General features: G+C 39.7%; 1 protein-coding gene and 1 pseudogene across 2 annotated transcripts; both read left to right on the forward strand.

Moving 5' to 3' along the window:
• Window positions 1–8,722: 8,722 nt before the first annotated feature.
• On the forward strand, window positions 8,723–11,019 carry LOC148757482 (leukocyte immunoglobulin-like receptor subfamily B member 4; annotated as a pseudogene).
• Window positions 11,020–15,161: 4,142 nt separating this feature from the next.
• LOC109438752 (leukocyte immunoglobulin-like receptor subfamily A member 5) lies at window positions 15,162–24,042 on the forward strand. Of its 2 annotated transcripts, XM_088799995.1 has the most exons (9): window positions 15,162–15,455; window positions 15,548–15,583; window positions 15,764–16,045; window positions 16,298–16,597; window positions 16,874–16,918; window positions 17,149–17,193; window positions 21,109–21,231; window positions 21,863–21,915; window positions 22,004–24,042. In XM_088799995.1, exons 1-9 carry the CDS (start codon window positions 15,233–15,235, stop codon window positions 22,136–22,138), a joined length of 1,242 nt encoding a protein of 413 aa, XP_088656121.1. In that variant the 5' UTR covers window positions 15,162–15,232; the 3' UTR covers window positions 22,139–24,042. The 2 variants fall into 2 exon arrangements, with proteins under 2 accessions (XP_088656121.1, XP_088656122.1); XM_088799996.1 differs by lacking the exon at window positions 17,149–17,193.
• The last annotated feature ends 34,533 nt before the right edge of the window (window positions 24,043–58,575 follow it).

The following is a 58,575-nucleotide window of genomic DNA, read 5'->3' on the forward strand; positions in this document are numbered from 1 at the left end:
TCCCCCCCATTGTGTGAGAAGCTGAAATAGTGCAGAGAAAACATAACAACACTACAGTGTGAGAGAGAACAAAAGGCTGCAGTGGGAGAGAAAATAAAACATTCTAACAACATGTACTGGAAACCATAAGAAAGACCTCTTTCGATCAACCTATTGCAGAACCCACTCCTGCAGATGTCTAGGAAGAGAAATAATAAATCAGTAATCGCCATGAATAACCAGGGCAACAAGACAGCTCAGAAAGAAAGTGAAAAGTCTCCAGGAAAGGAATTTAAAGATATGGAAATATGTGACTTAAATGAGAGAATTCAAGATTGTATTTCTCAAAAAACTCAATAAGATGCAAGAAAACACAGACAAGCAGTTTAATGAACTCAGAAACACAATCAAAGAACAACATGAACACTTTGCCCAAGAGATTGAGTTTTTAAAAAAGAACCAAATAGAATTTCCGGAGGTTAAGAACTCAGTAGAAGAAATGAAGAATGAAATAGCCATCTTAGGTAGAGGAGTTGACCAGAAGGAGGAAGGAATCAGTGAAATCGAAGATAGAAACCTGCAAATGACACGGATGGAAGAAGAAAGAGACTTGAGACTTAAAAGAAATGAAAGAACTCTACAAGAAATTTCTGACTCCATCAGAAAGAACAATATAAGAATAATGGGCATACCAGAAGGAGAAGAAAGAGAGAAGGGAACAAGAGTATATTCAAACACATAATTGAGGAGAACTTCCCAAACTTGCGGAAAGAACAGGATCCTCAAATCCAAGAAGCAAATAAACACCTAATTACCTCAATCCCAACAGGTCTTCTCCAAGACACATTGTATTGAAGCTGTCAAAAATCATGACAAAGAAAGAATCCTCAAGGCAGCCAGGGAAAAGAAGACGGCACCTACAAAGGAAAGCCCATTAGAATATAATCAGATTTTTCAGCAGAAACTCTACAAGCCAGGAGGGAGTGGAACCAAATATTCAAACTATTGAAAGAGAGAAATTATGAGCCAAGAATATACCAGCAAAGATATGCTTTAGATGTGAAGGAGGAATAAAGACCTTTCCAGACATACAGAAGCTGAGGGAATTTTCTAATACATGACCTGCACTACAAGAAATACTAAAGGAGACTATTCGACAACCATCAACAGGGACACTTTGTGGCAACCAAAACATAAAAAGGGGGAGAGTAAAGGCCTGAACTGGAATGTGGGAATGGAGAAAGTAAGCGTGCTGAACAAAATGGAATACTCTAAATATCAAACTTTCTTTTACATAAACTTAAGGGTAACCACTCAAAAACAATCCAGAACTGAAATATATACTATAATAAAAGAAGAAACAGAGGGAAACATCAGAGAATACCACCACACAGAAATAATAGACAACAACAAAAAGGCAAAGAAACAATGGAGACACAGTCTTACCAGAAAACTAAAGATAGAATGACAGGAAATCCTCACATATCAATAATCACCCTAAATGTAAATGGACTGAACTCACCAATAAAAAGGCACAGAGTAGCAGATTGGATCAAAAAAACTAAACCCAACCATATGCTGTCTCCAAGAGACACATCTCAGCTACAAGGACAAGCATAGACTCAAAGTGAAAGGGTGGAAATTGACACTCCAAGCAAATGGTATCCAGAGAAAATCAGATGTAGCCATAATGATATCAGATGAAACAGACTTCAGGGTGAAAAAGGTAATAAGAGACAAAGATGGACATTTCATAATGGTAAATACAACAGGAAGGTATAACAGTCATCAATATTTATGCCCCCAGTCAGGGAGCACCGAAATATACCAAGCAAATACTAACAGAACTAAAGGGAGAAATTGATCAAAACACAATTATACTAGGGGACTTAAATACATCATTGACAGCTATGGATAGATCATTCAAACAGAAAATAAATAATGAAATAGTAGTCCTAAATGACACATTAGATGAAATGGACATAATTGACATATATAGAGCACTTCATCCTAAAACATCAGACTATACATTTTTTTCTAGTGTACACGGAACATTCTCAAGGATAGATATATTGGGACATAAAACAAACCTCAGGAAATTTAAGAAGATTGAAATCATACCAAGCATATTCTCTGATCACAGGCTTGGAAATTGGATATCAACTGCAAAAAGAAAGCAGGAAAAAACACAAATACATGGAGATTAAACAACATACTTTTAAAGAACGACTGGGTCAAAGAAAATTAGAGGAGAGATCAAAAGATACATAGAAACAAATGACAATGAAAATACATCCTACCAAAATTTTTGGGATGCAGCAAAAGCTGTTTTAAGATGGAAATTTATATCATTACAGGCCTATCTCAAGAAATAAGAAGAATCCCAAATAAATAACCTCCAATTACACCTTAAAGAACTAGAAAAAGAAGCACAAATGAAACCCAACGTCAGCAAAAGAAAGGAAATAATAAAAATCAGAGCAGAACTAAATGAAATAGAGAACAAAAAGATATTAGAAAATATCAATGTGACAAAGAGCTGGTTCTTTGAAAAGAATAAGAAAATTGACAAACCCTCGGCTAGGCTCACTAAGATAAAAAGAGAGAAGACACTAATAAACAAAATCAGAAATGAAAAAGGGGAAGTTATCACGGACACCACACGGATAGCCAAAATTATCTTAAGAAAAAAGAAATACAAAGGATCATCTAAGAATACTATGAAGGACTATATGCCACCGAATTCAATAACCTAGAAGAAATGGACAAGTTCTTAGAAACATATAGCCTTCCAAGGCTGAACCATGAAGAACTGGAAAATCTAAGCAGACCGATCACCAGTAACAAAATTGAATCACTCATCCAAAACCTTCCCCAAAGCAAAAGTTTGGGACCAGATGGCTTCACTAGTGAATTCTACCAAACATTCAAAGTGGATCTAATACCAGTTCTGCTCAAACTCTTCCAAAAAATTGAAAAAGAGATAGTACTCCCTAACTCATTTTATGAAGCCAAAATTACCCTGATAGCAAAACCTGGTAAGGATAACACAAAAAATAAAACTACAGACCAATGTCTCTGATGAATACCCATGCAAAAACCCTAAACAAGGGCCAGCCCCGTGAATCAGGCTGTTGGAGCTCTGTGCTCCTAACTCCGAAGGCTGCTGGTTCAATTCCCACATGGGCCAATGGGCTCTCAACCACAAGGTTGCCAGTTCAATTCCTCGAGTCCTGCAAGGGATGGTGGGCTCCACCCCCTGCAACTAAGATTGAACACAGCACCTTGAGCTGAGCTGCCGCTGAGCTCCCAGATGGCTCAGTTGGAGTGTGTCCTCTCAACCACAAGGTTGCTGGTTCGACTCCCGCAAGGGATGGTGGGATGTGCCCCTGCAACTAGCAACGGTAACGGCAACTGGGCCTGGAGCTGAGCTGCGCCCTCCACAACAAAGGCTGAAAGAACAACAACTTGAAGCTGAACGGCACCCTGCACAGCTAAGATTGAAAGGACAACAACTTGACTTGGAAAAAAGAAAAGTCCTGGAAATACACACTGTTCCCCAATAAAGTCCTGTTCCCTTTCCCCAATAATCTTAAAAAAAAAATCCTAAACAAACTTCTAGCAAATTGAGTTCAACAATGTATTAAAAAGATTATTCATCACGGCCAAGTGGGGTTCATCACTGGGGCACAAGGATGGTTCAACATATACAAATCCATCAATGGGATACATCACATAAACAAAATAAAGGACAAGAATCATATGATTATATCAATTGATGCAGAAAAAGATACAACATCCATTTATGATTAAAACACTTAATACAATAGGTATAGAAGGAAGACATTTTAACATAACAAAGGCCATATATGACAAACCGTCTGCTAATCTCATAATTAACGGTGAAAAACTGAAGCCCTTTGCTCTACATTCAGGAACACGACAGGGCTTTCCCCTATCACCTCTGGTTTTCAACATAGTGTTGGAAGTCCTTGCCAGAGCAAGAGAAAGAAATAAACGGCATCCAAATTGGGAATGAAGAAGTTAAACTGTCACTCTTTGCAGATGACATGATGCTATATATAGAAAACCCTAAAGACTCCACCAAAAAGCTATTAGAAGCAATCAACGAATACAGTAAAGTTGCCGGCTACAAAATCAACGTACAAAAGTCCATTGCATTCCTATATACTAACAATGAAATCTCAGATAAACAAATAACAAAAAACAATTCCTTTTGCAATTGCAACAAAAAGAATAATATACCTAGGAATAAGTTTAATCAAGGATGTGAAGGACCTATATGCTGAAAACTACAAGACATTTTTAAAAGAAATTGAAGAAGACACAAAGAAATAGAAAAATATTCCGTGCTCATGTATTGAAAGAATCAACATAGTTAAAATGGCCATATTACCCAAAGCAATATACAGATTTAATGCAATCCCCATCAAAATCCCAATGGCATTTTTTAAAGAAACGGAACAGAAAATCATCAGATTTGTTTGGAACCACAAAAGACCCCGAAGAGCCAAAGCTATCTTAAGAAAAAAGAACAATGCTGGAGGTATCACACTCCCTGAATTTAGCTTGTACTACAGGGCAAGAATAATTAAAACAGCATGGTATTGGCAGAAAATCAGACACATAGACCAATGGAATAGAATTGAGTACGTAGAAATAAAACCACATAAATATGGACAGATAATTTTTTGACAAAGAAGCAAAATACATACAATGGAGAAAAGACAGCCTCTTCAATAAATGGTGCTGGGAGAATTGGATAGCCACGTGCAAAAGAATGAAATTGGACTGCTGTCTGTCACCATGTACCAAAGTTAATTCAAAACCGATCAAAGACTTAAGCATAAGACCTGAAACAGTAAACTACGTAGAAGAAAACATAGGTACTAAACTTATGGATCTTGGGTTCAAAGAGCGTTTTATGAATTTGACTCCAAAGGCAAGGGAAGTAAAAGCTAAAATAAATGAATGGGAAAATATCAAACTTAAAAGCTTCTGCAGAGCAAAAGATACCACCGACAAAATAAAGAGGCAACCAACTGAATGGGAGAAGATTTTTGCAAACAGTGCCTCTGATAAGGGGCTAATATCCAAAATATACAAGGAACTCATACAATTCAACAACAAAAAAACAAACAACCCAATTGAAAAATAGGCAGAGGACCTGAAAAGACATTCTCCAAAGAGGACATACAAATGGCAAATAGACATATGAAAAAATGCTCAACATCACTATTCATCAGAGAATGCAAATCAAAACCACAATGAGATATCACCTCACCTCAGTCAGAATGGCTATCATCAACAAGACAAATAGTAACAAGTGTTGGAGAGGCTGTGGAGAAAAAGGAACGCTCATACACTGTTGGTGGGAATGCAGACTGGTGCAGCCATTATGGAAGGCAGTGTGGAGGTTCCTCAAAAAATTACGAATAGAATTATCATATGACCCAGCAGTCCCTCTCCTGGGTATCTACCCCAAAAATCTGAAAACATTTATCTATAAAGACGTGTGTGCTCCAATGTTCATTGCAGCTTTATTTACGGTGGCCAAGACATGGAAACAACCAAAATGTCCTTCGATAGATGAATGGATAAAGAAGTTGTGGTATACATGCACAACGGAATACTATTCGGCGGTAAGAAAAGATGAAATAGGACCATTTGTGACAACATGGATGGATCTTGAGATTATAATGCTAAGCGAAGTAAGTCAGATAGAAAAAGTAGAGAACCATATGGTTTCACTGATATATGGTATATAAACCAAAAGCAACAAAAGAACAAGACAAACAAATGAGAAGCAAAAATTCTTAGACACAGACAATAGTTTAGTGGTTACCAGAGGGTAAGGGGGGTGGGAGATGAGGGTAAGGGGGATCAAATATATGGTGATAGAAGCAGAACTGACTCTGGGTGGTGAACACACATAGTGATTTATAGGTGATGTAATACAGAATTGTATACATGAAATCTATGTAATTTTACTAACAATTGTCACCCCAATAAACTTTAATTAAAACAAAAGAAAGAAATGAAAAAGAAGAAAATAATAATTACCTGAAGAAAAAAAATTGCTGCTGTTTTTAGATATCAATAGAAGCTATTCTTGTTGATTCATTTAAAACGAGTATCAGATAATGGTGTGAAGCTTCAGGATGATTTAAGAGCTGATGAATTAGCCTCAAGGCCCAACTCCTGGTAGCAGTGTCCTAAACGCCCCCACACACGCACACACAAGCCAGGTCTGATGTGGGAACTGCTGTTCCTACCACAGACCACAATATACCTCAGCTTGCTTTGCTGCACCCTCAATACCAGTAGCCTCATTTCATTGTAAGTACTCCTCAATGGCAGTGCCAGCTCTCATTCAGCATCAGCACCCTGCAGCCATTAAGGGACAATGGGTTCTCCATGTCAAAGCCCCTTGTGGGTCCACGTCCAATGGGTCTCATGGAGTGGAGGCTGGAGAGAGGACTGCGTAGCATTTACTGCTCCCATGGGGGAAGAAGTCATTGCTATGCACCAGTAAATATTTTTAAGATGGGACTAGAGCAAACATGAAATGGGTATCAGATGCTACTAAGCTGAAATAAATCAGAAATGTGGAAAATTGCCACGAAGGTGCATTGTCTTCCACACATCACGTGGATTGCCCCACGTGTCTGCCTCCCTATAATCACCACCCTTATTATTAAAACGGGGACTTACCCCAATAAACTTCTTAAAAAGAGGGGGAACTTGACCATATTTTCCAGTTGAAGTCAATGTTCAGTAGCAATTAATGTTATACGTCATTAATTGTGATTTAAAGTAAGAGCATTATTTGACTAGGAAAGGCCTGCACAGCACCCCATGATAGATACAAAGCCTTTCCCCCCTCTACTTGGGAGGTGATTGGCCTGTGTCTAGTTGTATGAAGAGTATTGCATCACATCGATTGCAACCACTGCTTTGCTATTGCTACATTTGGAAGTGAGTATGGTGAAAAGATATGTGTTTGGAAGCCAAGTTGATAAAGAGTGCCCATGGTGGCTTTGCACTGTATCAATTTAGCTAAGCTTGAGCTATGTTTTCTAGAATTTTCTTCACTCTATGATTCTGGGTTAAGGATGTCACAGTGGAAACTGGCATAAGATGTAGATGGGCGGGGGAAGCTACAGGGGAATTGATCTCTAGGCAGCAAGTGTGGTAAGTGCAGGGTCCGTTGTGTTGCAGCCCACACACGTCATACATGCTATACTGACTCACCCATTGGTGTGAGCCCACAGCCATGTCCACTGCTCCTCCAGCTCCCTCAGCTCCTCCTTTAACTGAGCTGGCCCCAGCACCAGTATTTTTTTAAGATCTGTGGTGAAGAGCACCACATGTCATTGAGGTTGGAGAGGGTGATACATAGACCCCAATTTCTCTTCAGGGCTCAGTGTGCCCTTGATCTGCCCACATCATACCCAGTTTTTCCTCTCAACACCCAATCTGGCTGACCTTAAGTCATATCAGGATGACCACCAGGGGCAACCAAATAGCCTCCCACAGAATTCACCTACCACCACCATCACTGAGGTCTACTCCCTGTAATGAAGCCTGTATTCCATGTCACTCACAGTCGTCCTTATGTTCTGATGGGATCCTAAATGAAAAAAGTTTAGAACTACAATGATTATGTGGATGACAATATAACAGGCGGCAATAATCCAACTACCACACTTTTTCTAAAGATTAAATGCAAACCCCTTCCATGTAACCTACATGTCTGGAATAAAACGAAAATGCAGTTAAAGGCTACTTACACATTATTTTAGATTTTGGGGGAAGGTACCCTCATGAAAGTAGAAAAGGTGAAGTTCCTAAATCAATGCTGTATGTTTATCCAGGAAAATAGATGACATAGCTATCCAGTAAGGTTCAGCCAGTGTGGAAGTTTAATAACAAAGGTGGGAGGACAAAGATGGTAAAGGGGATCAAATACATGGTGATGGAAGGAGAACTGACTCTGGGTGGTGAACACACAATATGATATGTAGATGATGTACTACAGAATTGTACACCTGAAACTTATGCACTCTTATTAACGAATGTCACCCCAATAAATTTAATTTAAAAAAGAACAAAAGTATGGCGTAACCCAATGTAAGTATCTCATTTAGGTTCAACGTTGATACCCAGGGGACAGAATCAGTGCTGACATTATGTTGGGAGAACAGCAGTGGGGCAGAGGGGGAAAATAAAAATTATGCCACTGCCTCTCAAGCAAGGTCTATTTGCGACAATTTGCACACTGTGTTTGTAGCTTTTTAGGAATTCGTTATCATTCTCCCATTTTGTACATAAAGAACAGAACACAGAATTGAGAAACAAGGGCTATGAGTTCACACTGTATTTCAGAGCATTGCTGTGGTTGGAAACTATGTCTTTCCTGTTCTTTATCCTGTTCTTTGCCCCTTCCATTACATAAAAGATTAAAATGCTGATGTGAGGCGGAACACAGAAAATAGAAATCATGATTCGACTGACTGCAGTGTGAAGGTCAGATGATTAATGAATTCGTGATGCCACCTCCATCTGAAAGCCCACATGGAGAGAAGTAGGAAGAAAGGATATGGATAGCCTTTGCTCTCATGAGAGCTGGGCCACGCCCACACTCCCTGGAGGGTGGATCACTTTCAGACAAGTCTGTTTAGCATCGTTGAGGCCAACAGGCCCGCTTGGATGCAAGGTCATGTCCGCGATTCTTCCCACCCTGCTGTACCTCGGTGAGTCTGGAACAGAAGGGTTGGGAGGCAAACACAAGGCTACAGGGGGCAGGTTGGTGGTTCTCTAAGGCTGGGCTCTTCTCATCTGGTGTTTCCTTCCAGGTCTGTATATAGGACAGAGCACTCAGGCACAAGAGGGTGAGTGTTCCCTTTAATACTCCCAAGGACCGAGGGTGGTTTAGGCCAGACGTCAGCTCTCTTAGGGGCAGGGAAGTGAAGGCTCAGTGTTTAGACTGGTGGCTATAATGGGGGAGAAAATGGAGGGTGGTGTGAGTACAGATACACCTATAAGCCTGTTATCTGTGTCCTTTCTTATAGGAAATCTTCCCCAACCTTGTATCACAGCTCTGCCTAGATCCATGGTTCTGCATAAAAATCCTGTGACCATCATGTGCCAAGGGACTCCAGAAGCTGAAGCATACAACATACATTAGGTAGGAGACCCTGAGCCCATGGACAGAAGTAAATTACCATTGCCTAAGAAGACCTACACTTTGAGGATCCCAGAGATGATAGCAGACTGGGCAGGGCTGTACCACTGTTCCTATGAGAGTGGAGTCCAGTGGTCCCAGCCCAGTGACCCCCTGCAGCTGGTGATGACCAGTGAGTGGGACACAGAGGTAGCAGAGCCAGGACAAACCTTTTTGCAGAGGGAAGAACTGGCTTTCAGATACAAAGCGCAAAGCAACAAAGCCTCTATGCCTAGGAAGGAATAAGGGATGAAGCAGAGAACGCTTTCCTCAGGGTGGGACTGAAAAGGAACAGAAACCAGAGGCATGTCTGCTCATGGGGAACAAAAAGGGACAGCATACACACATGTTCCCCCATTCATCACCAAACTTCCTTCCTTCTCAGGAGCTTATGACAAACCTCACAAGCATAACTGGCACTGTGGTGGCTTCAGGAGACAATGTGAAGTTACAGTGTTTCTCCAAAGTCAGGTTTTTTTTAAAATTTATTTTTTAAATTTATTGGGGTGACAATTGTTAGTAAAATTACATAGATTTCAGGTGTACAATTCTGTATTACATCATCTATAAATCCCATTGTGTGTTCACCACCCAGAGTCAGTTCTCCTTCCATCACCATATATTTGATCCCCCTTACCCTCATCTCCCACCCCCCACCTCCCTTACCCTCTGGTAACCACTAAACTATTGTCTGTGCCTATGAGTTTTTGTTTCTCATTTGTTTGTCTTGTTCTTTTGTTGTTTTTGGTTTATATACCACATATTAGTGAAACCATATGGTTCTCTGCTTTTTTTGTCTGACTTATTTCGCTCAGCATTACACTCTCAAGATCCATCCATGTTGTCACAAATGTTCCTATATCATCTTTTCTTACCGCCAAATAGTGCCTCCGATAAGGGGCTAATATCCAAAATATACAAGGAACTCATGCAACTCAACAACAAAAAAACAAACAACCCAATTGAAAAATGGGCAGAGGACCAGGAGAGACATTTCTCCAAAGAGGACATACAAATGGCAAATAGACATATGAAAAAATGCTCAACATCACTAATCATCAGAGAAATGCAAATCAAAACCACAATGAGATATCACCTCACCCCAGTCAGAATGGCTATCATCAACAACACAAATAGTAACAAGTGTTGGAGAGGCTGTGGAGAAAAAGGAACCCTCACACACTGTTGGTGGGAATGCAGACTGGTGCAGCCGTTATGGAAGGCAGTGTGGAGGTTCCCCAAAAAATTACGAATAGAATTACCATATGACCCAGCAGTCCCTCTCCTGGGTATCTACCCCAAAAATCTGAAAACATTTATATCTAAAGATACGTGTACTCCAGTGTTTATTGCAGCTTTGTTTACGGTGGCCAAGACAGGGAAACAACCAAAATGTCCTTCGATACATGAATGGATAAAGAAGTTGTGGTATATATACACAATGCAAAATCAGGTTTGATGTATTTATTCTCATCAAAGAAGGTGGAGTTCACCCCACCCAGAACCTAAGCTCCACACTCCAGGGCAGTGCACACCAGGCCATCTTCCAATTGGACCATGTCACCTCCACACAGATGGGGACCTACAGATGCTATAGTGCCTTTCGCAATGACACCTATGGGTGGTCTCTCCCCAGTGATCGGTTACAGCTTGTTGTCAAAGGTGAGGAAGCCCATTTATCCCCATGTCCCCTCCTGGAGATGACAAAGTCCACTGAGAGTTATAAGTGGGAGAGGGAAGACAGCAGGGTGGAGAGGTGGTGCCAGTTTCATCTGCTTAGACCCAAGCTATAAGGAACTCTCCTCCCCTCACCCACCAAGCAGCCCTCTTAGCACATGCCCTGGGGGCAGGGTGGGTGTGTTGGTCATTGTGGGTCTAGGGAGAAAGAGCCTGAGCTGAGATAAAGAACCACCAATTTTGTCACCATTCACAAATGATCCTGATGATTGTCTCCCTGCAAAGCCCAAATCCCCACACAGTGAGTAACTGCTAACTTTCAGAAGATGCGGGACAGGCAGAGGGACAAGCATTGCAAAGTGTACAAGGTCAGGAGGAGATTTAGTGCCCAAGGAATACCAAGGAAGCCAGTCCCCGTTAGCTGAGTAAATAATTCAATCAGATGGAAGAACCAAGGAAGGACCAGGCAGGGCTCCAATGGAGCAGAGAAGAGGCACCCAGTCCCCACTCCTGTCTTACTTGACCCTATAATTCCCTGATGGTACCATCACAGCACTCATAATGACAAGAGGGGGAAAAAGGTAAATGATGGCTTATCCAGTGGGGTTGGGTGGGCGGTAAGCTGCCAGATCCAGTAGACTGGAGACAAGAGCTCACGTGAGGGTACGTTTGTGGAATGGACCCTGTCGCCTCATCCGTAAGCTCTGTCGTTTTCTCAGAACTTGCTGCCTGGAGACCTTCAGTTGAGAACCAAGACTGGCTGAGCTTGGCTGGCCTTGTTCTCCTTGTCCTGGTGGTCCTGGTGGCTGAGGGCTGGCGCAGCCGGAAGGGGTCTTTACATGGACTCAGAGGAGCCCTCATCTGAGTGTAATGACAAACACCGGTGACTCTCTATTGTCATCTAAGGACAGTGTGCACTTGACGGACAGCCAGAGGAGACAGGGCTCTGGCGATGTTATCTACCAGATAACGGAGCATATCAGTTCCTTGTTGAGTCTAACAATTTACCACAACCATAGTGGATTAAAGCAATACAAATTTATTCTCTGTGGGGTCTGGACAGCAAACTTCTAAAACATATCGTTCCCATTTTAGTATCCAGTCTGTGTTCTGACTCTAATTTCTGAACTCTGCCTGCACTCCCTGCCATGGCTCCCATCTCCATCTCCAAATCCAAGAGTGTAGCACCTTTTCTCCTCTGTGATTCTGCTTCCTGCCTCCTCCTCCTTTCCATCACTCCCACCCTCCTGCTTTCCTCTCATAAGGACCCTTGTGACTCCATTGGCCCAGCAGGACATCCTAGCATGCACTCCCCAAGATCAATATCTCCATCACATCTGCAATGTCCCTCCTGCCATGTGAGCTCACATTCTCAAGTTCTGGGAACTAGATGTTCACCACTTTGTGGGACGTCACTCAGCCCACCACCTGGAACTCCCTGACCCGGCTGTTGATCCAGGCTTCTTTGCATTTATGAACTTCCTCAGGGGTCAATGTGGGGTCACGTATTTTCATACTCTTTAGAACTTATGACAGGTGAGAGAGACAGAGAGAGAGAGAGAGAGAGAGAGAGAGAGAGAGAGAGAGAGAGAGTGAGAGAGAGAGAAGGGGAGAGGAGAGGAGAGGAGAAGAGGAGGAGGAGGAGGAGAGATGCTTGATAAGCCTGGCTTATGTACCAGGTAAAGTGTAAATTACTAAGATACTAAGAGGGGTTGTACTGGGTGGAAGAAAATGGGTCTAGGGATAGAAATGCTGATAACCATATGATTTCACTGATATGTGGTATGTAAAACTGAAAACAACAAAAGAACAAGACAAACAAATGAGGGAACAAAAACTCATAGACATAGAGTTTTTGGTTACCAGACGGTAATGGGGGAGGGGGCTCTAGAAGAGGGTAAATGGGTCTAATACATGGTGATAGAAAGAGAACTGACTCTGGATGGTAAACACACAATGTGAGATATAGATAATGTATTACAGAATTGTACACCTGAAATCTATGTAACTTTACTAACAATTGTCACCCCAATAAACTTTAATTAAAAAAAAAGAAATACTGATTTTTCTCCCCAGTAATATCTTATTTTTAATTTCAAGAGTATAGAAAGCAAACATAAAACATGAACATTTATGATGCTTTGTTTCAGGATTGAAGTTACACAGATGTGTAAGATGCTAACAATTTTTCCTGTTTGGGGCTTGGTTTTCTTTTTGTCATTTTTGTCTTTTTTTTTTTTCCTGAAAAGGAGACATCTTCAAAAGCATGAGACTAAAACAACAGAATCACAGACATACTAAAACTGACCACTATTACAGTTGAGTTGAGGAAATATTTCAGGAACTTCTTAGCTCCAACCTATTTAAGTAAATAATAAACACCCTTAGACATAAACCACTCTGGACATTGTGCTATGTGGGACATACAGATGCTAAGTTACTTGTATGTCACTTACTCTGTAGACCTGGCCACATGACCAGAGTCTCTGAGGGTTCTTTGCTAATGGCTTGCTGTTCCCTCATCAAATTTCCCTTCTGCTAATTCAACATTTTGCTCTTGGTTTCAGCATATGCATAACTTTTTCTAGGGTATTTTCTCTGAATGCTTTCTCAGACTCTGCTCAATGTCACCGTCACATCCTAAATGACTACTTTTTCCGAAAAGGCCAAATAGTAAATATTTGGGGCCTTGTGAGTCCCTTCAGTTTTTGAGTCACCTGATTCTGCTGTTGTAGCACAAAAATGACTGTAGATATGTCACCATATGAGCATCTCTGTGTTCTAAAACTTTTGTGTTTATAAATAAAACACTAAATAGTGAATTTCAAATTATTTTCATGGGACATAAAATGTTCATTTCTTTTCATTGTTCAATCACTTAAAATGTAAAATTCATTCTTTGTTCTGGGATCATGCAAAAACAGAGAGTGGGTTGAGAATGCAATAATCCACCTTATGGAATTTCCTCCCAAAGTTGAGTCCAAATTGATGAGAGCAAAGAAATTGTAACCAATGAGCCTGTAAATGGTTCTCACCGAAAACACAGTGACTGCTATGTTTCAAGGTTCTTTTCTGATGCTCTAGTGGATGGAGATAGATAGATGATAAAAAGATGAATGGGTGGATAGATAGGTAGATAGATAGATAGATAGACAGAGAGATAGATAGACAGAGAGATAGATAGATAATAGAAGATAGATGATAGATACTGTAGACACACAGATGCAGATAGCTGAGAAATATACATGTAGATAGCAAATAAAAAGAAAGACGAGAAATACGAATGGATGCTTTGCCCTAGTGGCAGGGAAAGGAAAGTCGTGTCTAACTATGTTTGACCTGTCAGCCTCTTTCTCTGAGGTGGAACTTTCAATAACTCCTCAGTACTGGGAAACCCCTTCTTCTCATCAGAAAATATATGAAATTATGACCTCTGCACTATGCCCAGGCCATGAACCAAGACACAAACACAGGGGTCTCATTTCTGGAGCTAATTGGACACGTTATGATGATGCTGAAATTAAGTTTAGAAGGATGTTGACTGAAACACCACAAATAAAGGGAAATCCTACTGGAAGCAGGAGATATTTCTGAATTTTCAGAACCATGCAGGAGTCTACTCTTTTCTACAACATTCTCAGAGTCTGATGAGTTAAGAGCTGACTAAATAATTTGGAACAATAATGCAATCTACCACAGTTCTTGTGAAAATTATGTGTAACCTTACCCCACAGAATCTTCATAAAATGAAAACCCAGAAAGAGTTGCTATTAAATTATTTCAGATTCATGTGGAAGAGAGCCTCACGTAGGGGTAATGAGGGGGAAGATTTTAAATCAAACTTACATGTTTATTGAGAAGAGCAGATGGCAGAGCTACTCAGGAAGGTTCAGCCAGATCAATGGTTTCAGAACAAAGATGTAACAAAACCCAGTGAAAATATCTTGTTTAGGTTCATCATTTACATGCATGGATGGAATTAGTGCTGACAACATATTGGGAACACAGACGGAAGGCAAAGAACTGGTAATTATACTATTGCCTCGCTCACAATACCAATTCTGGACAATGCACACACTGTGAGTATAGCTTTCCATAAACTCAGCATCATCGCCCTATTTTGTATCCAAAGAGAAGGAAGCTCAGAGTTTAGAAGCAAGAGCCATGAACTCACGTGGTAATTTACAGCAAACCTCAGACCGGGATCTATTTCTGTTCATTGCCTGTCATCTCGCTTACTACTCACTTTATACAGAAACTTTAAATACTCATTAGGAATTAGGGACAGGAATTGGGACCAAGTTGGACAGATTGTAGTTTGAAGTTCAGATGATGAGCACCTTGGTGTCAACTATGTCTGTCAGCCCCACCCAGGATGAAGGAGATGTGAAATGCCTTCAACTAGGGGTGAAACAGAGGCCATCCCACTACTTCCTGCAGTGCCTGTGTAACGCAGAGAAATTTGCTTTCCATAAGAGCAGCGTTGCTGAGGCCGATAGGCCTCTAGGACCCAGGATCATGTTCACGGTTCTTCCCTCTCTGCTCTACCTCGGTGAGTCTGGGACAGAAGGGTCGGGGTGCAAACACAAAGCTACAGTGGGCAGGTCGGTGGTTGGGCTCTTCTCATCTGGTGTTTTCTTCCAGGTCTGTATATAGGACAGAGCACTCAGGCACAAGAGGGTGAGTGTTCCCTTTAATACTCCCAAGGACCGAGGGGGATTTAGGCCAGACATCAGCTCTCTTAGGATCAGGAAAGAGAAGGCTCAGTGTTTAGACTGGTGGCTATAACGGGGGAGAAAGTGGAGGGTGATGTGAGTACAGATACACCTATAAGCCTGTTATCTGTGTCCTTTCTTATAGGAAATCTCCCCCCACCTCATATCATAGCTCAGCCTACATCCAAGGTGCTATCTAAGGATACTGTGACCATTCAGTGCCATAGTCCAGAAGCTGAAGCATACAACATATATAAAGTGGAAGGCCCTAAGCCCATGGACAGAAGTATGTTACCGTTGCCTAAGAAGACCTACACTTTGAGAATCCAAGAGATGACACCAGACCAGGCAGGGCTGTACCGCTGTGTCTATCAGAGTGGAGTCCAGTGGTCCCAGCCCAGTGACCCCCTGCAGCTGGTGATGACTGGTGAGTGGGACACAGAGGTAGCAGAGCCAGGACAAACTTCTTTGCAGAGGGAAGAACCGGCTTTCAGATACAAAGCGCAAAGCAGCAAAACCTCTATGCCTATGAAGGAATAAGGGATGAAGCAGAGACCGCTTTCCTCAGGGTGGGACTGAAAAGGAACAGAAACCAGAGGCATGTCTGCTCCTGTAGAACAAAAAGGGACAGTGCATGTATGTGGCCTCTTCTTTATCACCAAACTTCCTTCTTTTGCAGGAGCTTATGACAAACCCTCCCTCACGAGCATAACTGGCACTGTGGTGGCTTCAGGAGACAATGTGAAGTTACAGTGTTTCTCCAAAATTGGGTTTGATGTATTTATTCTCATCAAAGAAGGTGGAGTTCACACCACCCAGAACCTAAGCTCCACACTCCAGGACAGTGCACACCAGGCCATCTTCCACTTGGACCATGTCACCTCCACACAGATGGGGACATACAGATGCTATGGTGCCTTTCACAATGACCTTTATGTGTGGTCTCACTCCAGTAACCAGTTACAGCTTGTGGCCAAAAGTGAGGAAACTCCAGCCCATCCATCCCTATGTCCCCTCCTGGAGACAGATGCTTTCCACTTAAAGCAGTGATTGGGAGAAGGAAAACAGTGGGGGTGGAAAGGTGGTGTCAGCTCCATCTGCTTAGACTTGAAGCTGTGAGGAACTCCCCTCACCCACCATGCAGCCCTCCTACTACGTGGCCCGGGCCTGGGGAGGGTGTGTTGGTCATTGTGGGTCTGGGGAGCGAGAGCCTGAGCTGAGATAAAAATACCAACCCATTTCATTCCATTTGCAGAAGCTCCTGATGATCCTGATCCCACAGAGCCCAGATGTTCCACTGGTGAGTAACTATTTTGGGTGGAAAACTTTAAAAAGTCCCTATGGAAGAGAGGAAGAAACCACCCCCATTTCATGTCTTCTTAGGAGAAGTGTTTGTTCAGATCCTCTGCCTATTTTTCAATTGGATTGTTTTGTTGTTGTTGTTGTTGTTGTTGTTGGTGGTGGTGTTGAGTTGTATGAGTTCTTTGTATATTTTGGGTATTAGCACCTTATCAGAGATGTTGTTTGCAGAAGCTCCTGACTATTCCATACCCACAGTGCCCAGACGTCCACATGGTGAGTAACTGGTTTAGGTATAAAACTGAAAGTTTCCATTCTCTCTTCTCTCAGACTTGGAATAGAAAATTTATATACCAGAGATAGATCTGGCTTTTTAAGAGGGCTTCTGATGGATAGGTAAAGGGAGCAAACAGATAAAGAGGTGGGGCTGCTCTCCGCCAGGGAGAGCAGAAAGTTAGAGGGACCGTGGGTTGCAAATAATAACGATGCTCTATAGATATTATTCATCACTGACCCCTATTGCCAATACTCCAGAGGGCGTCTGGGATTCACAGTACTCATCGTGGAGCTCTACTCCCAGGGGGCAAATATTCATCCTGTCAGCCCCAGATAACTGAGATAATCAGATAACCTTGTTCTCTGGAGTCTTCATCCCTATATGGCACTGAGGACATAAAACTCCTGGGAGCTATTTCTACAGGTAATTCACTGTGTCCCCCGCTAGGCTTTTCCCTCCTCTGAGCCTCATTTTCTTCACATATGTGGAAGCAAATTCTGTACAGGATTAAGCAGGACTGTTGAGCCAAGATCTTCTGTGGTTGTGGCCACCATAACTCCCTTCCTACAAGCTGAGAGTAATTTCATATGAACTTGCATTCCCATCACTCCTTTCATCACTTCTCTATCGGTGCTGGTGATGTGTGTGTAGTGAAGGACTAGTCACAGAGAAATAGACACATGAGGAGTTTCCAAGACGGGGAGCACAATGACGAGTTTCATCTTGGACTTGTTGCTTTCAAGTTGGTCATGCATCATTCTAGGGGAAATATGCAGTGGGAAGTTAGCTTTGTAAGCCTGACTAGAAGGGTGCAGGCCTGGAGATGCAGGTGTGGAATTGATGAGCATAAAGATTGCAAAGAAAATACATGAGATAATCCAGATACTGTAGGTAGACTGAGAAAGAAATCCTAAAGGGAAACACAAACATGCAGCAAACAAAATCTACTGGGATCAAAAATGTACTGTACTGTACACCTGAAACTGAATAATATTGTATGTTAACTATAATTTAATATATATATAGTCATGGGATATTGAGTATAGCATAGGGAATAGAGTCAATGGAGTGTATTAGATATATACGATATCAGAGGGGCAATAGGTTGGGGGGGTGATCACTTTGTGAGGGGTGAACTGTCTAACTATTGCATTGTTTCGTATGCCTGAAACAAAGAAAAAAATATGTAAGAGGTGGATAGAACAGGGGTTGGAAGACTATGGCGCAAGGGCTAAATCCGGCTCACTGCCTATTTGGTTAAAAAAAAAAAAAGTGCTATTGGAAACTAGCATGCTTTAACCATACTTTTACAGGAACCTAGCCAACACATAAAGAATTCTTTACATGTAGTGTTGTCTCCAGCTGCTTTTGCGTGATACAAATGCATACAATTCCCACAAATTTTGATATAACAGCTGAATTCTTTTTTCCTCATCTGATTTTTTTCAACTACAGTTGATATTCAATATTACTTTATATTAGTCTTAGGTATATAGCATAGTGGTTAGACATTCATATAATTTACAAAGTGATCCCCCCAATTAGTCTAGTCCACAATATTACAGCTATTATAACATTATTGACTATATACTTTATGCTGCATTTTATATCCCTGTGACTATTTCATAACTACCAATTCGTACTTCTTAATCACTTTTCCTTTTTCATCCCTCCAAACCTTCCCATCTGGCAACCATCAGTTTGTTCTCGATATCTATGGGTCAGTTTCATAACAGCCTAGTTCTTGAACTGAGATCTGTCCGTTCACACTCTTTTTTGGTTTGTTTGTTTATAGGCAACCATATGGATGTCTTTTTTCTAATGATTTTTTCCCCAATTTCTAAAATTTATTTTGATTTATTTATTTATTTATTTATCTATTTATTAAAGTTTATTGGGGTGACAATTGTTAGTAAAATTACATAGATTTCAGGTGTACAATTCTGTATTACATCATCTATAAATCCCATTGTGTGTTCACCACCCAGAGTCAGTTCTCCTTCCATTACCATATATTTGATCCATTTACCCTCATCTACACCCTCCTCCCCCCTTACCCTCTGGTAACCACTAAACTATTGTCTGTGTCTGTGAGTTTTTGTTTTTCATTTGTTTGTCTTGTTCTTCTGTTGTTTTTGGTTTATATACCACATATCAGTGAAATCATACGGTTCTCTGCTTTTTCTGTCTGACGTATTTCGCTTAGTATTATAATCTCAAGATCTATCCATATTGTCACAAATGGTCCTATTTCATCTTTTCTTACTGCCGAAGACTATGAAATTGTGCATATATACCACAACTTCTTTACATTCATCTATCGAAGGACATTTTGGTTGTTTCCATGTCTTGGCCACCGTAAACAGAGTTGCAGTGAACATTGGAGCACACGTGTCTTTATGTATAAATGTTTTCAGATTTTTTGGGTAGATACCCAGGAGAGGGACTGCTGGGTCATATGGTAATTCTATTCATAATTTTTGAGGAACCTCCATACTGCCTTCCATAACGGCTGCACCAGTCTGCATTCCCACCAACAGTGTATGAGGGTTCCTTTTTCCCCACAGCCTCTCCAACACTTGTTACTATTTGTCTTGTTGATGATAGCCATTCTGACTGGGTGATATCTCATTGTGGTTTTGATTTGCATTTCTCTGATGATTAGTGATGTTGAGCATTTTTTCATATGTCTATTTGCCATTTGTATGTCCTCTTTGGAGAAATGTCTCTTCAAGTCCTCTGCCGATTTTTCAATTGGGTTGTTTCTTTCTTTTTTTTTTTTGTTGAGTTGCATGAGTTCCTTGTATATTTTGAATATTAGCCCCTTATCAGAGGCACTGCTTGCAAAAATCTTCTCCCATTCAGGTGGTTGCCTCTTTATTTTGTTGATGGTTTCTTTTGCTGTACAGAAGCTTTTAAGTTCGATATGGTCCCATTCATTTATTTTAGTTTTTACTTCCCTTGTCTTTGAAGTCAAATTCATAAAATTCTTTTTGAACCCAAGGTCCATAAGTTTAGTACTTATGTTTTTTTCATTGCTGTTTATTGTTTCAGGTGTTATGTTTAGATCTTTGAGCCATTTTTGAGTTAATTTTGGTACATCATGACAGATACAAAAACTCACAGACACAGACAACAGTTTAGTGGTTACCAGAGGGTAAGAGGGGATGGTGGTGGGAGATGAGGGTAAGTAGGGTCAAATATATGGTGATGGAAAGAGAACTGACTCTGGGTGGTGAACACACAATGTGATATATAGATGATGTAATACAGACTTGTACACTTGAAGCCTATGTAATTTTATTGGCCATTGTCACCTCAATAAATTTTAATTAAAAAGAAAAAGAAATGGGGCGATAACCTGAAAATAAAAGACCTTTCCAAGTGAGCGGCATCAAACATTTACAGAGATTATTGAGAATAGATATTTGGGAATCATTAATTCAGGTGGAAGCCCAAATAATGTTCCAATTAGGAAGCAAATGCCAGGGGTATTTATAGGAAAGGGAACAATCACATCAATAGAAAGAAGGCATTTCCATTGGTGCAAATAAAAATAGTGATGCTAATTTTAAACAATGTTTTTAATTTTCAGTGTAGTAGTCATCAGTCTGGTGGTCATATCTGCTTTCTTGTTGTCTTTGGGACACAAGGTAGCTTAGGTCCAGTCCAAAGGTTAGTTAGCCCTGTTTTAACATCCCAAAGGTTTGAGGAATAAGAGATGCAATGCAGTTCCTCTGGGATGGCAGCACTGACTCCATTTTACAGTGGTTCCATTTATATCGCTGTTTACAAGGGTCAACAATTTGAGATTGTGATGGGGACTGGAGAGCACACAGAAACTGTGCCTTGCGTGGAGGTACTTTGTAAAGGGCTAAAAGGCAGATGCTTCAACATTATTTCCTCCTTTGCAGCCCCATCACACGACCAAGTGGAGAAGCGCCAGCATTTCCTGACTGGCTTCCCAGTGACAATCGCGCTTCTCCTCCTCCTCCTCCTTTTCTTCTTCATCCTCCGACATTTCAAAGCTAAACACAGTAGGTCCTTGAGAGGGGGAGGGAAGCCTAGGCAGAGACTCCAGTAGTGCAGACCATACAGAGGAAGTGGGGAGTGGCATTTGCTGGAGGCAGGAAAGGGGGTGAAGGTGCTTGGAGGCAAGGAGGCACGGGCTGATTTGCTGGCTCAAGCTGTGACTGCGGTAACGTCCTGAGCCCGGGCTCTTGTCTGTAAAATCAGAAGATGGGTCTGGGGAAATCTACAACAGCCTCGGTGAAAACATAACCACCTCTATCTTAGTCCATTCTGGCTGCTGTAACAGAAAACCATAGACCAGGAGGCTCAAACAATATTTATTTCTCACAATTCTGGAGGCTGGGAGGTCCATGAGGAAGGTGCTGGCAATTTGGTTCCTGGAGAGGGCTCTCTTGCAGATAGAGACTTTCTTGTTGTGTCCTCGAGAGAGAGAGCTGGGGCTCTGGCCTGTTCTTAGAAGGACACTAATCCCACTATGAAAATTCCCTCAAATGACCTCATGACCTCGTCTAACCCTAATCACCTGCCAGAGGCACCACTTCCCGATACGCTCACATAGGCAGTTAGGGTTTCAGCATATGAATTAGAGAAGGAGACTCAAATATACAGCCCCTAATAACTTCCTCTTCTCTCCAGAAGCTACCAGGATAGACAGACATCCAGAGGCAGCTGAACCAACGGATAGACAGGTAAGCGTTCCCCCTCTACTAGACTCCCCAATAACCCCTTGGTCCCCCATGTCACACCACCATGTCATATTCTCCCTTCCTCCCTCAGGCCTCTGAAGACCCAAAGGAGGTCACCTATTCCCAGATAACCTGCCGTGTCCCCACCCAGGGGACAGCTGGAACACCCTCCTTCTTACCCAGGCATACCCAGATCAGCGAGTATGCGACACTTGCCCTAAGATAAGCCATGAATTTGGACAGAACTTAGAGCTGCCTATTGGAAGGTCCTTCCTTTGGAATCACTGCTTCTAAATCTAAGACCGTCAGCAAGGCTGAGGAGACCCACATTACTCAGAAGGTCCTGCTGCCCCCTGAATCTGGAGACCTCAAGATTATTACCCAGTCTGTTGCAAAATCTCTACTGTAATTGCCCGGCAATTCCCAAGACCCTCGAAAGTTACTGGGAAAGTAATACGGTAATTTTTTTTAAGTTATCATCAATTAAAACAAATATACTTAAATCCTCTTTGGTGCCAGGTTTTATGTTACAGCCTAGGTGCACAGAAAAGGTCCTAAAACCATCTTTCTTGTCAACCGTTTGTTGTCTAGTGCAGGAACTGGCAAATCACCACCCATGGGCCAAATCTGGAAAACAACATGTTTTTGTACAACCCCTACATTTTACATTTTTACATAGGTTTTAGTGGTAACATGTACATAATATCAACATAAGAAACACTCAAACCTGTAGAGAGTTTTTATGAGTTTATTTGAGCCATAGCCGATGACAATTGCCAGAAGGCAGGATCTTAAATGTTCCAGAGAATAACAGTTTTGCAGCTTGTTTTATGCATTTGAAATTAAGGAGGGAATGTAAGGAAGATTACATGGAGGTGGGAGGAAGTCAGGCCTGAATCAGACTGCAGGATAGTTAAGATTATGTGGTCCTTCGAGCGTGGTTATAGCTTATTTCAAAAGTGTACTGACGTAAATGCACTGAAACAGTGGACAGGGCTGCTTAAGGCAAAGATAAGCCTTTTACTACAAAGTTATATACCTGGGGCGTGACTACCCACCACGACCTACCCAGTTAGAAATTGATGATCAGATCACCTTGTGAGGTTACCTTTCATAGATTTTATAGAAAAGGGGGCTGGGAATCAAGGAAGAGTGTTGAATGAAACAATACCCAGTCAGAGCTGTGTCTGAGGAAGAGCTCCATGGAGACCACAGTGGAGCTGGGACTGCAAGGAAGAAAACTGAGGAAAAGGGGAGTCCATGTGCAGAGTGATAAGAGAAGCCATGTCAGAGAAGGTCAGGTCTGAGCCCAGATTAGGTCACGGGCATCGAAGGAAGGAGCACATTTTAGAGCTACAGAGCGAAGCAATACAGAGGCTACAGAAGCTGACCAGCTGGAGTTGAGTCAGAGGAAGAAGTGGGCAGAAACATCCGTTGTGCAGAATTTCTGAAGGGCAGTTTGCAACATGTCTCAAAGTATAAGATGGAGGTCACATTTGACTCAACAAACCCATTTTGGGAACTTGACCTCAAGAGATGGTTCCACAATGTGGAGCTGTTTTCTCAGTAAGTCTCAGTTCAGTATTCTTTAAATAGCCACACAAAAGCACACATACCCAAACACACACAGGCGCACAAAACACTCACAAAACCTCAAAATATTACATAAAAGTAGACCATGGGAAAGATAGAGACAATTATGTACATGACCAAATGGAATATTATTCAGTCATTTAAATTAGTCATATAATTTATATAATATCTATATCATATTTAATATACTATGTATTATACATGTTGTATATACTGTTATATATAATTAAGCCTATATTTGTATATGAGTATGTGCATATTTATAAATTTATATTATATATAATATATTGTGCATGTAATATATTATTATCTATTATATGTAATTTATTTACATAGTATATGCATAATTTAAATGACTGAATATATATATTTATATATTTTCAGAGAGAGAGAAAGGGGTGAAAATGTAAAAGTGTTGAGGATATTGTTTTTAAGGGGAAACAGCAGTATACAGAAGAGCATGTTCAATCATTACTTTTGGATGGTAGGAAATAAGGATGTTTTGCTTTGTTCGTCGAACTGTACTGTGCCATTTGAATCAGGAGGATGTAACATTTCTATACAAATAAATCTACTTTAAAATATTCATTGCCTCATTTTTCCATGTCTATGAAATACATAACAGGAAAAAATATAATTTTTTGAATGGATGGCTAACTCACAGTATCTATAAAAGCTAAAATATTTAGCCATTCAAAAGATTACTATGTGTGATGTTATTACCTAATATGGTTCAGTCTGCACAGTGTACAAAATCAAATATCTCCTTTTCTGGATTTAAGGTAATGGGGATGCTCAAACATACAACATTTGGGATTCAGGTAAGAATCAGAACTCTGCTCTCTCGGAAAATTAAAGCCTCAAAACCCAAACCTCGTTAGAGTATTTTTCAATGAACTGCTGCTTCAGTTTCCTATATGGAATATAAACCTTGAACACTGGACCTGCCATCTCACTTTCCCTTGTAAAAACATACACTGCTATGGGAAGGGGTATTTTTAGTCTTAAGAGCAAATATTCTCATGTGTGAGCCATATACCAATTTCTTTTTTTTTAATTAGTTTATTGGTGTGACAATTGTTAGTAAAGTTACATAGATTTCAGGTGTACAATTCTGTATTACATCATATATAAATCCCATTGTGTGTTCACCACCCAGAGTCAGTTCTCCTTCCATCACCATATATTTGATCCCCCTTACCCTCATCTCCCACCCCCCACCACCTGAAATCTATGTAATTTTACTAAAAATTGTCACCCCAATAAATTTTTTTTTTTTACAGTTTTTTTCTTTCTTTTTTTTATTTTTATTTTATTTTATTAAATTTATTGGGGTGACAATTGTTAGTAAAATTACACAGATTTCAGGTGTACAATTCTGTATTACATCACCTATAAATCCCATTGTGTGTTCATCACCCAGAGTCAGTTCTCCTTCCATCACCATATATTCGATCCCCCTTACCCTCATCTCCCACCCCCAACCCCCGCCCCCGTTACCCTCTGGCAACCACTAAACTATTGTCTGTGCCTATGAGTTTTTGTTTCTCATTTGTTTGTCTTGTTCTTTTGTTGTTTTTGGTTTATATACCACATATCAGTGAAATCATATGGTTCTCTGCTTTTTCTGTCTGACTTGTTTTGCTCAGCATTACTCTCTCAAGATCCATCAATGTTGTCACAAATGTTCCTATATCATCGTTTCTTACTGCCGAATAGTATTCCATTGTGTATATATACCACAACTTCTTTATCCATTCATCTATCGAAGGACATTTTGGTTGTTTCCATGTCTTGGCCACCGTAAACAAAGCTGCAATGAACATTGGAGCACACGTGTCTTTATCTCTAAATGTTTTCAGATTTTTTGGGTAGATACCCAGGAGAGGGATTGCTGGGTCATATGGCAATTCTATTCGTAATTCTTTGAGAAACCTCCACACTGCCTTCCATAACGGTTGCACCAGTCTGCATTCCCACCAACAGTGTATGAGGGTTCCTTTTTCTCCACAGCCTCTCCAACACTTGTTACTATTTGTCTTGTTGATGATAGCCATTCTGACTGGGGTGAGGTGATATCTCATTGTGGTTTTGATTTGCATTTCTCTGATGATTAGTGATGTTGAGCATTTTTTCATATGTCTATTTGCCATTTGTATGTCCTCTTTGGAGAAATGTCTCTTCAAGTCCTCTGCCCATTTTTCAATTGGGTTGTTTGTTTTTTTGTTGTTGAGTTGCATGAGTTCCTTGTATATTCTGGATACTAGCCCCTTATCGGAGGCACTGTTTGCAAAAATCTTCTCCCATTCAGTTGGTGGCCTCTTTATTTTGTCAATGGTTTCTTTTGCTGTGCAGAAGCTTTTAAGTTTCATATAGTCCCATTTGTTTATTTTAGCTTTTACTTCCATTGCCTTTGGAGTCAAGTTCATAAAATGCTCTTTGAACCCAAGGTCCATAAGTTTAGTACCTATGTTTTCTTCTATGCAGTTTATTGTGTCAGGTCTTATGCTTAAGTCTTTGATCCATTTTGAATTAACTTTGGTACATGGTGACAGACAGCAGTCCAGTTTCATTCTTTTGCACGTGGCTTTCCAATTCTCCCAGCACCATTTATTGAAGAGGCTGTCTTTGCTCCATTGTATGTTTTTAGCTTCTTTGTCAAAAATTATCTGTCCATATTTATGTGGTTTTATTTCTGGGTTCTCAATTCTATTCCATTGGTCTATGTGTCTGTTTTTCTGCCAATACCATGCTGTTTTGATTATTGTAGCCCTGTAGTACAAGCCAAAGTCAGGAAGTGTGATACCTCCATTATTGTTCTTTTTCCTTATGATTGCTTTGGCTATTCGGGGTCTTTTGTGGTTCCAAACAAATCTGATGATTTTTTGTTCTATTTCTTTAAAATATGCCATTGGGATTTTGATGGGGATTGCATTGAATCTGTATATTGCTTTGGGTAATATGGCCATTTTAACTATGTTGATTCTTCCAATCCATGAGCACGGAATGTCTTTCCATTTCTTTGTGTCTTCTTCAATTTCTTTCAAAAATGTCTTATAGTTTTCAGCATATAGGTCTTTCACGTCCTTGGTTAAGTTTATTCCTAGGTATTTTATTCTTTTTGCTGCAATTGCAAAAGGAATTGTTTTTTGTATTTCTTTTTCTGAGATTTCATTGTTAGTATATAGGAAGGCAATGGACTTTTGTGCGTTGATTTTGTAGCCGGCAACTTTACTGTATTCGTTGATTGTTTCTAATAGCTTTTTGGTGGAGTCTTTAGGGTTTTCTATATATAGCATCATGTCATCTGCAAAGAGTGATAATTTAACTTCTTCATTCCCAATTTGGATGCCTTTTATTTCTTTCTCTTGCCTGATTGCTCTGGCAAGGACTTCCAACACTATGTTGAAAAGCAGAGGTGATAGGGGACATCCCTGTCGTGTTCCTGAACGTAGAGCAAAGGGCTTCAGTTTTTCTCCATTAATTATGAGATTAGCAGAGGGCTTGTCATATGTGGCCTTTATTATGTTAAGGTATTTTCCTTCTATACCCATTTTATTAAGTGTTTTAATCATAAATGGATGTTGTATCTTGTCAAATGCTTTTTCTGCATCAATTGATATAATCATATGATTTTTGTCCTTTATTTTGTTTATGTGATGTATCACATTGATGGATTTGCGTATGTTGAACCATCCTTGTGCCCCGGGGATGAACCCCACTTGGTCATGATGAATAATCTTTTTAATGCATTGTTGTATTCGATTTGCTAGAATTTTGTTTAGGATTTTTGCATCGGTATTCATTAGAGATATTGGTCTGTAGTTTTCTTTTTTTGTGCTGTCCTTACCAGGTTTTGGTATCAGGGTAATGTTGGCCTCATAAAATGAGTTAGGGAGTACTGTCTCTTCTTCAATTTTTTGGAAGAGTTTGTGCAGAACTGGTATTAGATCCTCTTTGAAGGTTTGGTAGAATTCACTAGTGAAGCCATCTGGTCCCGGACTTTTGCTTTTGGGAAGGTTTTGGATGACTGATTCAATTTCGTTACTGGTGATCGGTCTGTTTAGATTTTCCAGTTCTTCATGGTTCAGCCTTGGAAGGCTATATGTTTCTAAGAACTTGTCCATTTCTTCTAGGTTGTTGAATTTGGTGGCATATAGTCCTTCATAGTATTCTTGGATGATCCTTTGTATTTCTGTGGTGTCCGTGATAAGTTCCCCTTTTACGTTTCTGATTTTGTTAATCAGTGTCTTCTCTCTTTTTATCTTAGTAAGTCTAGCCAAGGGTTTGTCAATTTTGTTAATCTTTTCAAAGAACCAGCTCTTTGTCATATTAATTTTTTCTATTGTCTTTTTGTTCTCTATTTCATTTAGTTCTGCTCTAATTTTTGTTATTTCCTTTCTTCTGCTGACCTTGGGTTTTACTTGTTCTTCTTTTTCTAGTTCTTTAAGGTGTAACATGAGGTTATTTATTTGGGAGTTTTCTTGTTTTTTGAGATAGGCCTGTAATGAGATAAATTTCCCTCTTAAAACTGCTTTCGCTGCATCCCAAAAATTTTGGTAGGATGTATTTTCATTGTCATTTGTTTCTATGTATCTTTTGATCTCTCCTCTAATTTCTTCTTTGACCCAGTCCTTCTTTAAAAGTATGTTGTTTAGTCTCCATGTATTTGTGGTTTTTCCCACTTTCTTTTTATAGTTGATATCCAATTTCAAAGCCTTGTGATCAGAGAATATGCATGGTATGATTTCAATCTTCTTAAATTTGTTGAGACTGATTTTATGTCCCAATATATGGTCTATCCTTGAGAATGTTCCATGTACACTGGAAAAGAATGTATAGTCTGATGTTTTAGGATGAAGTGCTCTATAAATGTCAATTATGTTCATTTCATCTAATGTGTCATTTAGGGCTACTATTTCGTTATTTATTTTCTGTTTGGAATATCTATGCATAGCTGTCAATGATGTATTTAAGTCCCCTAGTATAATTGTGTTTTGGTCAATTTCTCCCTTTAGTTCTGTTAGTAGTTGCTTGGTGTATTTCAGTGCTCCCTGATTGGGGGCATAAATATTGATGACTGTTATGTCTTCTTGTTGTACAGTCCCCTTCACCATTATGAAATGTCCATCTTTGTCTCTTGTTATCTTTTTCACCTTGAAGTCTGTTTCATCTGATATCATTATGGCTACACCTGATTTTCTCTGGATACCATTTGCTTGGAGTGTCAATTTCCACCCTTTCACTTTGAGTCTATGCTTGTCCTTGTAGCTGAGATGTGTCTCTTGGAGACAGCATATGGTTGGGTTTAGTTTTTTGATCCAATCTGTTACTCTGTGCCTTTTTATTGGTGAGTTCAGTCCATTTACATTTAGGGTGATTATTGATATGTGAGGATTTCTTGTCATTCTATCCTTAGTTTTCTGGTAAGGCTGTGTCTCCATTGTTTCTTTGCCTTTTTGTTGTTGTCTATTATTTCTGTGTGGTGGTATTCTCTGATGTTTCCCTCTGTTTCTTCTTTTATTTCAGTATATATTTCAATTCTGGATTTATTTTGAGTGGTTTCCCTTAAGTTTATGTAAAAGAAAGTTTGATATTTAGAGTATTCCATTTTCTTCAGCACGCTTACTTTCTCCATTCCCATATTCCGTTTCAGGCCTTTACTCTCCCCCTTTTTGAGTTGTGGTTGCCACAAATTGTCCCTGTTGATGGTGGTCGAATAGCCTCCTTTAGTATTTCTTGTAGTGCAGGTCGTGTATTAGAAAATTCCCTCAGCTTCTGTATGTCTGGAAAGGTCTTTATTCCTCCTTCACATCTAAAGGATATCTTTGCTGGATATATTATTCTTGGCTCATGGTTTCTCTCTTTCAATAATTTGAATATTTGGTTTCACTCCCTCCTGGCTTGTAGAGTTTCTGCTGAAAAATCTGATGATAATCTAATGGGCTTTCCTTTGTAAGTTACCATCTTCTTTTCCCTGGCTGCCTTGAGGATTCCTTCTTTGTCGTTGATTTTAGACAGCTTCAATACAATGTGCCTTGGAGAAGGCCTGTTGGGATTGAGGTTACTAGGTGTTCTATTTGCTTCTTGGATTTGAGGGTCCAGTTCTGTCCACAAATTTGGGAAGTCTCATTGACAATTTGTTTGAATATATTCTCTGTTCCCTTCTCTCTTTCTTCTCCTTCTGGTATGCCCATTATTCTTATATTGCTCTTTCTGATGGAGTCAGAAAGTTCTTGTAGAGTTCTTTCATTTCTTTTAAGTCTCAAGTCTCTTTCTTCTTCTATTTGTGTCATTTCCAGGTTTCTATCTTCGATGTCACTGATTCTTTGCTCCATCTGGTCAACTCTACTACGTAAGCTGGTTATTTCATTCTTAATTTCTTCTATTGTGTTCTTAATCTCCAGAAATTCTATTTGGTTCTTTTTTAAGATTTCAATCTCTTTCGTAAAATGCTCATGCTGTTCTTTGATTGAGTTTCTGAGTTCATTTAACTGCCTATCTGTGTTTTCTTGTATCTCGTTGAGTTTTTTCAGAACTGCAATCTTGAATTCTCTGTCATTTAAGTCACACATTTCTGTATCTTTAAGTACCTTCTCTGGAGATTTTTCACTTTCTTTCTGAGCTATCTTGTTGCCTTGGTTATTCATGGCGATTACTGGTTTACTATTTCTCTTCCTAGACATCTACAGGAGTGGCTTCTGCAACAGGTTGATAGAAAGCGGTCTTTCTTTTGTTTGCCAGTACTTGTTGGTAGAATGTTTTATTATTTCTCCAACTGCAACTTATTTTTCTTCTCCCACACGGTAGTGCTATGTTTTCTCTGCACTATTCCAACTTCTCACGCAAAGGGGGGATTCCCTGGGAGACGGGCTTCTCCTCTGTTAATAGTTCGTCTAGGTCACAGGGCGCAGTGTCCCGGTGGGTATGCGGAGAGCTTTTGATGTTCCAAAGCTCTTCCAGCTCCTGATTCAGAGCCCATATATTTCAGCAGTTCTGTTTACTCCTGCAGGGATCCACCCAGATAGGTGGGGCCAGGGGCGGGGTGAGTTGTGAGAGGTGGCCCAGAGCAATGGCGGCGACCACCACCACAGCCGGTCCTGCTTCCACAGCTCTCTCCCCTTTGCTGGAACTAGTTGGGCTGTGAATTTGTGTCAGCTCTCCACAGTTCTCAAAAAAGCAAATTTTCTGTTGTTTTGATCTGACACTGCTACTGTTTCGCTTCTAGCACCGGGCAGGTGGGGGCGGGGCGAGCTCTGGGAGGGGAGGGAGGGGGCGGCTAGTCTCAGTGCCTAAGGCTTCCGTTCTCTGCTCGGCAGTGAGGGCTTAAACCACCGTTTTCGGCCTTTTTCCCTCAGTCTTTACTCCGAGGTCTCTGCCGTGAGCGTTGGGTTCAGCCGTGTTATATGCTGTCCCCTCAGCCCTGTGGAGCCCTGGCGGAGCCCTAGCAGTCCGAGTTCTTCACTCTCCCGCAGCTGCGGTAGTTCCGGGAAGCAGCGAGCTCGGCGCACTGAGCTAGGTCTGCGCCCTGCGCCCGCGTGGCTCCGTCTCCGCGCGCTTCTCCCTTTCCTCCTCCCTCCACTCGCGCGAATCTCCCACCTGTAGGTGATTTCAGTCGGTAGTGGGCCTCTTCTTGTTGCCTGTCTGCTGTGCAGGGAGTCCTTTGTGGAGTTTTTGTTGTTCGATTCTTTGTAAATTCCAGGGGAGCTTTACAGAGGCTCACCTCACGCCGCCATTTTTCCGGAAGTCCCACCCCAATAAATTTAATAAAATAAAATAAAAAAAAAAAGAAAATTTAAATTACCAAAAAAAAAAAAAAAAAAAAAAAAAAAAAAAAAAAAAAAAGCAAATATTCTCATGTGTGAGCCATAAAGCAATTTCTTTTTTTTTTTAATTAAAGTTTATTGGTGCGACAATTGTTAGTAAAGTTACATAGATTTCAGGTGTACAATTCTGTATTACATCATATATAAATCCCATTGTGTGTTCACCACCCAGAGTCAGTTCTTCCATCACCATATATTTGATCCCCTTTACCCTCATCTACCACTTGTGACAACATGGATGGGTCTTGAGAATATAATGCTAAGTGAAATAAGTCAGAAAAAGCAGAGAACCATATGATTTCACTGATATGTGGTATATAAACCAAAAACAACAAAAGAATAAGACAAACAAATGAGAAACAAAAACTCATAGACACAGACAATAGTTTAGTGGTTACCAGAGGGTAAGGGGGGGTGGGGGGTGGGAGATGAGGGTAAGGGGGATCAAATATATGGTGATGGAAGGAGAACTGACTCTGGGTGGTGAACACACAATGGGATTTATATATAATGTAATACCGAATTGTACACCTGAAATCTATGTAATTTTACTAACAATAGTCACTGCAATAAATTAAAATAAAAGAAAAAGGCATTCTCCTGAATGGGAGAAGATATTTGCCAATGATACATCTGATATGGGGTTAATTTCCAATCTATAAAAAAACTCTTACAACTCAACACCAGAAAACCAAACAATCCAATTAAAAAATGGGTGGAAAACTTGAAGAGACTTTTCTCTAAATAGGACATATAGATGGCCAACAGACATATGAGGTCAGACAATTAAGTTCGTGAACTCATCTTAGAAAAAGTGCTGCATACCTCATTCCTAAATATCAGTATGGCCACCAGTGATATGGACACTGGTGCCTAGTCCACCCTTCAAAGCAATTTTGGAACTCTTTTTCTGGAATGGCCATCAGAGCTGTCATTGTACTACACTTGATGTCCAGAATATCATCAAAATGTCTTCCTTCCAATATTTCCTTTATCTTTGGGTAAAGAAAGAAGTCATTGGGGGCCAGATCAGGTGAGTAGGGAGGGTGTTCCAATAAGTGATTTGTTTACTGTCTAAAAACCCCCTTACAGACAGTGCCGTGTGAGTTGTTGCATTTTTATGATACAAGAGCCATGGATTGTTGGCAAAATGTTCAGGTCGTCTAACTTTTTCATGCAGTCTTTTCAGCACTTCCAAATAATAAACTTGGTTAATGGGGTGGCCAGATGTCTCAGTTGATTAGAGCGTGAGCTCTTAACAACAAGTTTGCCTGTTCAATTTCTGCATGTGATGGTGAGCTGTCCCCCCTGCAACTAAGATTGAAAACGGCGACTGGACTTGGAGCTGAGCTACATCCTCCACAACGAGACTGAAGGACAATGACATGACTTGGAGCTGATGGGTCCTGGAAAAAACACAGTGTTCCCCAATATTCCACAATAAAAATTAAAAAAAAAAACTTGGTTAACTGTCTCCAGTTGGTACAAATGCATTCATAATACACCATCCCTCTGATATCAAATAAGGTTAGTAACATCATTGCAACAAATTCTTGAACTTAATTGTGAGACCTCATATGAAAAGATGCTCAGCATCACTAATCATTAGAGAAATGCAAATAAAAACCTCAATGAGGAGAGACGTCATAAAAGTGTGGTGTGAGGTGAGGATCTTGAAATCTCCCCTGGAATTTACAACAAATTGAACAACTATAACTCCACAAAGGACTCCCTGTGTAACAGACAGGCAAAACTAAGAGGCTCACTACAGAAATAGCCTAAAGGTGGGCAAATAGCGTGAGCAGGGGAGGAGGGAAGGGAGAAGTGCAGAGATGGAGTCACATGAGCGCAGGACGCAGACCTAGCTCAGTGCTCCGAGCTCGCTGCATCCCAGAACTACCACAGCTGCGGGAGAGGGAAGAACTCGGACTACTAGGGCTCCACTTATGGCCCAGAGGGCTGAGGAGACAGCATATAACATGGCTGAACCCAACACTCACGGAAAGACCTCGGAGCAAAGACTGAGGGAAGAAGGCTGAAAATGGTGGTTTAAAGCCTCACTGCCGAGCAGAGAACAGAAGCCTTAGGCACTGAGACTAGCCGCCCCCTCCCTACCCTTCCAGAGCTCGCCCCGCCCCCACCTACCCAGTGCTAGAAGTGGAACAGTAGCAATGTCAGATCAAAAGAACAGAATATTTGCAGTTCTGAGAACTGTGGTCTGCAGACACGATTCACAGCCCAACTAGTTTGGGCAAAGGGGAGGGAAACATGGAAGCAGGACCGGCTGCGGTGGTGGTTGCAGCCATTGCTCTGGGCCACCTCTCACAACTCACCCTGCCACTGTCCCCACCTATCTGAGTAGATCCCTGCAGGAGTAAACAGAACTGCTGAAACATATGGGCTCTGAATCTGGTGCAGGAAGAGCTTTGGAACTTCAAAAGCTCTCCTCATCCCCACACAGACGCAGTGCCCTATGACCCAGGCAAACTGTTAACGGAGGAGAAGCCTACCTTCCAGAGAATACCCTCATTGTGTGAGAAGCTGAAATGGTGCAGAGAACACATAGCACTACCGTGTGAGAGAGAAAAAAAGGCTTCAGTCGGAGAGAAAATAAAACATTCTACCAACACATACTGGAAAACAAAAGAAAGACCTCTTCCTACCAACCTGTTGCAGAACCCACTCCTATAGATGTCTAGGAAGAGAAATAATAAATTAGTAATTGTCATGAATAACCAGGGCAACAAGACAGCTCAGAAAGAAAGTGAAAAGTCTCCAGAAAAGGAACTTAAAGAAATGGAAATATGTGACTTAAATCACAGAGAATTCAAGATTGCAGTTTTGAAAAATGTTGAAATGCAACAAAACAGAGATAGGCAGTTTAGTGAACTCAGAAACACAATCAAAGAACAACATGAACATTTTACCAAAGAGATTGAAATTTTAAAAAAGAACCAAACAGACATGGATGGAAGAAGAAAGAGACTTGAAACTTAAAAGAAATGAAAGAATTCTACAAAAACTTTCTGACTCCATCAGAAAGAGCAATATAAGAATAATGGGAATAACAGAAGGAGAAGAAAGAGAGAAGGGAACAGAGAATATATTCAAACAAACAATCGAGGAGAACTTCCCAAACTTGTGGAAAGAACTGGATCCTCAAATCCAAGAAGCAAATGGAACACCTAATTACCTCAATCCCAACAGGCCTTCTCCAAGACACATTGTATTGAAGCTGTCAAAAATCAATGACAAAGAAAGAATCCTCAAGGCAGCCAGGGAAAAGAAGACAGTAACCTAAAAAGGAAAGCCCATTAGAATATCATCAGATTTTTCAGCAGAAACTCTATAAGCCAGGAGGGAAAGGAACCAAATACTCAAACTATTGAAAGAGAGAAATTACGAACCAAGAATAATATATCCAGCAAAGATATCCTTTAGATATGAAGGAGGAATAAAGACCTTTTCAGACATACAGAAGCTGAAGGAATTTTCTAATACATGACCTCCACTACCAGAAATACTAAAGGAGGCTATTCGACCACCATCAACAGGGACACTTTATTGCAACCAAAACATGAAAAGGGGGAGAGTAAAGGCCTGACCCGGAATATGAAATGGAGAAAGTAAGCGTGCTGAAGAAAATGGAATACTCTAAATGTCAAATTTTCTTTTACATAAACTTAAGGGTAACCACTCAAAAACAATCCAGAACTGAAATATGTACTGTAATAAAGAAGAAACAGAGGGAAACATCATAGAAGACCACCACACAGAAATAATAGACAACAACAAAAAGGCAAAGAAACAATGGAGACAGAGTCTTACCAGAAAACTAAAGATAGAATGACAGGAAATCCTCACATATCAATAATTACCCTAAATGTAAATGGACTGAACTCATCAATAAAAAGGCACAGATTAGCAGATTGGATCAAAAAACTAAACCCAACCACATGCTGTCTCCATGAGACACATTTCAGCTACAAGGACAAGCATAGACTCAAAGTGAAAGGGTGGAAATTGACACTCCAAGCAAATGGTATCCAGAGAAAATCAGGCGTAGCCATAATGATATCAGATGAAACAGACTTCAGGGTGAAAAAGGTAATAAGAGACAAAGACGGACATATCATAATGGTAAAGGGGACTATAAAAAAAGAAGACATGACAGTCATCAATATTTATGCCCCCAATCAGGGAGCACCGAAATATACCAAGCAACTACCAATAGAACTAAAGGGAGAAGTTGACCAAAACACAATTATACTAGGGGACCTAAATACATCATTGACACCTGTGGATAGAACATCCAAACAGAAAATAAATGATGAAATAGCAGCCCTAAATGACACATTAGATGAAATGGACATAATTGACATTTATAGAGCACTTCATCCTAAAACATCGGACTATACATTTTTTTCTAGTATACACGGAACATTCTCAAGGATAGACCATATATTGGGACATAAAATCAGCCTCAGCAAATTTAAGAAGATTGAAATCATACCAAGCATATTCTCTGATCACAAGGCTTTGAAATTGGATATCAACTGCAAAAACAAAGCAAGGAAAACCACAAATACATGGGTATTAAACAACATACTTTTAAAGAACGACTGGGTCAAAGAAGAAGTTAGAGGAGAGATCAAAAGATACATAGAAACAAATGACAATGAAAATACATCCTATCAAAATTTTTGGGATGCAGCGAAAGCAGTTTTAAGAGGGAAATTTATATCATATTAGGCCTATCTCAGGAAATAAGAAAAATCCCAAATAAACAACCTCACATTACACCTTAAAGAACTAGAAAAAGAAGAACAAATGAAACCAAACTTCAGCAGAAGAAAGGAAATAATAAAAATCAGAGCAGAACTAAATGAAATAGAGAACAAAAAGACATTAGAAAATATCAATGTGACAATGAGCTGGTTCTTTGAAAAGAATAACAAAATTGACAAACCCTTGGCTAGGTTTACTAAGATAAAAAGAGAGAAAGCACTAATAAACAAAATCAGAAATGAAAAAGGGGAAGTTATCAAGATGCCATAGAAATACAAAGGATCTGGGACTTCCGGAAAAATGGCGGCGTGAGGTGAGCCTCTGTAAAGCTCCCCTGGAATTTACAACGAATCGAACAACAAAAACTCCACAAAGGACTCCCTGCACAGCACACAGGCAACACGAAGAGGCCCACTACCGACTGAAATCACCTACAGGTGGGAGATTCGCGCGAGTGGAGGGAGGAGGAGGAAAGGGAGAAGCGCGCGGAGACGGAGCCGCGCGGGCGGAGGACGCAGACCTAGCTCAGTGCGCCGAGCTCGCTGCTTCCCGGAACTACCGCAGCTGCCGGAGATCGGACTGCTAGGGCTCCGCCAGGGCTCCACAGGGCTGAGGGGACAGCATATAACACGGCTGAACCCAACGCTCACGGCAGAGACCTCGGAGAAAAGACTGAGGGAAAAAGGCTGAAAACGGTGGTTTAAGCCCGCACTGCCGAGCAGAGAATGGAGCCTTAGGCACTGAGACTGGCCGCCCCCTCCCTCCCCTCCCAGAGCTCGCCCCGCCCCCACCTGCCCGGTGCTAAAAGCGAAACAGTAGCAGTGTCAGATCAAAACAACAGAAAATTTGCTGTTTTGAGAACTGTGGACCGCAAACACAATTTCACAGCCCAACTAGTTCCAGCAAAGGGGAGAGAGCTGTGGAAGCAGGACCGGCTGTGGTGGTGGTCACCGCCATTGCTCTGGGCCACCTCTCACAACTCACCCCGCCTCTGACCCCACCTATCTGGGCAGATCCCTGCAGGAGTAAACAGAACTGCTGAAACCTACGGGCTCTGAATCAGGAGCTGGAAGAGCTTTGGAACATCAAAAGCTCTCCGCATACCCACCGGGACACTGCGCCCTGTGACTTAGATGAACTATTAACAGAGGAGAAGCCCGTCTCCCAGGGAATCCCCCCTTTGCGTGAGAAGTTGGAATAGTGCAGAGAAAACATAGCACTACTGTGTGGGAGAAGGAAAATAAGTTGCAGTTGGAGAAATAATAAAACACTCTACCAACAAGTACTGGCAAACAAAAGAAAGACCGCTTTCTATCAGCCTGTTGCAGAAGCCACTCCTGTAGATGTCTAGGAAGAGAAATAGTAAACCAGTAATCGCCATGAATAACCAAGACAACAAGATAACTCAGAAAGAAAGTGAAAAATCTCCAGAGAAGGCACTTAAAGATACAGAAATATGTGACTTAAATGACAGAGAATTCAAGATTGCAGTTCTGAAAAAACTCAACGAGATACAAGAAAACACAGATAGGCAGTTAAAGGAACTCAGAAACTCAATCAAAGAACAGCATGAGCATTTTACGAAAGAGATTGAAATCTTAAAAAAGAACCAAATAGAATTTCTGGAGATTCAGAACTCAATAGAAGAAATTAAGAATGAAATAACCAGCTTAGGTAGTAGAGTTGACCAGATGGAGGAAAGAGTCAGTGACATCGAAGATAGAAACCTGGAAATGACACAGAGAGAAGAAGAAAGAGACTTGAGACTTAAAAGAAATGAAAGAACTCTACAAGAACTTTCTGACTCCATCAGAAAGAGCAATATAAGAATAATGGGCATACCAGAAGGAGAAGAAAGAGAGAAGGGAACAGAGAATATATTCAAACAAATTGTCGATGAGAACTTCCCAAATTTGTGGACAGAACTGGACCCTCGAATCCAAGAAGCAAATAGAACACCTAGTTACCTCAATCCCAACAGGCCTTCTCCAAGGCACATTGTATTGAAGCTGTCTAAAATCAACGACAAAGAAAGAATCCTCAAGGCAGCCAGGGAAAAGAAGACGGTAACCTACAAAGGAAAGCCCATTAGATTATCATCAGATTTTTCAGCAGAAACTCTACAAGCCAGGAGGGAGTGGAACCAAATATTCAAACTATTAAAAGAGAGAAATCATGAGCCAAGAATAATATATCCAGCAAAGATATCCTTTAGATATGAAGGCGGAATAAAGACCTTTTCAGACATACAGAAGCTGAGGGAATTTTCTAATACACGACCTGCACTACAAGAAATACTAAAGGAGGCTATTCGACCACCATCAACAGGGACAATTTGTGGCAACCAAAACTCAAAAAGGGGGAGAGTAAAGGCCTGAACCGGAATATGGGAATGGAGAAAGTGAGCGTGCTGAAGATAATGGAATACTCTAAATATCAAACTTTCTTTTACATAAACTTAAGGGTAACCACTCAAAATAAATCCAGAATTGAAATATATACTGAAATAAAAGAAGAAACAGAGGGAAACATCATAGAATACCACCACACAGAAATAATAGACAACAACAAAAAGGCAAAGAAACAATGGAGACACAGCCTTACCAGAAAACTAAAGATAGAATGACAGGAAATCCTCACATATCAATAATCTCCCTAAATGTAAATGGACTGAACTCGCCAATAAAAAGGCACAGAGTAGCAGATTGGATCAAAAAACTAAACCCAACCATATGCTGTCTCCAAGAGACACATCTCAGCTACAAGGACAAGCATAGACTCAAAGTGAAAGGGTGGAAATTGACACTCCAAGCAAATGGTACCCAGAGAAAATCAGGTGTAGCCATAATGATATCAGATGAAACAGACTTCAAGGTGAAAAAGATAACAAGAGACAAAGATGGACATTTCATAATGGTGAAGGGGACTGTACAACAAGAAGACATAACAGTCATCAATATTTATGCCCCCAATCAGGGAGCACCGAAATACACCAAGCAACTACTAACAGAACTAAAGGGAGAAATCGACCAAAACACAATTATACTAGGGGACTTAAATACATCATTGACAGCTATGGATAGATCATCCAAACAGAAAATAAATAACGAAATAGTAGCCCTAAATGACACGTTAGATGAAATGGACATAATTGACATTTATAGAGCACTTCATCCTAAAACATCAGACTATACATTCTTTTCTGGTGTACACGGAACATTCTCAAGGATAGACCATATATTGGGACATAAAATCAGTCTCAACAAATTTAAGAAGATTGAAATCATACCATGCATATTCTCTGATCACAAGGCTTTGAAATTGGATATCAACTGTAAAAAGAAAGTGGGAAAAAACACAAATACATGGAGATTAAACAACATACTTTTAAAGAAGGACTGGGTCAAAGAAGAAATTAGAGGAGAGATCAAAAGATACATAGAAACAAATGACAATGAAAATACATCCTACCAAAATTTCTGGGATGCAGCGAAAGCAGTTTTAAGAGGGAAATTTATCTCATTACAGGCCTATCTCAAGAAACAAGAAAACTCCCAAATAAATAACCTCATGTTACACCTTAAAGAACTAGAAAAAGAAGAACAAGTAAAACCCAAGGTCAGCAGAAGAAAGGAAATAATAAAAATTAAAGCAGAAATAAATGAAATAGAGAACAAAAAGACAATAGAAAAAATTAATGTGACAAAGAGCTGGTTCTTTGAAAAGATTAACAAAATTGACAAACCCTTGGCTAGACTTACTAAGATAAAAAGAGAGAAGACACTGATTAACAAAATCAGAAACGTAAAAGGGGAAGTTATCACGGACACCACAGAAATACAAAGGATCATCCAAGAATACTATGAAGGACTATATGCCACCAAATTCAACAACCTAGAAGAAATGGACAAGTTCTTAGAAACATATAGCCTTCCAAGGCTGAACCATGAAGAACTGGAAAATCTAAACAGACCGATCACCAGCAACGAAATTGAATCAGTCATCCAAAACCTTCCCAAAAGCAAAAGTCCGGGACCAGATGGCTACACTAGTGAATTCTAACAAACCTTCAAAGAGGATCTAATACCAATTCTGCACAAACTCTTCCAAAAAATTGAAGAAGAGACAGTACTCCCTAACTCATTTTATGAGGCCAACATTACCCTGATACCAAAACCTGGTAAGGACAGCACAAAAAAAGAAAACTACAGACCAATATCTCTAATGAATACCGATGCAAAAATCCTAAATAAAATTCTAGCAAATAGAATACAACAATGCATTAAAAAGATTATTCATCACGACCAAGTGGGGTTCATCCCCGGGGCACAAGGATGGTTCAACATCCGCAAATCCATCAATGTGATACATCACATAAACAAAATAAAGGACAAAAATCATATGATTATATCAATTGATGCAGAAAAAGCATTTGACAAGATACAACATCCATTTATGATTAAAACACTTAATAAAATGGGTATAGAAGGAAAATACCTTAACATAATAAAGGCCATATATGACAAGCCCTCTGCTAATCTCATAATTAATGGAGAAAAGATGAAGCCCTTTGCTCTACGTTCAGGAACACGACAGGGATGTCCCCTATCACCTCTGCTTTTCAACATAGTGTTGGAAGTCCTTGCCAGAGCAATCAGGCAAGAGAAAGAAATAAAAGGCATCCAAATTGGGAATGAAGAAGTTAAATTATCACTCTTTGCAGATGACATGATGCTATATATAGAAAACCCTAAAGACTCCACCAAAAAGCTATTAGAAACAATCAACGAATACAGTAAAGTTGCTGGCTACAAAATCAACGCACAAAAGTCCATTGCCTTCCTATATACTAACAATGAAATCTCAGAAAAAGAAATACAAAAAACAATTCCTTTTGCAATTGCAGCAAAAAGAATAAAATACCTAGGAATAAACTTAACCAAGGATGTGAAAGACCTATATGCTGAAAACTATAAGACATTTTTGAAAGAAATTGAAGAAGACACAAAGAAATGGAAAGACATTCCGTGCTCATGGATTGGAAGAATCAACATAGTTAAAATGGCCATATTACCCAAAGCAATATACAGATTCAATGCAATCCCCATCAAAATCCCAATGGCATATTTTAAAGAAATAGAACAAAAAATCATCAGATTTGTTTGGAACCACAAAAGACCCCGAATAGCCAAAGCAATCTTAAGAAAAAAGAACTATAATGGAGGTATCACACTTCCTGACTTTGGCTTGTACTACAGGGCTACAATAATCAAAACAGCATGGTATTGGCAGAAAAACAGACACATAGACCAATGGAATAGAATTGAGAACCCAGAAATAAAACCACATAAATATGGACAGATAATTTTTGACAAAGAAGCTAAAAACATACAATGGAGCAAAGACAGCCTCTTCAATAAATGGTGCTGGGAGAATTGGATAGCCACGTGCAAAAGAATGAAACTGGACTGCTATTTGTCACCATGTACCAAAGTTAATTCAAAATGGATCAAAGACTTAAGCATAAGACCTGACACAATAAACTGCATAGAAGAAAACATAGGTACTAAACTTATGGACCTTGGGTTCAAAGAGCATTTTATGAACTTGACTCCAAAGGCAATGGAAGTAAAAGCTAAAATAAACGAATGGGACTATATGAAACTTAAAAGCTTCTGCACAGCAAAAGAAACCATTGACAAAATAAAGAGGCCACCAACTGAATGGGAGAAGATTTTTGCTAACAGTGCCTCCGATAAGGGGCTAGTATCCAGAATATACAAGGAACTCATGCAACTCAACAACAAAAAAACAAACAACCCAATTGAAAAATGGGCAGAGGAGTTGAAGAGACATTTCTCCAAAGAGGACATACAAATGGCAAATAAACATATGAAAAAATGCTCAACATCACTAATCATCAGAGAAATGCAAATCAAAACCACAATGAGATATCACCTCACCCCAGTCAGAATGGCTATCATCAACAAGACAAATAGTAACAAATGTTGGAGAGGTTGTGGAGAAAAAGGAACCCTCATACACTGTTGGTGGGAATGCAGACTGGTGCAGCCGTTATGGAAGGCAGTGTGGAGGTTCCTCAAAGAATTACGAATAGAATTGCCGTATGACCCAGCAATCCCTCTCCTGGGTATCTACCCAAAAAATCTGAAAACATTTAGAGATAAAGACACGTGTGCTCCAATGTTCATTGCAGCTTTGTTTACGGTGGCCAAGACATGGAAACAACCAAAATGTCCTTCGATAGATGAATGGATAAAGAAGTTGTGGTACATATACACAATGGAATACTATTCGGCAGTGAGAAAAGATGATATAGGAACATTTGTGACAACATGGATGGATCTTGAGAGAGTAATGCTGAGCGAAACAAGTCAGACAGAAAAAGCAGAGAACCATGTGATTTCACTGATATGTGGTATATAAACCAAAAACAACAAAAGAACAAGACAAACAAATGAGAAACAGAAACTCATAGACACGGACAATAGTTTAGTGGTTGCCAGAGGGTAAGGGGGGTGGGGGGGGAGGTGAGGGTAAGGGGGATCGAATATATGGTGATGGAAGAACTGACTCTGGGTGATGAACATACAATGGGATTTATAGATGATGTAATACAGAATTGTACACCTGAAATCTATGTAATTTTACTAACAATTGTCACCCCAATAAATTTAATTAAAAAAAAAAAAAAAAAAAAAAAAAAAAAGAAATACAAAGGATCTTTCAAGAATGCTATGAAGGACTATATGCCACCAAATTCAATAACCTAGAAGAAATGGACAAGTTCTGAGAAACATACAGTCTTCTTAGGCTGAACAATGAAGAACTGGAAAATCTAAACAAACCATCACCAGTAAGGAAATTGAATCAGTCATCCAAAACCTTCCCAAAAGCAAAAGTCTGGGACCTGATGGCTTCACTAGTGAATTCTACCAAACCTTCAAAGAGGCTCTAATACCAATCCTACTCAAACTCTTCCAAAAAATTGAAGAAGAGACAGTACTCCTTAACTCATTTTATGAGGCCAACATTACCCTGATACCAAAACCTGGCAAGGACAACACAAAAAAAGAGAAGTGCAGACCCTTATCTCTGATGAATACAGATGCAAAAATCCTAAACAAAATTGTAGCAAATTGAATACAACAATGCATTAAAAAGATTATTCATCACGACCAAGTGGGGTTCATCCCAGGGGCACAAGGATGGTTCAACATACACAAAACCATCAATGTGATGCAATACATAAAATAAATAAATAAATAAATAAAGGGCAAAAATCATACGATTATATCAATTGATGCAGAAAAAGCATTTGACAAGTTAAAACATCCATTTATGATTAAAGCACTTAATAAAATAGGTATAGAAGGAAAATACCTTAACATAATAAAGGCCATATATGACAAGCCCTCAGCTAATCATAATTAACGGTGAAAAACTGAAGCCCTTTGCTCTACGTTCAGGAACACGACAGGGCTGTCCCCTATCACCTCTGGTTTCCAACATAATGTTGGAAGTCCTTGCCAGAGCAATCAGGCAAGAGAAAGAAATAAAAGTCATCCAGGGGCCGGCCTGGTGGCTCAGGTGGTTAGATCTCCATGCTCCTAACTCCGAAGGCTGCCGGTTTGATTCCCACATGGGCCAGTGGGCTCTCAACCACAAGGTTGCCGGTTCTACTCCTCGAGTCCCGCAAAGGATGGTGGACAGTGCCCCGCGAACTAAGATTGAACATGGCACCTTGAGCTGAGCTGCCGCTGCGCTCCTGGATGGCTCAGTTGGTTGGAGCGAGTCCTCTCAACCACGAGGTTACTGGTTCGACTCCCGCAAGGGATGGTGGGCTGTGCCCTCTGCAACTAGAAAACGGCAACTGGACCTGGAGCTGAGCTGCACTCTCCACAATTAAGACTGAAAGGACAACAACTTGAAGCTGAATGGCACCCTCCACAACTAAGATTGAAAGGACAACAACTTGACTAGGATGGAGCTGATGAATCCTGGGAAAACACACTATTATTCCCCAATAAAAAGTCCTGGAAGTACACACTGTTCCCCAATAAAGTCCTGTTCCCCTTCCCCAATAAAATCTTTGAAAAAAGAGGCATCCAAATTGGGAAAGAAGAAGTTAAATTGTCACTCTCTGCAGAATATGTGATGCTGTATATAGAAAATCCTAAACACTCCACCAATAGAAACAATCAATGAATACAGTAAAGTTGCTGGGTACAAAATCAACGTACAAAAGTCCATTGCAATGAGCATTGGAGCACACATGTCTTTATCTCTAAATGATTTCACTGATATGTGGTATATAAACCAAAAACAACAAAAGAACAAGACAAACAAATGAGAAACAGAAACTCATAGACACAGATAATAGTTTAGTGGTTGCCAGAGGGTAAGGGGGGTGGGGGGTGGGGGGTGGGAGATGAGGGTAAGGGGGATCGAATATATGGTGATGGAAAGAGAACTGACTCTGGGTGATGAACACACAATGGGATTTATAGATGATGTAATACAGAATTGTACACCTGAAATCTATGTAATTTTACTAACAATTGTCACCCCAATAAATTTAATAAAATAAAGTTAAAAAAAAAAGTCCATTGCATTCCTATATACTAACAATGAAATCTCAGAAAAAGAAATACAAAAAACAATTCCTTTTGCAATTGCAGCAAATAGAATAAAATACATAGGAATCAACTTAACCAAGGATGTGAAAGGCCTATATGCTGAAACCTACAAGACATTTTTAAAAGAAATTGAAGAAGATACAAAAAAATGGAAAGACATTCCGTATCATGGATTGGAGGAATCAACGTAGTTAAAATGGCCATATTACCCAAAGCAATATTCAGATTCAATGCAATCCCCATCAAAATCCCGATGGTATTTTTTAAATAAATAGAACAAAATATCATCAGATTTGTTTGGAAACACAAAAGACCCCGAATAGTCAAAGGCAATCTTAAGAAAAAGAACAATGCTAGATTTATCACACTCCCTGACTTTAGCTTGTATTACAGGGCAACAATAATCAAAACAGCACAGTATTGGCAGAAAAACAGACACATAGACCAATGGAATAGAATTGAGAACCCAGAAATAAAACCACATAAATATGGACAGATAATTTTTGACAAAGAAACAAAAAACATACAATGGAGGAAAGACAGCCTCTTCAATAAATGGTCCTGGGAGAATTGGATAGCCACGTGCAAAAGAATGAAACTGGACTGCTATTTGTCACCATGTACCAAAATTAATTCAGAATGGATCAAAGACTTAAGTATAACACCTGACACAATAAACTGCATAGAAGAAAACATAGGTACTAAACTTATGGATCTTGGGTTCAAAGAGCATTTTATGAATTTGTCTCCAAAGGCAATGGAAGTAAAAGCTAAAATAAACGAATGGGACTATATGAAACTTAAAAGCTTCTGCACAGCAAAAGAAACCATCGACAAAATAAAGAGGCCACCAACTGAATGGGAGGAGAGTTTTGCAAACAGTGCCTCCGATAAGAGGTCAATACCCAAAATATACAAGGAACTCATACAACTCAATAACAAAAATACAAGCAACCCAATTGAAAAATGGGCAGAAGACTCAAAGAGACATTCTCCAAAGTGGACATACAGATGGCAAATAGACATATGAAAAATGCTCAACATCACTATTCATCAGAGAAACGCAAATAAAAACCACAATGAGATATCACCTCACCCCAGTCAGAATGGCTATCATCAACAAGACAAATAGTAACAAATGTTGGAGAGGCTGTGGAGAAAAAGAAACCCTCATACACCGTTGGTGGGAATGCAGACTGTGCAGTCTGTATGGAAGGCAGTGTGGAGGTTCCTCAAAAAATTACGAATAGAATTACCATATGACCCAGCAATCCCTCTCCTGGGTATCTACCCAAAGAATCTGAAAACAGTTATACATAAAGGCAAGTGTGCTCCAATGTTCATTGCAGGTTTTTTACGGTGGCCAAGACATGGAAACAACCAAAATGTCCTTCGATAGATGAATGGATAAAGAAGTTGTGGTATATATATACACAATGGAATACTATTCGGCGGTAAGAAAAGATGAAATAGGACCATTTGTGACAACATGGATGGATCTTGAGAGTATAATGCTAAGCGAAATAAGTCAGACAGAAAAAGCAGAGAACCATATGATTTCACTGATATGTGGTATATAAACCAAAAACAACAAAAGAACAAGACAAACAAATGAGAAACAAAAACTCATAGACAAAGACAATAGTTTAGTCATTACCAGAGGGTAAGGGGGGGTGGGAGATGAGGGTAAGGGGGATCAAATATATGGTGATAGAAGCAGAACTGACTCTGGGTGGTGAACACACATAGTGATTTATAGGTGATGTAATACAGAATTGCACACCTGAAATCTATGTAACTTTACTAACATTTGTCACCCCAATAAACTTTAATTAAAATGAAAAGAGTAGAATTACCTGTGTTTCATTTTCCACTCTTGGGTATCTATCCAAAGAAATTGAAAACACTAATTTGAAAAAAATATATGCACCCCTATGTTCATTGCAGCACTATTCTCAATAGTTAAGATATGGAAACAACCGAAATGCCCGTCGATAGATGATTAAATAAAGAAGTTGCGGCACATTTATACGATGAAGTATTACTCAACCATAAAAAAGAATAAAATGTTACCATTTGCAACAGCATAGATGGACCTAGGTATATTATTCTAAGATAAATAAGTAAGACTGAGAAAGACAAGTACCATATGATCTCACTTATATGTGGAATTTAAAGAACAGAATAAATGAAAAAACAAAACAGAAATAGACCACTATTATTATTATTGAATGATCATTTTTAACTTGGTGCTTTGTTTCTCTAACCCTTGTCCCTATTTCTTCCACTAAGTGTCAATGTTAGATAAATGTACAATCCTCTCTGTCTCTCTGTCTCTCTGTCTCTCTCTGTCTCTGTCTCTCTCCTCTCTGTTTCTTCTCATAATCCTGGAGATAAGTGAGTGTCTCAGAGAGAAAAATCTCAAGATGAAAAAATACCCTAAACAACCCCCTGATAACCCCCACCACCTACAAATCATTGAATTCTTTCATCACTCTTATCAAGTTATAGACTACTTTCCAGTCATAGACCCTAGAGAGTCTTCAAATTTTCATGTTTTTTCCCCTGGGAAAAAATGACTCCCAAATTGGCAAAAGAAGTCAAAATTAATACACATAAACATTAACACAAAATAAGTCAAATTAATATACATTTAAATGTCATGTTTAAATTTATGTCACTTTGAGATGTCTACATAAATTGATACCATCAACTGTAGAACAAATGACATATAAATTGTATTTAACATAGCACGTGCATATATTTCAGTATAGTTGGTGTGATGGATGGAGGCAGGTAACTGCAACTATATCAGAGCTTCTCAACCAGGACTGATTTGGTCCCCCCAGGAGATATTTGACAGCATTCAGCGATATTTTTTGTTGTCACAACTGGAGATGCTATTGACATCTAGTGGGTGGAGGGCATGGATGCTGATAAACACTCTACAGTGGACAGGACAGCCCCCCACACCAAAGAATCGTCCATCTCAAATGTCAGGAGTGCCGAGTTTGAAAAGGCTGACCTAGATGGTCTAGGAGTGAGATTGCATATTAGAATCACCAGGGCAGGGGGTGGGGAGCTTTTGAAGGCTCCTGGTTTCCTAAAGCCCACCACAGACCAATTCAATTAGGGTCGCCAAGGATAGCGCCCAGGTCATCTCAATGTGAGTCTCATTTTAAAGATTGAGAACCACCCACTGATTATCATAGGGGTCCATTGCTCCCTGGGCAGAAAGACCTGCCCCACCAGGGTCCCATGGGCCAATCACAGAGCTTGTGCTGGCAGAAGAACCCTTCTTATTGGAGATGTCATTTGCATGGAATACCCTCAGGGTGCAAGGAAGCCCTGGCCTCTGGGAGGTGAGTACCAGCTCTTGTACCTCTTTCTCTGTCTCATCTTTTAAGTAAACAGCAGTTACTGGCTGAGTCTCTACCACAGAGCGTTGCAAGATTTAATGGTTGGTGTGAGACTTCTAGAAACTTTTTTGAGCTCCTTGGGCTGAACTATCTTTTATAAGAATGAGAAAACAAACATAGAGGGGACAGCTGCCCATGATTCCATATGCATTTTTTCTTCTGTTATTTTTAAGTGTTTCATTGAGGTATAATTTCTATCTCATAAACTCCACGCATGTTAAATTAAGCATGCAGTGATTTTTAGTGGACTTCCAGAGTTGTGAAACCATCACCACACTCCAGTTTCAGAACATTTCCATCGCCCCAGAGAGATCCCTCATGCCCATCTGTGGGACCCTTGCATCTCCACCATAAATTCAAGCAGTCCCAACTATTGTGTCTGAGCTTCAATCTTCCATCTATAATTTGGGATGGAATCACTCCTGGATCCCAAAATACAGATGCAAGTGTCACAGTCATTCAGGCTCAAGGAGAGTAATGTGGTCATGGAATTTATGGGTTTCTATTTTTTTCTCCCCAAATACCTGTGGTGACAGAGCATCTAGGCACTGCTGCTAATGACAATTCTGTCATCCCAAGCTGTAGCATAGCTCTTCCTTTCAGCAGGTGCCTTTATTTTTATTTCGCCATGATGCCAGAGAGCCTCTCGGGCTTCTGCTCAGCTCCTAAGTTTATCAGCTCTGGTCTACATCCTTCCATCACTCACATCTATTTAAAATAAGGAATTACTCTTCCTTCCCTTCAAAGGTAAAGCCATTCACCTGGAGTCCCATTGGGACTCGCCTCCATCAACTCACCATTATTCATTTTCCAAGGCTCCCTCTCAAATTCTGCTTCATTCTGCCTACAAATATACCCAAGTCACTAACTCCCTTGTGTTCCCCACCCATTCATCCTGGGTAGGAACAGCCCTCTTTCACAATTGGAAGAGCAGACAGTATGACCTAAGTAAGTGAGTGCCTCTGCCGCTGCCATGACAAGGCTACGTCTCAGGGAAGGGGCCTCTGTAGTCCCAGCCTCCTGTGGTGCCACATCCGGCAGGGTGCATCAGTGAGAACTGGGGTTAAATGACTTATTATCCATAGTTACTTGACCAGGGTCAGCAGGGTTCTCAAATGCGCACGTTCATTCTTACACGTTTGTACAAAACTGGAAATTCCTCTTTCTTCCTTTTGTAACTTCATTTGGCTCTCCACCCTGTGTCTCCCTCAGGGAGTTATGCACCAGCCCCTGGGTGGCCCGGAGAGCTTCCTACCTTGTGACTCACTTAGGTTTGCCACTTAGCTTTGCAGATTCATCTTCTCATTCTCGGTGTGGCTTGGATATCTAATCTGGTTTTGCTGGCCTGGGCTACCTTATTTAGGAAGTGTGTAGTTCTGAGTTGGTGTTAACTTCAATCCTAGCTGGTCTCCTTTTAGTTACATAAGGATCAAATTATCAATCTGTAAGCAGTACTCTGAACAGAACCAGATGGTGACTTTCTGCCTATCTTACTGTCTGTTTCAGACTGTGCTTTTCTGTGTTCGGTCTTTAGGTGCAAGCCTTTTTCCTCCTCATTGTCTATACCTAAAATTCCATCAGACTTCATTTTCCTCTTGCGTTGGTCTGCTTGTCAAGGAATTTAACCCCTCCCTTCACCTTCTGGGCTCTTAAAGCTGGAACCTCGGTCCTCACTCTATCAATTGTGTTTCTATGAGTAGCTGTGTCCCAGTCTAGTCAAGTCTGGCTTCTAACCTCATAACCTCACCACCTTCCCAAAATGTCTTCCTTCAGTCTTCACTGAAAAATGTGACAGACATGGCGTGTTCCCCCTTGGATAACTCTCTATGACTGGGGTGACCTATCCTCTATTTCAAGTGTTTTCCTCACAAAACCAAATGCAGGCAATTGAAGACAGCATTGAAAAAGGACAATAACATGACAAAATCTTCCATGGCATTGACACTTAAGCACTCATTGGTTTCTGGGGGTGTATATGCTTTCAGTAGTTTTCCATGTGAGGAGGTGGTGGTCTTGCTTCCACCGGTGTGTAACTTGATGTTTTTTGTTTGTTTTGTTTTATTTTCTTTTGACTTAGTAGGTCAGCATGAGCATTTTTATACTAAATATTTCATAATGATTATGAGCCCTTATTATCCATTGTGTTGAAACATTTCGCATAGTTTTTCTTCCTGTTGAATGTCATTTCCCCCAGGTCCTTACTAAACAGTTGTATCTCATCTTGTGAATCATCCCTAATGTTGCCCATTTAATGCCTGAGGATGTAGAGATTTTCATGTTTTTATTTAGTTGGTTGAGACTGTGTATCAGTGATTGAGAGTGCAGGTTCTTGAGTTAAACGTCCTTCGTGATTATCTTGGCTTTAACTCGAGCAGCTGTGTAAACCTGGGCCTCTGCCAGTGGTCCTGAAACCAGCATTCATCATGATCACCTGGAAGGTTTGTTGAAACAAAGCTTCCTGGGCCCATCCTCAGAGCTTCCAATTTGGTAGGTCTGGTGTTGAGCCGAAGAATCTGCATTTTGTACAAGTTCCCAGACAATGCTGCTGGTCTGGGGGCCACACTGGGAGAACCACTACACTAACCCTCAGATTCATCATACAAAGTACAGATAACAGATTTGTCTGATGAGATTGTTACAGGGACAAAATGTGATCAATATGTGTAATACTTCCCAGCACATAGTAAATACTCAGATGCTAATTGTTATAATGGCTCCTTTAAAGAGACAGGGATTATCTGTGTTTATGAGTTTTTGTTTCTTTTTCTTTCCTCTTTTTTTTTATTATGAGACATATGAGAATCAGAACTGTTTGAAATGAAGAGTTTACAGTACTGCTAGTAAATCTAAGTTTAATTTTTTTTTTTTTTAATTGGGGAATATTGTGGAACAGTGTGTTTTTCCAGGATGTCCAGTCATTGTTTTTGGTTTTTTTTTCAATTTAGTTGTGGGGGGGGGCACAGCTCATTTGTTCATGTGGGAATCGAACCTGCGACCTTGGTGTTCTGAGCACTATGCTCCATCCACTGAGCTGCAACCACTGAGCCAACGGTTGCCCACCGGCAGCTCAGCTACAAGCTCAAGCTGTTGTTTTCAATCTAATTGTGGAGGGCGCAGTTCACTGGCTCATGTGGGAATTGAACTGACAACCTTGTTGTTAAGAGCTTGCACTCTAACCAACTGAGCCATCTGGCTGCCCCCCACCCCTTTTTTAAAGTTTTACTGTTTTTTTTTTTTTTTTAAAGTTTATTGGGGTGACAATGGTTAGTAAAGTTACATAGGTTTCAAGTGTACAATTCTGTAATACATCATCTAAAACTACTGTCTATGTCTATCAGTTTTTATTTCTTTGTCTTGTTCCTTTGTTGTTTCAGTTTTTTTTTAATTTATTGGGGTGACAATTATTAGTAAAATTACATAGATTTCAGGTGTACAATTCGGTATTACATCATCTATAAATCCAATTGTGTGTTCACCACCCAGAGTCAGTTCTCCTTCCATCACCATATATTTGATCCCTTTTACTCTCGTCTACTACCCCCGACCCCCCACCCCCCTTACCCTCTGGTAACCACTAAACTATTGTCTGTGTCTATGAGTTTTCCTTTCTCATTTGTTTGTCTTGTTCTTTTGTTGTTTTTGGTTTATATCCCACATATCAGTGAAATCACATGATTCTTGACTTTTCTGTCTGACTTATTTCGCTCAGCATTACACTCTCAAGATCCATCCATGTTGTCACAAACGGCACTACTTCATCTTTTCTTATGGCAGAGTAGTATTCCACTGTGTATATATACCACATCTTTATCCAGTCATCTATTGGATAAATCCAATCATCCAAACAACCTTTTTGGTTGTTTCCATGTCTTGGTCACTGTAAATAAAGCTTCAGTGAATATTGGAGCACATATATCTTTATGGGTAAATGTTTTCTGATTTTTTTTTTTTTTGGTGGGTACCCAGGAGAGGGATTGCTGGGTCATATGGCAATTCTATTCTTAATTTTTTGAGGAACCTCCACACTGCCTTTCATAGTGGCCTCACCAATCTGCATTCCCACCAACAGTGTCTGAGAGTTCCTTTTTCTCCACAGCCTCTCCAACACTTGTTATTATTATATTTGTCTTGTTGATGATAGCCATTCTAACTGCTGTGAGGTGATATATCATTGTGGTTTTCATTTGCGTTTCTCTGATGATTAGTGATGTTGAGCATCTTTTCATATGTCTATTTGCCATCTGTATATCCTCTTTGGAGAAATGTCTATTTAGGTCCTCTGCCTATGTTTTAATTGAGTTGTTTATTTTTTTGTTGTTGAGTTGTATGAGTTCCTAAAATATATAAGAGTTTTGTTTCTTTCTTTGTTTGTTTTGTTCCTTTGTTGCTTTCAGTTTTATATCCAGACACAGACAATAGTTTAGTGGCTACCAGAGGGTAAGAGGGGAGGGGAATGATAGATAAGGGTAGATAAGGATCAAATATATGGTGATGGAAGGAGAACTGACTCTGGTTGGTGAGCACACAATGTGATATATAGATGATGTATTACAGAATTGTACTTTTGAAACCTATGTAACTTTACTAACCATTCTCAACTCAATAAACTTTAATTAGAAAAAGACAGGGATTACAGGAAAATGTAAAAGGGAATTATCCAGATAATCAGGTTATATTTATAAAATGAACACTTCATGCAGTCATATTTTGTCCTTTAATTCTGCCACTTCTAAGTCAGAGCTACATTAAGTTCCTCTTAATGTTTTTAAACATTTATATTTGCACATTTGTGTATGCAGATATACAATATAATCTCTAGTTGGTCATACATATTAATACTGACAATCTGATTAATGATTACACACATGTGTGTACATCCATGTATATAGTTAGACATGCATGAACCAGATCAATGGAGAAATTTTCCAGCATCACAGATAAACACCTCGTCTGTGAGGTGGGAAAGGCAAATACTGTTCCAGATTAGTTTTGCTTGTTATGAACTTCATGTAAAGTAAATTAATTCAATTATTGTTTTTTGGTTTTTGTTTTTGGTAAAGTGTCTTTCACACCTGCAGTTTGGGAACATGAACACAGGTGCTGGGACTAGATGTGCATGCATCCTTTGTAGACCTAAGCCCTCATTTATTTGGGGTATGTAACCAGGAATGGTATGTAACCATGAGTACAGTGAGCACATGAGTACAGTGAGCTATAATAAAAACCACCCATGAGTTTGGCAATGCAGTTTTTTTTTTTTCAATTTAACATCTGTAGGAATGAAGGAGAGTTTGACTTCATTATAGGCAACAGTGTGTGATATCTGTCTTCAACTAAAATTTTTTTTTAAGTTTTCAATTACAGTTGACATTCAACATTATATTAGTTTCAGGTGTACAACATAGTGATTAGACATTTATATAACTTAGGAAGTGAGCACCCAATAAATCTAGAATCCACCTGGCACCATGCATAATTACTACAGTATTATTGACTATATTCTTTATAATTCTATTGCCTACTTTACATCACTATGACTATTTTTATAACTGGCAATTTGTACTTCTTAATCACTGTATTTTTAACCATTCTGATGGGGTGTCATTTTCCGGCACTAGGTTCTTAATTTGCATTCATCTCAGGTGTAATGAGATTGAGCGCCTTTCAATATACTTACTGGTCGACTGACCATTCTCTTTTTTGAAGCGTCTTTTTCTATTTTTTGAGCTCTTTCCATTGAGTTTTATCTATGTCTTTTTTTTTTTTAAATTAAATTTATTGGGGTGACAATTGTTAGTAAAATTACATAGATTTCAGGTGTACAATTCTGTATTACATCATCTATAAATCCCATTGTGTGTTCATCACCCAGAGTCAGTTCTTCCATCACCATATATTCGATCCCCCTTACCCTCACCTCCCCCCCCCACCCCCCTTACCCTCTGGCAACCACTAAACTATTGTCCGTGTCTATGAATTTCTGTTTCTCATTTGTTTGTCTTGTTCTTTTGTTGTTTTTGGTTTATATACCACATATCAGTGAAATCACATGGTTCTCTGCTTTTTCTGTCTGACTTGTTTCGCTCAGCATTACTTTCTCAAGATCCATCCATGTTGTCACAAATGTTCCTATATCATCTTTTCTCACTGCCGAATAGTATTCCATTGTGTATATGTACCACAACTTCTTTATCCATTCATCTATCGAAGGACATTTTGGTTGTTTCCATGTCTTGGCCATCGTAAACAAAGCTGCAATGAACATTGGAGCACACGTGTCTTTATCTCTAAATGTTTTCAGATTTTTTGGGTAGATACCCAGGAGAGGGATTGCTGGGTCATATGGCAATTCTATTCATAATTCTTTGAGGAACCTCCACACTGCCTTCCATAACGGCTGCACCAGTCTGCATTCCCACCAACAGTGTATGAGGGTTCCTTTTTCTCCACAGCCTCTCCAACATTTGTTACTATTTGTCTTGTTGATGATAGCCATTCTGACTGGGGTGAGGTGTATCTATGTCTTATAAATATAAAATATTTTACCAATGTTTTACTATCTACTTGTTGGAATTTCTGACATTGTTCCTTTTGAGAAATCTATATCTCAAAATATACATATTTTGAGTGTGTAGTCTCCCAGTTTGCAGCTTCCCTTTTTGCTTTTATGCTTTTTTTTCTTTTTGACTGAACCTAAGTTCTCAATTTAAAATCAAATTTGGTTTATCGGTTTTTACCTTTATGGATAGAACGTTGTCTTTTTTTTAAATTTATTTTTTAAATTTATTGGGGTGACAATTGTTATGGATAAAGAAGTTGTGGTATATATACACAATGGAATACTATTTGGTGTAAGAAAAGATGATATAGGAACATTTGTGACAACATGGATGGATCTTGAGAATGTAATGCTGAGCGAAACAAGTCAGACAGAAAAAGCAGAGAACCATGTGATTTCACTGATATGTGGTATATAAACCAAAAACAACAAAAGAACAAGACAAACAAATGAGAAACAGAAACTCATAGACACAGACAATAGTTTAGTGGTTACCAGAGGGTAAGGGGGGTTGGGGGTGGGAGATGAGGGTAAGGGGGATCAAATATATGGTGATGGAAGGAGAACTGACTCTGGGTGGTGAACACACAATGGGATTTATAGATGATGTAATACAGAATTGTACACCTGAAATAGAATGTTGTCTTGATTACCTCAAAGCAATGACTATAGTTGTTGTTGTTGTCATTGTTTTTGGCAATCTTTATTGCCTACTTTTCATAACTGGGATTATAATCAATCTCAAATTAGTTTTTGTGTATGCTGTGATGTAGGGATTGGAGTTTGCTTTTTATGTGACTATCTAATTGACACAGCACCACTTATTGAAAAAGACCATTCTTCCCCCATAGCTCTGTACTGTAGTTGTAAGATGTTGACTGTGTGAGTTTATTCATAAGCTCACTAATGTCTCTTGTTGGTCCATTATTGACCTTTACCAGTTTCCTATCATTTGCTCTAGTTTATAGTAAGTCTTTGTCAGGGTCAGAGCTAGGGTGAAGCAAGTGAGCTATTTCAATTTTTGTGCCCTGGGACCTTTTTTTTTTTTGTCTCATCCTAGTCTGGACCCTCATTTTTATCTTGTAGTGTAAGTTTTCCAACTCTTGTTTTTCTGCCCTTGGTTTTGATTACTTTACATCTTAGCATTTCTATAATAACTTTAAACTTAGCTCATCAAATACCAAAACCTGTTGGATGTTGAATGGAAATCCACAGAAAGAACTGATTATGTAACACAGAGCCTTCTGACCCACGAATGTCCTTTCTTCATTTATTGACAATTTCTTCCATGCTGTTTACAAACCTGTAACTCTACAGGAAGAGACCTAACACATGGTTGTAGACTTATTCTTAGGTATTTGGTGTATATGTATATAACTTTCCCCCTACTCTATAGACTTGATAGATTCAATCACTTCTACCGTGTTTCCCAGAAAATAAGACCAAGCTGGGCAATTAGCTCTAATGAGGTTTTTTTGGAGCAAAAATTAATGTAGATCTTACATGACATGGTAATAGTGTTTATATTCCTTTGTTTCTTCTGATATCACAGATTAATCAAATAGGAGACACTCTCTATGAAGCTTAAATATAATGCGAAGGGAAGGAAACAGGACATAAAAGATCATATACTTTTATGATTTCATTTATGTGAAATGCCCCAAATAGGTAAATCCACAGAGATAGAAAGCAGATTAGTGGGTGCCAGATTAGTGGCTGTGAAAGGGGGAAAGGGTGACTGTTTAGTGGATCTGCCTGGGGTATCTGTTCTGGGGGAGAGGGAAATGACACTTTGGAATTAGATAGTGGTAATGGATGCACAGCATTGTGAATGTTTTCAATGGCACTCAATTGTACCTTTTAAAACAGTAAAAAATTATGTATATTTTACCATAATAAAAATAAAATAGACTCAAGAATATATATTTTTAGAGCACACGTGTCTTTATCTCTAAATGTTTTCAGATTTTTTGGGTAGATACCCAGGAGAGGGATTGCTGGGTCATATGGCAATTCTATTCGTAATTTTTTGAGGAACCTCCACACTGCCTTCCATAATGGCTGCACCAGTCTGCATTCCCACCAACAGTGTATGAGGGTTCCTTTTTCTCCACAGCCTCTCCAACATTTGTTACTATTTGTCTTGTTGATGATAGCCATTCTGACTGGGGTGAGGTGATATCTCATTGTGGTTTTGATTTGCATTTCTCTGATGATTAGTGATGTTGAGCATTTTTTCATATGTCTATTTGCCATTTGTATGTCCTCTTTGGAGAAATCTCTCTCCAAGTCCTCTGCCGATTTTTTTTTTTTTAATTAAATTTATTGGGGTGACAATTGTTAGTAAAATTACATAGATTTCAGGTGTACAATTCTGTATTACATCATCTATAAATCCCATTGTGTGTTCATCACCCAGAGTCAGTTCTCCTTCCATCACCATATATTCTTTTTTTTTTTTTTTTTTTGTGAATTTTGAGTTTTATTGGTAAGTGTTGACATAAAAGAGGAAAATAGGCCACTTGCCATTATTTCTGCCTAGTATCCCATTGCAGGAGTGGATAGCTTCATTCCCAGTAAAGGAAGAAGCACATTGGATTTAATTCTCATTATAGTTTTCTCATTATAACATCAGCTCCTGAAATGTTTTTTTTTTCTTTTTTTTTTTTTAATTAAATTTATTGGGGTGACAATTGTTAGTAAAATTACATAAATTTCAGGTGTACAATTCTGTATTACATCATCTATAAATCCCATTGTGTGTTCACCACCCAGAGTCAGTTCTCCTTCCATCACCATATATTCGATCCCCCTTACCCTCATCTCCCACCCCCCACCCCCGCCCCCCTTACCCTCTGGCAACCACTAAACTATTGTCTGTGTCTATGAGTTTCTGTTTCTCATTTGTTTGTCTTGTTCTTTTGTTGTTTTTGGTTTATATACCACATATCAGTGAAATCACATGGTTCTCTGCTTTTTCTATCTGACTTGTTTCGCTCAGCATTACTCTCTCAAGATCCATCCATGTTGTCACAAATGTTCCTATATCATCTTTTCTTACCGCCGAATAGTATTCCATTGTGTATATATACCACAACTTCTTTATCCATTCATCTATCGAAGGACATTTTGGTTGTTTCCATGTCTTGGCTACTGTAAACAAAGCTGCAATGAACATTGGAGCACACGTGTCTTTATCTCTAAATGTTTTCAGATTTTTTGGGTAGATACCCAGGAGAGGGATTGCTGGATCATATGGCAATTCTATTCGTAATTTTTTGAGGAACCTCCACACTGCCTTCCATAACGGCTGCACCAGTCTGCATTCCCACCAACAGTGTATGAGGGTTCCTTTTTCTCCACAGCCTCTCCAACATTTGTTACTATTTGTCTTGTTGATGATAGCCATTCTGACTGGGGTGAGGTGATATCTCATTGTGGTTTTGATTTGCATTTCTCTGATGATTAGTGATGTTGAGCATTTTTTCATATGTCTATTTGCCATTTGTATGTCTTCTTTGGAGAAATGTCTCTTCAAGTCCTCTGCCGATTTTTCAATTGGGTTGTTTGTTTTTTTGTTGTTGAGTTGCATGAGTTCCTTGTATATTCTGGATACTAGCCCCTTATCGGAGGCACTGTTTGCAAAAATCTTCTCCCATTCAGTTGGTGGCCTCTTTATTTTGTCAATGGTTTCTTTTGCTGTGCAGAAGCTTTTAAGTTTCATATAGTCCCATTTGTTTATTTTAGCTTTTACTTCCATTGCCTTTGGAGTCAAGTTCATAAAATGCTCTTTGAACCCAAGGTCCATAAGTTTAGTA

The sequence above is a fragment of the Rhinolophus sinicus genome, chromosome 8 (assembly GCF_057876585.1).
Source record: "Rhinolophus sinicus isolate RSI-liver-muscle chromosome 8, RSI-T2T, whole genome shotgun sequence".
Taxonomy (NCBI): domain Eukaryota; kingdom Metazoa; phylum Chordata; class Mammalia; order Chiroptera; family Rhinolophidae; genus Rhinolophus; species Rhinolophus sinicus.

Coding starts and splice junctions, on each gene's coding strand:
- LOC109438752 (XM_088799995.1), top strand. CDS start 15,233: ATGATGAGCACCTTGGTGTCAACTATGTCTGTCAGCCCCACCCAGGAT. Junction 17,194..21,108: donor AGTGCCCAGACGTCCACATG/GTGAGTAACTGG, acceptor CCTCCTTTGCAG/CCCCATCACACGACCAAGTG. Junction 21,232..21,862: donor ACATTTCAAAGCTAAACACA/GTAGGTCCTTGA, acceptor TCTTCTCTCCAG/AAGCTACCAGGATAGACAGA.